The sequence below is a fragment of the Callithrix jacchus genome, chromosome 11 (assembly GCF_049354715.1).
Source record: "Callithrix jacchus isolate 240 chromosome 11, calJac240_pri, whole genome shotgun sequence".
Classification (NCBI taxonomy): Eukaryota; Metazoa; Chordata; class Mammalia; order Primates; family Cebidae; genus Callithrix; species Callithrix jacchus.
The window spans coordinates 9,748,812-9,820,900 of NC_133512.1; the positions used below are offsets into that span (position 1 = coordinate 9,748,812).

Genomic DNA, 72,089 nt, shown 5'->3' on the forward strand with positions numbered 1-72,089 from the left:
GTTTAATACCAATAGAAATAATCCAGTTGAGAAGGGCAGTGGGATGAACAGGATGGAACAGACTCCATTGATAGTAGCTAAGCAGAGAATAAATGACCTTGGATAAAACAACGCATGTTCTCATCTGCTGTAACAGGAAGGACAAAATGGAGGCTGGAGAAGATCTTGGCAGGTTTTATTTTGGGAGCATGCTGAAGGAGTTCCATCGGAGTAGGAAAGTTTTGAAAGACTCATTCAGAAAGTGGAGGAGCAGGACCGTGACTGGACTCTGAGGGCAGATGAGCATCTCCCAAGGGCTTTCTTTCATTCTCCAACTTGGCCTATTACCATAAAACTGTAATTCTGTCATACTGACCTGTCAGAAACTACTTAGGGCCTACTTTAGTGGAAGCAAATGGAAAAAGTACCTGCAGAGATGGCACTTTCCCTGTGTTGGTTCATAATAGAGAATTTAAGCATATACTGGAAACTGAATAATGGTGAGCTTTTTCAGGGCAAGAACCAATTCCTGTATCTTTCTGTCTTAAACACCTGATGTTCTGAAAGTTAGTCACTGGTCAACGAACACTTTGAATGAATAAGAAAATAAGTAATTGAAGGAATAGTCTCTTTTGCCTGTCCATGTCCTAGTAACTTTCATCCTTTGGATAACTAGAATCTTGGCCAAGTATTGCTAAGTAAGTGAAGTGATCTATGCCTCAGAGATCACTTGGCCAAGTAAGTGAAAAGGGAGAGAGAAATACGTTCAGAAATTTAAGACAGAGATGTATAATATGCAGACTTTATAAAGAGAGCTTTTTTATTCACACTAAACCTATCAGGAACATGGACCATGTTGCTGAATGTCCCACAGTCGTGATGACTAATATGGTTACTTCATTTGATTTCCAGCTAAACAGGGAAACAATGTTTATTACAGAGGCTAAAGACTGACCAGAGCCAATTTTGTGTTTTTAGACAACAGAAGAGAATAGAGGCACAAATCTTTAAACAGAAAAATTATTTTTTTAAATCACTTCTATCTGATTTAGAATACCGATTATCCCATTTCTTTGCTCCCATGTGAAAATTAGCCTGTGTTTCCTCACTCACATAAAGCCTATTGAGTGTCGAGAAGCAGCAAGGCTGAAAGGAGAGATACTTTTTGAAATACATATTGAAGGAGTAATATTCTTGGTTAAATTATTCCAAAAGTCCAAAGACTTCAGTTCTTCTCTCTTAATACAATTTTCTACAACAAATTGTGTCAAACACCTTAGCTAAAACAAGTCAGAGTTTTAGATTCCTTGGTGGCAAAAGGAAGCGTCTTTTAAAACTTAGAACTAAAAAGGAGAAGTGACCTATGAGGCATAGTGGGATGGGAGGAAGGACTGGTGGGCAGGAAAGAGCAAAGCTCAGATCCCTTCAAGGTCGACCACACAGCTGGTGAGAAAATGCCTCCACAAAGGGCGAGTGGAGAATGAGCAGAAATGTGGTCCAGCATGGTGACTGATGGCAAGACATAGAAGTGCTGGTTATACCTGCTGCAAAATTCCCCTGGGATATCCCAGCAGGGAATGCCACGGTGGAAGGGGAATGCCGGAGGAGTTCCAGGGCTGGGTGTGGACATCAGGGCGAGGTTAGTGTTGGAAGATGATGCAAGTGCGTGAAGCTGAAATAAAAGGGAGCAGCATATTGGAACATGACAGTCCAATTACCGACTTCGAGGGCTAGTGCATGGAATGCAAGGCGGGTGGTCACAGTAAGTCCAAACTAAAGAGCTTCCAGAGACATGAAATGAAAGAAGAGAACCTGGTAGGCCTGAAACCCACATTGCCACATTTAGCCCCTGGCACTGGTTACTCTCTAAGAAGCCTGTCTGCTGAGCAGCCCTGGCTTCCCACTTGCCATATTGATTACATCTCCTCTCCATGAGTGGTGGGGCCAAAGCGCCAAAGGAGATTCTTCTCCAAGCGTCTGAGCTTTCATGTTCTTTGCTTTATTTCTTGCCAATGTAGGAATAAAGTTGTGTTTAAAATGACTGTCTCTCTATGGAAAAGTGACTCTGTGAAGAGGAATTCAGCATTCTCGGCCAAACCAAGGCCATTAATTTATACTATAAAACGGACAGCCAGATAGTACAAGAAGTGACACTGCTCTGCTCAGAAGCTTCTTGAAAGTATAAACAAAAACCCTGGTTGTTGCTGGTGACTGGCTGTTTTTCAGAATCTGACCTTAGAATGGAAACAATCAAGTAGTGATGTCAATGTCCCCTTGGGGTCTAAACATCTCTTCTAACCTTATTTCCACCCATCACTTGGCTCTATCCATATAAGAGAGTATAGCATGATTCCTGCGCAAACAAATGAGACAGAATTCAAAGTCATTTGCATCCCGATTGACAAAGAATGGGTTAGATATTTGGGGGTAGGGGTGTGTAAGGGTATGTCTCAGCTCTCTACCATGCAGCAAGGATCCACACTTCGGTGGAGACTTTTCATTAAATAATGTTTTCTTTGTGTCCTGTAGTCTCACAAAGGTCCTCCACAGCTGCCAGAATGGTCACACAGCTTAAAGCCTCATAAACATGCGGTTTATTTTCCAGAGTTCTCTGCTCCGGACTCCTTATCGCTGACAATGGGGCCTGTGTTACAGAAGCCTAAGGTTGCGGCTAATTCTCATATATCATTAGAAAGAAGATGGAAAAACATTCCTTGACCTTTAAATAAAAAGTTAGGCACATGAACATAAAAAATTCTTTAATTTTTATGTTCATAATGAAAATATTCTTTAGAATGGTGCTGTCCTAGAAACTAGTAACCACTCTAAAAGCCACAGAGAAGAGCAACTTCTTGCAGCTGAATTTACTTCATGTTCAAAGACTGCCACTGGCTTATTTCTCTCTTTGATTTTTGTACTCTTCAATGTGACAGGTATTTTTCAGATGCACACATGCAGCCGGTAGAAGCAAGGAACGTGCTCAATACATGATCAGATGCATACCTGTATATCCCATAGACAGCAAATTCAACTTGCCATAGGATGGTCAGATACCCCTGTCTACCTGGTGACCCAATGTTACATGTGACCGAATCCTCCTTTCACTCTCAAATATATCCCAATTTAGATGATAGATAATATGGTCACCATCTTTGGTCACCTGGTTATCTGATTTCTATCAGATACTCATGTCTCTGTGTTCTGGAGAAGGTTATCACGAGAGGAAGACAACATGGGCGGATTATGACAGGTTTCCCTAAATACCTGCATGCTGTAATAGCACTTCAGAGGTCCATGAAAAACAGATTTCAGCTCGTTATCTAGACACAGTTCCATTGATATGACCTGGACCAAAAGGAAAAAGGATATGCCGATAGGTAGTGGGCATCTCACCCCTGAAAGTATTCAAGCAAAAGTCTGGAAGAACATCTCTCAGAGATGCCATTGACAGTTTGTGTTGGATCGTTGGCTAACAAAGCATTTTAAGATGCATGGAACCCACTGAAGATCTTGAAATGACCAGTCCTCATCTTCATGAGTTCTGTTTCACTGTGCCGGTGTGGAGCCCAGGAACATGTGTTTGTCTTCTGTTAATTATAAAAGTAAAGTAAAACATGAAAAATATGAAACAACATAAGAAAGTTAAATTGCCTGAAATCTCATCAACCATCAACATTCAGTGGCCACTCCTTCCTACATTGCTATGCAAATTATAACAGTGAAGTGGTTTTATTATAATATTAATTGCAAGTTTTTTTTGTTCACTTCTCCTTATTCCACCTAAGTGTCAGCAGTGTTATAAACCTGCTATACTCTTTTATAAATCATCCTCCATGTTAACATAATCATAGACAAAAGAACAAATATTATATAAAGATGTGTAAATAAAGGCTTTCTCTTTATTTTTCTAAATAGGGTTGTGTTATGCACACTTTCCAAAATTTTGATTATTTTTCCCACAATGCACGGAGACCTGCCAAATCAACTCATACTGATATTATTAATTGTCTTTAATGTCTTGAAATTGTCCTATGATATGAATATTTTTGAGAACTCACTCTACAGTTTTTTTTGGCACTATCCATAATGCTGCAATTAATATCTTTTTGCTAGCACTTTAAATACCTGCGTTAGTTTCCAGGGAATTGATTCTGAAGGCTGAGGTTACCAGTCAAGGAATGTGTGCTCTTTTTGTGTGAATAGACATTTCCAGATCATTCTCCTTCCCACCAACGTGTGAGGGGATGCCTTTTCCCACATGCCAGCCGGCAGGAGTGGTTCTCACTTTTTTTCATATTTGCCAGTTTGGTGGCTTTTATATTTTATTGTTACTTTAATTTCCATTTTTTTCTGATCTGCAGTGAAGTTAAGCATCTTTTCATGTTTTTTGGCTTTTGGATTTGTGCTTACACGTTGTTCACTTCTCTTTTGGGCTGTTTCTAAGAGTTCTTTGTATACTATAGGAATAAATCCTTTATCTGTCATACAAGTTGAAAATATTTTTGAGTTTATGGTTTATATTTTAATTTTGTTTATGGTTTCTTTTGCACCATTTAAAACTTTATTTATATGTAACTATGTTTATCTTTTCTTTTGTGAATTCCTGGTTTGCTCTTTCAGTCATGACTCAACCGTTAGGCTTGTCACTATGATGGAGAAACACTCATCTAGAAGATCTCAAAGTTCCCTTCATGCTGTTAATTTTATGGCTGTAAGTCTGAGATAAAAAAAGAGTTCAAAATTCAAATGCTATGGAATGAGATCTCGCTGTCAGATTTTAAGGTAGTTAATAAGAGAGTGAAATGAGAAGCCAGGTAGCTCATGAACAAACAGGCTACCTGTAAAATTTCAGTACAACTTCAAGAGCCCTAGCCATGTACCATCTTATCAGCATTCAAAGGTAATTGTCCTCTAGAGAAAAAAGCAGCCACCACAGGCCATTGAATGAACACTACATTCTTGGGGGTACTAATGACCAGGCCTTTCTTCCAGCATTTTCCTCAGGCTTGGTAGAGCCGCACTGACAACCAAAGACTTTTTCTTCTTTGGCTCATGATGCCCGAAACCCAGCATAGAGGGTGCTTGCCTCAAAGGGCAAGTCTGATAAGAATGAAACCCAGCAAATGAAACCATAGCTCTGAATATTATAATTTTTTTTTCTAAAAGACGCCTAGAAGGTATTACTTGCCAGATTTTCATCTCTGCTGAAAACCATGTGGGATTTAATGGATTCCTGCAGAATCTCTTAAGCTAATGAAAGGGATATGTCTCGGAGAAACTTCTGTGTCGGCTGTTTTACCTGCATGTGCGCACACACGCGCAGAGACACGCCACTGCCCTGAGACCTCGCAGCCGGACTCCTGAGCTCACCCACCTACCAAAGTGTGAGTCACCAGTTTTCCAGACCCCATCCCTCAGGATAATTGAGACACCAGTGGCTGCCCAGTTAACTATCTCTCTAACCCATCCTTAAAGTGGTCTCGATACTTTAACAAGTGCAACAAAACTGAAAAGCAAGACACTTCTGCTAAAGTTATTTAGTAGTTTTGTTTTTTTTTTTTAAAGAAATATACATGTGGCAGTGAGGACTTACACAGGGTGAAGGCATTCTAAACTCTACTTCCAGTGTATGTGCTTTTACCTAATGTTTCTGTGTATTTAAACCCCTGCTCCCTCCCAATGAATAATGAGAGCTCACTGTGCTTATTTAAGTGACAGTTCCAGGCGCTCTAACTTCAAAGTTCCTTAATACAGACAGCTTTTTCACCCGGCCTGGAATGGTCCTGATTCCTCCTTTCCCTGCTTTCACAGGGAAGCAGGTAAGTCCTGTCTTAAGAATTCACAGCCCCATGCAGGTTGGTGCCCCTGTCGCTCCAGGGTTGACAGCCTGAGCAGCATTTGCAGTTCTCAGCAAGTTTCTTCCACCATCAGCTTCCTCTTTCATCACAACATCAGCCTTCCCAAGGGTTCCAACATTGTCCCCAAACATCCCACCTGCCTCTCAGACCTGGATGCCATCAACATTATGACCCCACAAATTATAAGCACATCTAATGCCCCACTTAACACTTTCCTTGCTGCCTCAGTGAAGTACTCCACCTTTCAATCACGACTCTTCCTATCCCTGTGCTCCGGGCTTCCCATCTCTGCTACCACCATAATCTGTCAATTAGATTAACATCATCCTCTTTCTCATGGCTTGAATCTATCCAGTTCTCTATCAGTCCTTTCTTGTCAGCCGACAGACATGGGTTGGTCTGTCCCAAGTGTTCCAAGTTCACATTTTGTCTTGCAGACACCCTCATCCTTGAAAGAACAGATTTCACTTGCTGTCTTTCTTTTACTCCTCCAATTACAGACCCACCCCCATTCATTTCTATCCTTATTAGAGTAATTTGTGTTTGCTAAAGAACTTCTGTCACATCTGAAAGGGATTTGGCTCATCTTACTTGACTTCTCTATAACTAGTGACCCTTTTGGCTTCTTCATTCACGAGCTGGTCTTCTGTTTTGTTTCATTCCAGGACATTGTTCTTCCTCCTTGGGTTCTCTTGCTAGCTCTTTTGATTTCTCCTTTCTAGGACCCTGCATAGGCTCTTCTTTCCTTAGTAACCCTAAAGCATAGCATCCTGTAGATTTCTGTCTTTGGTCTTGAATCTTGATAGGTTCTCTCTGGGTGACTTAATTCAATATACAAGATTTCAACCGTTCCATGTATATGCTTGGTTTCCAAATGCATGACACTTAAGAGACACAGGATACAAGTTACTTTCCAAAAAGAAATTCATCATGTTTTCCACTAGCAAATCGACACCTCCCTGCTGTTCCCATTTTCATGACTGATGGCATAGTTTGCCTAGTTTTTCTGGGAGGCATTCTGGACAACACCTGCTTTCTTAGCCACCCCTGTTCTGATCTCTGTTGGCTCACCACGTTCCAATCTGCTCCACTGTTGCTACCTTGGTTAAGATTGTGTTATCTATCACTGACTCCTGCAGCAGCCCTATAAACGATCTCCCTAATTACATGATTAACTCTGTCCAGGCATTCTGAGTTCCCTTCATGGGATGATCATCCTCAAATAGGAATCTGATCATATGACCTAGCTGCTGAAATTCCTTCAGGAGAACCCTGTCCCCACAGGATCTTCCTTCAGAGGACTAAACTTGAGATGTTACTGCACTCCCTGCCTCTCTCTAGGCTGCACCCTGTGCTTCAACTGTGAAAACCTGCTAGGAGTTGCCTAGATTTCATGGTCTTTCTCCCCTTTGAAACTTTGAAAGTAACATTTTCAAGTCTAGAATATCATTTAAAGTTTTTAGTACAGAGACCGAATGTATGTGTATGTACAAATATATATTTATTTATGCAAAGTAGCTTTATTTTTCCTTTGAAGCTTTTGTTGTTTGCCTTCTTGGAGCTAGAAATAAGTTTTCTGAACCTCTGGGCTGTTTGAAGTCTGGTCATGCTTGGGGATAACTGACAGTGTCATCAAAGCCACTCTTTTAAGAAGGTTGAAGGTACAGAATGTGAGTTAGATTGACCTATTTGGAGGAGTTTTTAAAATATCGAGCACCCAGCAAACTCATACCCCGTCTCCTCTTCCCTGTGCCATTTTCTCTCTCCCGCTTTTGGTCTCTGTCTTCCTCTTTTCTTTCCTCATCTTTCCTCCCATCATTGTCCAGTCTTAGCAAAAGGATCAGAGGATGTACTAGCTTTTTAAGTAAATTTAGATGTTTCTCATTTTCTAAATAAACTTTAGAGATCTTTTCCTGTATCGTCATAAGGCGATTCCCTTTAAAAATAAATCGTGTTTACTTGCACAACAGCCCTATCTTCAGCAAATGACTTTGTACCTTCCCCGCTATTGCTGCGTTTTCTCGTTTTTCCTTGCCTGCTTAGCCACCCCTTCATGCTCCCTCAACCCCTGCAAGACGTAGCTCCTTATCCATCCTCCCAAAACATGAAAGGAAACCTTCCCAGCTCCAGACACTAAGATCAGTGAATTGCAGGGCTGCAATGTGCTTTATGAATGCAGGCCTTATGACATACACCAGTGACAACATAGGAAGCAGATACTACTCCCATTCCACTCCCTGTGAAGCTGAACCCAAGGAGGTTCCACAGGATGGACGGCCAGGCTGAAGCACAGCTTAGAGCCAGAGCCAACACCAGAAAAAGGGGCGAAGCTTTGGCCTTTTCAAAAAGGCCAATGTCCTACCAAAAATCCTAGAACAGCTCTGCAACCCAGGTGCCCTTTTTCTAAATGACCTAACAGGCACTAAATGTGGTATTCTTCTGATGTGCCACCAGGAAGTGTCCAATTGCATACACTGTAGAATTTAACACTTTTGCTTTCTTGCAAAACTAAAAATTAAAAGTAATATCTGAGTAAATAAGAAGTTGCAGGTAACTGCTAACATCCTTAAATACGTTCACAGAATAAAAGCCGAATTCTCATCTCTTACTCCCCCTTCCTAGATTTGCTACATTCTGACCACAGGGAGTTATCAGCACGTGTGCTTGTTTAACAAGCCGGGGCCTTTGCACGTACCTTTCCTTCTGCCTGGAATGTTCCTCCAGTTGCTATCCATCCTGCAAGACAAAGCAGCAGTCCTTTATTGTGAAGACTTGACGGACGCCCTGCTGAACTGAGATCTTCCTTCCCTTCCCCCTTCACTTGGTTTGTGGCTCTCTTACATCAATAACCCTACTGTACAGTACTCACTTGGCTGCCTTGAAATCTTCCTAGCCAGGCCACATACTCATTAAGCCCAGGAATGTGTCTCTTTACCTAGTAGGCAAGTGTCCAATAAATATTTATTAAGAAACTGAACAAACAAGTGAATAAACAGATGTTTTACCTGCATGTGTGCGCGTGCGCGTGTGCGCGCATGCACACACACCCACACCCACCCCCCCACACACACACACACACAGATATGCCACTGCCTAAACTCAGGATGGAGTGAGAAAGGGTCATGTTGCCTCTCCAGCTTCTATAGTGGTTCATAAAACAAGAAATCTCTCAAAACTCTGATGGAGAGCTGAAATGAAGACAAATATTCCCTACATGCCTCGAACCTGTCTTCACATGATAATGGCTACATGAAGGGAGCAGGGTTGTTTCCTGTTTACATTTTTAAATGCCACTTCACAACATGAAAATGAAAACAATAGGCCGTTAACAAATCAAGAATATTTTGTAGAGCGTGCATTTCTATGGAGTACAATGATGACTTTGACATACTCTTGTCTACTAAAACCTTGTAACCTAAAAGTGGAAATTAAATGTTTACACAAAGAGGAAAAACGTTGTCACTGCCCTTTGAGCTGTACGGCTGAGAGCAGTGAGCCTTCTTCCTGGCCTGGGATACTCAGGGAAGACACTGTAAGCAGCAGTTACATTATGCGGCTGGATTTCAAGTCTTGCTCCACTTTTATCTTACATTTACTCTTCTTGTTCTGTGACTTTCAGATCTTTGCTAATGTCAGTCACTCTGCTGGGAGCACTCTTCTCTGTCTTCTCTATTTATGTGCATTGCAATATATGTTTTAAATCTCGCTTTAGAAAAAAAAGCGTGGTGTGTGTATATGTGTTTGTTTGTGTATGTTAAACATCAGACATGCAGAGAGCATTATGCAAAGTAAAGTGACCTCAATTGCAAGGGAAGAATTCTGTTTTTCTGTATTTGTTTGCAGGTAATGACAAACCTGGACTACTTTAAACTGTCACTGAAATATAATTATATATCTCCAGTGACTTACTGCACCTTTTAAATTTGGATGTTCCTAAGCTCATGATGCCATATTCCTCATCTTCCCTATCCTACAACTTCATGTTAACAGAAGCACTGGTCCTCAGTATTTTTTTTTTTTCTGAGATGGAGTCTCGCTCTGCTGCCCTGGCTGGAGTGCAATGATGCAATCTCAGCTCACTGTAACCTTCACTTCCTGGGCTCAAGCGATTCTCCTGCCTCAGCCTCCCGAGTACAGTAGCTGGGATTACAGGCATATGCCACCACACCCAGCTAACATTTGTTTTTTTTTTTTTCGTTTTGTTTTTTAGACAGAGTCTCGCTCTGTCACTAGGTGCCAGGCTAGAGTGCAGTGGCGTGATCTCGGCTCACTGCAACTTCCCATCCCGGGTTCAAGCAATTCTCCTGCCTCAGCCTCCCAAGTAGCTGGGACTACAGGTGCACACCACCATGGCCAGCTAATTTTTGTATTTTAGTAGAGACGGTGTTTCACCATGTTGGCCTGGATGGTCTCCATCTCTTGACCTTGTGATCTGCCCACCTTGGCCTCCCAAAGTACTGGGATTATAGGCATGAGCCACTGTATTTATATTTTTAGTAGAGATGGGGTTTTACCATGTTGCCCAGGCTGGTCTTCAACTTCTGATCTCAGGTGATCCATCAGCCTAGGCCTCCCAAAGTGCTGGGGTTACAGGCATGAGCCACTGTGCCTAGCCTGGTCCTCAATCTTAAAAGCTGTAAATTAGCTTCACTTCCTCTACTCATTGATCAGTAAGCAATCATAGTCTGATATTCTGCTTCCTTCACAGTGCCTCAAGTCCTTCATTTCTTCTCTCTTGCCCCCTCCATTGAACCTCCATGGTACACACTAGGCTGATCATACCCATCTCCGGTGGCTTCCTTGACACCAGCCTCTCTTCTCCAGTGCACACTTCACGCCACTTCCCAGGTCCAACTTCCTTTAAATATTTACTACAAAACCTTGCTCTTCTGCACAGAGGAACTCATTGGCTTGCTACTTCCTGCCCAATTAAAGACCTTTGCCACATTTCTAGAGATTCTCTATTGCAAAAGAGAATGAACTCTTCAATGCCATGTCACAGAATTCTGCAAATGCAAACTTGGATGGACTTCTGCTGATCTCCCCATGCTCCGATTTAATTTTTCATTTAGAATTGAAGGTACTTGAAGAAGAAAAGGCAGTCTTTATCCCATGTCTACACATCTAGGTCATTTTCACTCTCTGAGCTCTCTTCATTGTGTCCTTCCTTCATGTGGAATAGCTTCCTATCTCTGAGCACTCTGAAATATCCCCTCACTTCAAGGCCTTGCATCAGCTACACATTGATGACTGCCTTCTGTGCATGTCTATAATATTTATGATTTATAGCAGAGTTGCTGTTTAGCATTCAAATATAGTTCTGTCCTATCAATCTGGGCATCGATTCAAATGTATTAGTCTTAACTCGCTATCTATAGTTAATGCTGCTTAAGTTTGGAGGGCATGTCTTCTGTTGGAATAGTCCTTCGAAAGCTCAGCTTAGTGCTCCTGAAAACATTATGGATGTTTCCCATAATGTTTAATCCATATGGATGATTAATAAATATGGATTGATTGATGCCAGATTCTGTATAGTGCTCAGCTTTTTTCACAGCAATCTTGGTTCTAAGATATGAAATCCACTCACCTTTTTGGTGATTATGCTATGGCAGCAGAATTAGTATTAATTCCTTGTATATTCCTGTCTCCTACATTTAACATTTTCAAAAACACCTTTCAGACCAGAGAAAGAAACAGCCTGCAGATTTTGGCAGCCCCAAGCACTGGGTTCAACAATTCAAAAAGTGCTAATTCTGGCTCTCCCACAATTCCACCAATGTGGCAATGACTCTAAATGTCTGTCATTTAGTCATGAGCTCATTCCTGACACACAGTCAGCCCCACTGCAGAACGTTTATGAAGCATCCAGCTGCCCCCGCATCCCGGATGTCCGCTCTGGAATGTTTCTCAGGGGACCCATCCCATGGTCACCCTGGCCCTTTTGCTGGAACAGACCTGTTGACAAATATAGCCATGATTTAGCAGCCAAACCTCAGGATTCCATGGCACTCGCTCACCCCACTTGGTCTTTCACTCTTGGAAATCATCTATCTGAAAAAAAATGTGCATCTTTCCTCAACTACTCTTTTTGTATGTCCTAGAAAACGAGATTATTTTCCCTGACTCAATATGACTGTTGGCCTCTGACCCCCTCAGAGAAGACAGCCAGGAAGCTGGAAAGCATGGAGCAAATGACTGTGGCTCAAGTTCACCTCTTCCTGTGAACGACTACAGAGCAACCGGGATGACAGCAAGTGATGACACAGATCACCAATCCCTGGCATTTGTAGGAGCCTCTTTCCTTGTCAAAGTCAATTTCTGTGTTTCATTTCATACAATTACATCATGTGAGAAACGCTTGTATTGAACCTCAAAATCACATTTATGTCATTTATTTCTACAGAATTTTAAATGGGTTCTAAATGTTTTTATTTTCTCTTAGTTTTCTATCGTTAGAGAGATTTGTCACTTTGGTTTCCACAGACAAAATTAGGCACCCCAACTTAATTGATGGAAGCCGTTTAAATCGCTTGAGTCGTGTCTAGGATCCCATTTCTCAGCAGTATTATGATAGTTACCAGGACAAAAAAAAAATATGTGAGTGTACACTGCACTGACTGGAATATATTAGGTACAGAGAGAGGCCCTGGTTCCATTGGACTCAGCCCTGGTCAGATCTGCCATTTCAGTTCATAAATCCTAGGAATAGTCGCAAAGTGAAAGAGAGATGCAGGATGATGGAGCTTTTAACCCATCAGATGAGGCCTTAAAAAGGGAACCACTTGAGGGAGGAGACAGAAAATATCCAAATGTAAATTTCTGCCGAGGATAATTTTAAATCTCCCATAAAGAAGAGAAATTTGACTCCCTATATTGGTTCAAATGACAGAACCAGAGCGGAAAAAAAAAAAAAAAAAAAAGAAAGAAAACAAGAAAAAAAAAAAAGAGGGGCCGTAGGGAGCTAGACAACTGCTAGAGTAATATAAAGAAGATTCCTTTAAAAATAAAATTTTGAGCTAGCCAATATTGGAATGGACCACGTGAGCCAGAGAGTTTCCCATCACCAGAGTGATTGAAGGGGACATTGAATTGGTCTCCGGCGGCAACAGCTGGAAGGATTTCCTCAGGGACTGTGGTCGGCTAAGTGAACACCAGGTTACCATCAATCGAATTCTTCTTCAGAGGGAGGATTTTGCGAAGATGTGAATAGCTGACCACAGGCTGTTTCTTATCACGATAGGTAGCTTTTGTACGTGCTGCCTTGACTTTGAAACTTTGAAAGAGCTTCAGGTTTTTCAGATAATTCTTGACTCCAGGGAAAAGTTGAATTGCAGGAGAGCAGCACAGAAAAACAAGGGGAGTCATTTTAGCCAAGATGGAGCTTAGTTGGGCTGGCCAGAAAAGAGAGAAAAATATCACTGTCACAATCAATTCTCCTTACATACTGAAATACTGGTGATTTTATTTCAGAGCCAGTTATCTGTTTTCATGGGATTGTGGAAAAGCACTCTCATTCTGCTTCTGCACAACAGTTCTGTTCAGTGCAATTGCCAGGTAAGGAAGAGAATCCTTAGACCAACACTTATCATAGCAATATAAGCACATACACTCTTCCAGGTACATTGTATGCATTACAAAGCTTAATAAGGAATGCTCACAGTTGTATTTTTAAAGACTAGAACACCAAGGCAAGACAATTACTGATAGAGATAATTTGGTGCAGCCATATTACAGTAACTCTATTTAAACACAACCTTCTATTTCTTTTACATTACATTTATACTGGTATATTTACATTACCAAATACTGTAAAATAGAAATCCCATTTTTTTCCCCTTATTGCTCATGCTCTATGCTTCTTGATAATACAAACGAGATGACATTGCAATGACTTGGTTTTTAGGTTTGGTCACCATGCCATGTATCTAAGGAACAAGGACAGACAGGTTAAAGACTTCAAACAAGGTCACATAATTCTGAGTAGCAGAGTTGAACTCTAAACCCATGTCTGCTGTTCTCTCCCACCACCATACTGCTTTCGAGGGTAGCTCAGGGGCTAGGGCTATGATGTAGAGTGAAGACAATGGAATGTGCTGCTGAGACCAGGCCTGTTATCCACATTGTGGGACACTTTCCAGAGGTGCTGAGAGCCTCTCCCTGCCAGCCAATGAGCGCCTGAACTGTGTGTGCACCTCACATGTGCTGGAGATGAAGGCATGTCCTTCTGTCCGCCAGGGAGGAAGGCCATTCTGGCTCTTTGCATTCCATTGGTAGAGTGAGCACAGAATTTACTGTCCAGACTAACACACTTCTGAGAGTAAAAGTAGACACTACTACTAATTTTCAGAATAACAAGTGTGCACAGAGAGCTGTCTTGAGTAGATGGGAATGCATAGTTACTGCACCCATGGGCTTCGCTCCTCTTCTTATGCTGTCAAGATCATCTTTTCCTCAGAGTTTTGCTTAGATATAAGTATGGAAGAACTACTTGTTAGCACAATAATAATTTCTGATTATCCAGTTTTATTTATTTATTTATTTTAAAGATTGATCTTTCTCCATCTCTAAGTACTTTCACTTAAAGTATTCTGTTTCTGTAGTAATCACTCACATCTTTTCCCCTGAGATTAATAGATTCTACTGATACATTGATTTTTCAGGGATTTATACATTATTATCACCCTTCCTTATTTGATTGCAAACAATCTTTTATATCTGGGAAAAATCTGTGCTGTTGAAAAAAAAATTATTTTTTATCTGCCTTCAGTGTGCAGGCAGTTTTTGTGATTTTCACGGGATCCAACTTCTATAGCTTGATTTTCTTAAAGGTTGTCATTCTCCTCCCACTCTGACCTCCTCATCAGATCCTGAGTTTTGCTTTGCATGTCATAGAATGGCAATGTGGTGAAGGTGAAAACAGAGCGTGGAGAGAAACAACCGTGAGAGAGAGCACAGTGATCAACTGTGCGGCGGAGGGCAGGGCAGCGGACAGTACGGTGGGTTCTGGGGTGGTGGATTCTTTGCACACCTCCTGGTACCCACATCCCCTTTAGTCTTTCTAACTCTACAGCTACTTAAATTTAAATACATTAAAATGAAATAAAACAAAGCTTTCAATTCCCAACTCATGCTGGCCACATTCCAGTGCTCAGTAGCCATATCTGACTTCTAGCTACCGTAATGGATGGTGACAATATAGAACGTTTTCCTCATTGCCAGAAATCCTATTGCACAGTGCTAACTGAACCCTTATTTGTTTAATAGCTCCCCTCTTTTCAAAATAGCTAAAAGAGAGGACTTTAAATGTTTGCATCACAAAGGAATGCTAAATATTTGAGGTGATGGATATGCTGATTAGCCTGATTTGATCATTCCGCAAAGTATGCATGTCTGGAAACAACACATCGTACCCCATAAATATATACAGTTATTATTTATCCATTAAAAATAAAGTGAAAGAGCTCCCCTCTCCTTCACTGCCCACATTATTCAGTGGAAGGTGACCACAAGCGTGTTTTCTAATTAGGAAGCCAAGGATAGCAATTTCATGCCTTCCTCTCAGGAACTAGGTGAAGAACCCAAGCTAAGGGCGACCAATGCTTGCTATTCCTCTGTTTATAACCATCCATCTAGAGGTGATTAGGGATCTATGTTAGACGAATCAGGCTGAAGGAAAAGAGTTTTACTCTTGGATGGAAATAAATGTCTTTCCTTTGTCCTGATGAATCGGAATAAGAAAAAATTTTGTCCCTGTTACTACTGGCAGCCAACTTGGGGCTACGAGAGCAGTTAGCCTAAGGACAAGCTGGCACTTAGAGGAGGGCAAAGCAAAAGAGAAGCAGACAAATGACATCGGATCCCTGTAGCACCATGCTAGAGGTCAGTCTTACTTCTGGACTTGATGTGGTTTGACTGTGTCCCCACCCAAATTGCTTCTTGAATTCAATTTGGGGAGGGAACACGGTGGGAGGTAATTGAATCATGGGGGTGGGTATTTCCCATGCTGTTCTCATGATAGTGAATAAGTCTCAAGAGAGCTGATGGTTTTAACAATGAGCGTTTCGGCCAGGCATGGTGGCTCATGCCTGTATTTTCAGCAGCTTGGGCGGTTGAGGTGGGCAGATCACTTGAGGTCAGAAGTTCAAGACCAGCCTGGCCAACATGGAGAGACCCCCATCTCTACTAAAAATATGAAAATGAACCAGGTGTAGTGGCAGTGCCTGTAATCCCAGCTACTCAGGAAGCTGAGGCAGGAGAATTGCTTGAACCTGGGAGGTGGATGTTGCAGTGAGCCGAAATGACGTGGGGCTTTGGGAGCTCCCAGGAAAGGGATGCTCTCTCATTTGCCCACGTGGATACCACATATATCTGGCTGTAGGGGGTGTTGATATAAATGCTGGAGATTCATGGTTTCCTATGGTCTTTCTGAGACGTAGGAATGATTTTAGCACATTTCAATGTAATGCTTCCTGTTGTGTGTTTTATTACATCAATTATATATTCTCAACTGAATAAAAGAATTTTTAATACCCTTGATTTTCCTCCCTAAGAAGCCGAGTTTACTGACATCTGGGGCTTTCAGACTCCTTATCATTCCACCTTCCTGCTCTCCCACAATGTTCGGTTTCCAGTCCACATACCATAATTCACTCTCCATTTCATCATCAAACCCAAGTGTCTAGTGGTCTCCCTTGTTTCCTCTGTCCCGCTCATCCCTACATTTTAGTGGTGATTAATATTGTCTGTTTTACTTTCTAAATATCTCCAAAATCCATTGTTTATCTGCAGTTGTTTTGGTCTGTCTGGATTATTCATTACCTCTTAAAAGATCTCACTCCCAAACACATAGATCTCCCACACCGGAACATGCCTTCTAAGATGTATACCTGACTATGATTTCCCAGCCCAAGCTTCAATACCTCCTTGTTGCCTACGTGGTCCATTTGAAATCTTTAGCCTCACCCAGGAAGCCCTTCTCACCTCACACCTCCTGCACCTCCAGTCTGCTTTCCCACCACCCCAGCCACTTACAATGCTACAGGTATGAGTCATCTTTCATCCTCATGTCTTGATATATATATTCAATCTTTCTGTCTTGTCCTTTCACAGAGCTGGCTCTGCAAAGCTACCTCTACTTTTCTCAAGCAAGTTGATCATGCTCTCCCCATATTCCCATTTCATTTCCTGTCAGTCTTGTCAACGACAAGAGCTCTTTAAAACCAGAGGTCTTGTTTTAGAATCCTATACCTGACAACACTATTTAACAGTGCAAACTTCTTCTTCTCCTTCTTTTTTTTTTTTTTTTTTTTTGAGATGGAATTTCGCTCTTGTTACCCAGGCTGGAGTGCAATGGCGCCATCTCGGCTCACTGCAACTTCCGCCTCCTGGGTTCAGGCAATTCTCCTGCCTCAGCCTCCTGAGTAGCTGGGATTACAGGTACGCGCCACCATGCCCAGCTAATTTTTTGTATTTTGAGTAGAGACAGGGTTTCACCATGTTGACCAGGATGGTCTCGATCTCTTGACCTCATGATCCACCCGCCCCAGCCTCCCAAAGTGCTGGGACTACAGGTGTGAGCCACCACGCCCGGCCCCTTCTCCTTCTTTTCTAATTCTACCTTCTTGCATCTTATATAATTTTATTCTGTATTACATCCTATATAATTTTATTGTGTATTGTGTTTGATATTTATGGTCTGTCCTCCTCACAAGAACAGGGATCTCTGTTCCTTTCACTCAGTGATACATGCCAACAGCCTGCATGGGTATCTGGCGTATAGTAAGTGGTCAATAAACACCTCCATTGAGTAAATGAACATATCTTTTTATCTTAGGCACCTGGCATTGTTCGTGGAAAATATTAAGTGTTCAAATAAATATGTGATATAAATTTTATAGCATTCATAATAATACTAGCTAAAATTTACTGAGCTCTTGCTGTGTGCTAAATGATTTACACACATCATCTCATTAAATCCTGTTGACACCCCAAGGAAGCAGGTTACTACCTTCAGTTACAAGAAATTTGAGGCTCTGAGAAATGAAGCACCTTGCCCAAGGGAAACAAGTAGAGCTGAGATTCAAATAAGAAATTTGACTCCAACACCCACATTCTTCACTAGTATATTGTTTTGCCTCAAATTGTCAATCTCATTCACTTGTCTTATCATTACATCCTCTTTTGGGCTGTTCTATTTTTAACCTCAAATAGAAAGCAGTAGGAGCAGCTGACCACTGGGCATAAAAGACAGCAGTAGGGCAATTTGTATTAGAATTGTATGTTAGATATATTTTGTAGTTAAATATTTTGGAAGAGAGAGAAAACCAGGTTTGTGGGTTGTTTGCTAATGACTCTGGAAGGTGCAGCTGTGAGGTGTAAGTGGTCCTCACAGGCCGGGCACCATTCTAAACCAGAGTTCAACACAGTTGTTGAGAGTGTGACTTCTTCTATCAGGAGCATGTGAATGCAGAGAAGACACCTCTTTTCTTTCTTTGCCCTTTGTATTAGTTAGGGTTCTCTAGAGGGACAGAACTAATAGGATAGATATATACAGGAAAGGGAGTTTATTAGGGAGTACTGACTCACATGATCACAAGGTGGAGTTCCACAATAGACTGTCTGCAAGCTGAGGATCAAGGAAGCCAGTCGGAGTCCCAGAACCTCAAAATTAGGGAAGCTGACAGCATAGCCTTCAGTCTGGCAAAAGGCCCAAGAGCACCTGGCAAACCACTGGAGTAGGTCCAAGACTCCAATAGCTGTAGAACAGATTCCAATGTGCAGAAAAAAGATAGAGGCCAGAAAATGTAGACAGCCAGACCTTCCACGTTCCTCTGCCTGCTTTTATCCTGGCCACGCTGACAGCTGATTAGATGGTGCACACCCAGATTGACGGTAGGTCTGTTTCTCCTAATCCACTGACTCAAATGTTTCTTTTGTTTTGTTGTTATTCATGTATATTTTTGAGACAGAGTCTCACTCTTGTTGCCCAGGCTGGAGTGCAATGGTGCGATCTTGGCTCACCACAACCTCTGCCTCCTGGGTTCAAGTGATTTTCCTACCTCAGCAACCCAAGTTGCTGGGATTACAGGAGCCCACAACAATGCCTGGCTAATTTTGCATTTTTAGTAGAAACCAGGTTTCCTACATGTTTGTCAGGCTGGTCTCGAACTCCCGACCTCAGATGATGTCTGCCTTGGCCTCCCAAAGTGCTGGGATTACAGGTGTGAGCCACCATGCTTGGCCCTGACTCAAATGTTAATCTCATTTGGCAGCATGCTCACAGATACACCCAGGAACAATACTTCACCTCTTTCAATCCAGTTAAGTCAACACTCAGAGTTAACCATCGCACCCTTTCTCTGGCTTCACCAAAAACAAGGAGCCTCTCCCTCAGCACATGTCAAACCCATCAATGGTCAACAGAGTCACCTACAGCTCCAGCCCCTCACCGCATACACACACAGTGAGTAACCAGGAACTTATGGGGGCCCAGTTTCCACCCTGGAAAATTCTGGAAGAGCAAATTTCATCTACCAGCATTACTTTTTTTAGTATCACTGCAATCACTGAGGGCAATAATTTGTATTCTTTCTGGGTCTGTTACATCACTAGAGGATGGGTTACCAAATCCAGAAAAATGTAGCTAATAATAAATTTTTCAATTCCAGTCATCATCACCTTTTACTTTACAGAATGTTTCTAAAAATAATGTTAGAACTATACATATTCAACACAAAATAAGATACATATATAATATTTCTATTAATACATTATGAGGTTTTTGCCCATCTTAGTCAATGTTCTTCAAAAACTCCACATTCAATAGATGCTCTAGGTGTCGTTTTAAGGAAATACCATTATTCTTTCTTTTTCTTCTTCTTCTTTTTTTTTGGAGAGACAGAGTCTCGCTATGTTGCTCAGGTTGGTCTCAAACTGCTGAGCTCAAGCAATCCTCCCGCCTCAGACTCCCAAAGTGCTAGGGTTACAGGCATGAGCCACCACACCAGGCCAATATACCAGGATTTCGTTAACTGTTCTCTTTATGTTGGAATTCAAAGTTGTTTCAAATTTTTCTATTATGAATAATTGTCAATGAATATCTTCATGTGTAAATTTTCCTTGCGTTATTTCTTAGAGGAGATTTCCAGAAAGAAAATTTTTTGGTTTATGAATAACTTTTTAAAAGATTTATATTATAATTTCCAAAATGCTTTTTATAAAATTTGTACCAAACTGAATTCCAACCAATTAGGTATGAGAATAGCCATTACAAGATATTTTTGCTAGCACTGAAAGTGTCATGAAAAAAAATTCTAGATAATTCTATCAGAGACATTTTATTATAGTTTATTTCCTTTTTCATTGTTAATAATGAGCTTGAAGTTGTGGCCCATTTGTAAAACTCTTGCACTTTTTGTTTAGTAAACTATTCATGTTCTTTACTCAATTTTAAAAGAATTTACATAAACATTGTATTTATTAAAGATATATTTATATATTAGAAATATCAGCTCTTACCATATTAACAGCCAATATTTTTCTAAGCCTGAATTTGATTTTTAGCTGTATTTATATGTATTTTTGTCATGCAAAAGGTTTTAATTTCATGTAGTTAAGTATATTGATTTTCTACTTTTTTGTTATATTGGGGGCATATAAATTATTTCCTCCTTCTCAGATCAGAACTTGGATGTTCAAGACTTCTGAATAGTAAGATCCACTGGTGAATTTTAGTGAACCATTGTGCGTAAGTTTCCAAATTAGTCATTATCTAAAAGTCAAAGTCATATGTTTCCATAATTGTACTTTGAAGTTATTTATTTTGCAGGCACCAAAAACACTACATCTCTTGGGCCCGTTTGTTACATTGCTGTTAGTTGGGAGCAGAAACAAGGGCTCCAGGGTCTCTAGGGGGCAGCCTCACCACCCAGTGAGGCCTTCTCACCCTGGGAAAGAACTCTGCCTACAGGACTGTTGTCCCCTCCCTTTCACCTTTAAGGACGTTGGGTGTGAACTGACATCGAGGCCCTGGCTTCCATCCCCACCAGCAAGCTTAAGCCCTTTTTAATAGCACACATCACAATATCAGACTGCTGAGATCCGAACCCTTGTGATTGGGCCGTATCATGGCTGGTGTTATCAAAAGAAAAAGGTCTGACTGCAGGGCAGAGCCTGGAGAGAAGCTCCTCCTTATCAGCTGTTAAATTCTGCACAGGTTGTGTCAGAGCAACAAAACTGGAGCTGATCTCCCCTGCAGGATGGGGATCCCTGAGCGGCATGCCATTCCCTAGATGGGGAGCCCGTCACTGCAGATCTGTTAGAGTGGACTTTCAAGGGAACGTCTCAGATGAGGTTATTTGGTGGATAATTATTGTGAGTGTGCATGGGGGTGTGATTATATCAATGTATGCACACAGAGGCACAAATGCATACCCGACAAACAGGAGCCTTCCTGGGCAGGGGTAACTAAGAACCCAGGAATCAGGCAATTTTGTACCCTGCCATGCATGGCTTCATGATCCTGAGGATTTCCCTGCACTCACATGCAGCATCTTGGACAAGATAATGGCTGACTTTGGGAGGAGGCGGGACAGTGCAGGCCTACGCTCAGATCCCAGCCCTGCACCTTTCCAGCGTGTTGTCCCAGGCATGCGTTTAGTCTCTCCAGCCAGAAACTTCCTTGTCTGTGTAGAATAAAACGATAACACCCACACCTAAATCTTGTGAAGATGAATTAAGATAAAAAGGGTGTTTCTTGTTCATCATATGAGAGTTTATTGGTACTTAATTAATTCTAGTTTCTCTAATAATCTTTTTCTTTTTAAAAGACTGGGTCTTCTGGTTTGAGTGTTCCAATCTTGTGAGCAGCCTGGCTAGAGGACAGGTGAGGAGAAGTTTAGGGTTCTCGTTCAGTTGGGTGCCTCTAAAGGATAGGAGCTGGACTGCTTGGTGCCATCTGGCTGACTTCACATTCTAATCAAGGGCACAGCTACTGCTAGAAGTTGGGGTTTGGCTTTGTGTAGCCTCAGTCTGGAACTCTCTCTCCAGTGAACCCCTTTCCAGTATCCTAAACAGATGGTCAAATGCCTGTCCCTAGAAGCCACAGAAAATGCTGTCTTACTTTGCATATTAACAGGAAAAATCTGTTGCCAGATTTCCAGTGAACATTTCCCCTCCAGAAACCTTCTTCCCAAAGGAGGTCTCTAGTTTTACCAAGAAGAAATCCATGAACTGGGCACTTCTTCCTGAACCCCTGAGCCCCTAATTGCTTTCATGTCCCTAGGCTCAAAGGATCACAGGTTGCCAGGCTCATCATATCAACTCGATGAAGTGTGACCAGCAGATGAAGAAAGGGAAGAGTCTAGGCAAGGTGAAAGGGAGAAAAAGGCTAAGAGGGGATAAGGGGGAAAAGAAGAAGGAGGAGAAAGCAAAGGAAGAGGGGAGGAAAAGGAAGGAAGCAAGCAAGGGAAGAAAGAAGGGAAGAGAGGAAGAAAAAAGAAGGAAAGAAGGAAGAAAGGACAGAGGGAAATAGGGAGGGAGGGAGGGAGGAAGGAAAGAAGGAAAGATGGATCTGCTTTCTAAAAGGGAAACACAAATCTTAAGAGGCTTACACTGCAATGAAGTGGAAGTAGCAGGAAATTTGACTGAATTCTGTAATAAAGCCCTTTTAGCTTACCATAAAAATAAAATTTGCCCTAGGGCCTGAGTTTCTCCTTTTCAGAAGAAGAGGGATGACAGAAAAGAAAGAAGTATCTCAGATTGACAGGAGGAAAGAGATGCCTCTGATAAGCAAACATAAGAAAACATGGAATTCTCATCACATCTCCCATCTCAGCAAATGATCATTTCAGTACCTCCATCACCCTTCTCTGATTACATTCCTTAGTTTGTCCATATGCCTTTAATATCTTAGCTGAGTCCTTTTCAAATGTTCCTTTCCTTCCATACTTGGTGGGGCAGTGGGAGACAATAGCACAGAAGCCCAGGAGATTAGGATGGGAAGATGGAGAACTTGCTCAAGAAGAAACCAAGAGGAGAGAAGGGATAAAGGGCCTCCTAAGAGATCCCAGCTTCTGAGGCCTGGGCAGGCTCACCAAGCACAAGCCCTGAAGCAGGACCTACAGAGTTGTTGGCTATGGGGTCTTTCAGGCAGAACCTCTCTCCAAAGAGAGTGCACATGGGCCCTCTACGGAGGGATGGAGGATGGTATCAGGTCCACACCAATGCACAGTACATAGCTATAATGTGATTGTTTTTGAAGGCCTGTTTCCCCATCCTCCTGTGCTGTTGAAAGGCCATGTCTCCAAGGAGACAGCACAGGAGGGTAGCTAAGACCGCAGCTTGGTGCTCAGCCTGAATTTCAGTCTTTGCAATCTACTGGCTTCCTGATTTCTGGCAAGTTCCTACTTCTTGATGCTTTGTGTCCTCATCTGTAAAATGGCAGTGGTAAAGCGCCAACTGTCTTCCTTTTGCAGAGCTGGCCTTGAGTGCTACACGAGGCCAGACAGCAAGGTCTTGACTTGGAGCCTGCTGTCCCCACGTTGCTTATTAATTGCCACTTCCATTACCACCCATCTTCTCAGAGCCTCACACATCTGTCCCTACCAGAAAACCCCTCACTTCCCGATGGCTCCAAGTCTTGGGCATCAAGGTTTGACTCAGTGCAACTCTTTTATTTAATTTTTCTTGACTTTGTGTTCTGAGAATGAGGCCACAGCTCTCTTAGGACCCTGCTCATACTTAATGTTGAGCCTGTCATAACATCTCACCAGCATTCTTAGAATTGACTTGAAGAAATCCCTGCACTTTGGGAGGCCAAGGTGGGTGGATCATTTGAGGAGTTCAAGACCAGCCTGACTTAAAAACCCATCTTTTCTAAAAATACAAAAATTAGCTGGGTGGTAGTGGCGTACACCTGTAATCCCAGCTACTCAGGAGGCTGAGCCAGGAGAATCACTTGAGCCTGGGAGGTGGACATTGCAGTGAGCTGAGATCCAGCCACTGCACTCCAGTCTGGGTGAGAGAGTGAGACCCTGTCTCAAAAAAAAAAAAAAAAAGAGAGAGAGAATTGACTTGAACAGCTTGTGCTGTGGAAATGCAACCTTCCAAAGGCCGTGCTCCTGTCCATCCCTGTGCTCCACTGCCTCAGGCATCCTCTCCCACGGACGCTGCTTTAACCAAAACCAAGATGCTTCCTATGAGGATCTGTGTGACAGTTTCAGCTTCCAATTGCACAGGACAGAGTGGGCCACCCTGCTCTCTCCATTGTGTTGCTTCAACTACAGCATCATTTGAGGGTGGACCAATTTAGAAATAATTCTTTTTTCTACCCAAAGCCTCTGAAGCAGTAATGTAAACAAGGGGTTTTATTTATATACAAAAATAATAACATCAAAAGAACAAAGGATAGTATAGAAAAGCTAGGCACGCTGCATTCAGAACAATTTCTATACAGAAAACATGATGCAAAAATTATTTTTGCTGTAGCAGAAAATTAACCCTACCCCTACCTTTTGGGGGTAATAGATAATTAAGTTTCTTATAAAATTGTTCGAATTAATTTGTGCTTTTCCTATTTATGGTTTCTGACACTCCATCCTTCACCCTGGGGCTGGGTGCCTGTGCTTAATTCCTCTCTCTCTCTCTACCTTTTTTTTTGAGACAGGGTTTCTTTCTGTTGCCCAGGCGGGGGTGCAGTGGCATGATCTCAGCTCAGTGCAGTCTCTGCCTCCTGGGCTGAAGTAATCCTCCCAGCCCTGCCTCCTGAGTAGCCGGAACTACAGGTACATGCCACTAAACTCAGCTACTTTTTTGCAGAGACAGGAATTTGCCACGTTGCCCAGGCTGGTCTCCAACTCCTGGGCTCAAGTGATCCACCTGCCTTGTCCTCCCAAAGGGCTGGGATTACAGGTGTGAGCCACCATGCCTGGCCAATTACTCTTTTTCTCTGCTGCACATCCAGATACATCCAGAGCCAGAGAGAGCACTCGGCTTGACAACATACCCCAGAATCTCAAAAATGCTAAGATAACGTTACCTTAAAACATCTAGAAGGGAAAACAACAGGTTCAGGTATCATGTGTTCTTGTGCCAGCTTTGCAGTGCATTGTGTAGTGGGTAAAAATACAGCTTTAGAGCAGAAAGACCTGAGGTCAAACTCAAAATTTTCATTGTCCAGTTGTGGGTCCCTGGGAAGAATGTTTGTCTCTCGAAATTTTGTCTCCTCCTCCAAACGAGGAGTATAATAATACCTATCTTGAAGAGGTTTATGGAAATGAAATAGCATAATATGGCACTTAGAAAACATGTAGTCCTGGCACATACTAGGTTGGTACAAAAGCATTTGACATAAATGGTAAAAACAGCAATTGCTTTTGCACCAACCTAATAAAAAGCATAAAATTACTATTCATTTGTATTTTTAAGACTGACCAATGTTATTTTACCCAGAGACTTTCTAATGAAGACCTTGGTATGTAGAAATATGAAATGGGCATCATTGGTTGGGCACGGTGGCTCACACCTGTAATCCCAGCACTTTGGGAGGCTGTGGTGGGCGGATTACAAGATCAGGAGTTTGAGACCAGTCTGGCCAACATGGTGAAACCCTGTCTCTACTAAAAATACAAAAATTAGCTGGGGGTGGTGGCGCATACCTGTGGGGTCGCAGCTACTCAGGAGGCCGACCAGGAGAACTGCTTGAACCAGGGAGGTAGAGGTTGCAGTGAGCTGAGATCGCACCACTGCACTGCAGCCTGGGTGACAGAGCATGGCTCTGCTCCCCCACTCCCAGCCACACAAAAAAAGAAATGGGCATAATTCGCGCTAGGTTGATAAGCAACTTTTCATAGGGTGACACTTGTCTCCAGATCCAGTGGATTTACTCAGTTTACCTTTGAAGTAAGGATGCACATTCCATAGGGAAGAAGGAGAAGGAGCCCTGCCAACGTGGAGTGTGCCTTGATGGCAGCTTCCGGTTGGAGCATTCAGTACCGTCCTCACTCTCAGTCCTGGGGAAGCCTGTCTCCAGGGGAAGCAGCCTATCTCTCACCTCCCTGTCTCTCCAGTTTATGTCTAAAACAGCATCACCCTTCTGCAGTTTGTAATGATGTTCCTTTCCAGGTAATGCTACCCCTATACCCCATCTTAGACCTTGGGCTGGTCAACCATAGTAGATGGGGTGGGCTAGGAAGAGGCAGGACATAGTCCCTAGTGTGGGGTTGTCCTGAAGCTGAAGTAGAAGCACAGACGCTGGGAGAAGTCCTGTTTGGCAGCCAGAAGAGAATCTCTAAGAGGGGTGGCCAACACGGCCAAGCAGTAAACGGTGTTAACGCACCTGTTGGAGGAAAGGATTATTCTGCAGGCCAGGTGGACACAAGGAGTAAGAGTCTGGGGCTAAGTGGCACTCAGAAAAATAAACAGCCTCAGGACGTTCTGTGATTAGGGGACATGGAATGGAGAGGCAGAGGCAGAACTCCACTCCTAGGAAGTGGCATGAAAGACTAGAATGTTTCCCACGCAGGAAGGATTAGGATAGTCATGAGGACCACCCGATGCCGCCTTTATTGAGAAAAATTAAGGATAATTTACTACCAGGACTGGGAAAGAATGTAGTGTCTGCATCTCAAGGCCAAAAGTTCAGGTATGATTAATACCGAAGCCACGCATTAGAGGTTAGAGAGGTCTTTCTTTTTTTTTGGGACGGAGTTTCGCTCTTGTTACCCAGGCTGGAGTGCAATGGCGCAATCTCGGCTCACTGCAACCTCCGCCTCCTGGGTTCAGGCAATTCTCCTGCCTCAGCCTCCTGAGTAGCTGGGATTACAGGCACGCACCACCTTGCCCAGCTAATTTTTTGTATTTTTGCTTGAGACGGGGTTTCACCATGTTGACCGGGATGGTTTAGATCTCTTGACCTCGTGATCCACCCGCCTCGGCCTCCCAAAAGAGAGGTTTTTCTAAACCATTTTGCTGAAATTAAGATTTGGTCCTAAAGATAATGGAGCTGAGCTTTCAGGCTGACTTCCTGAGTAGGAGAGAGGAAGACGGCAGACAGAAAAAAAGAAACAAGATTTGGGAGGTTGGAATGGAATCTTTGAGTACTCAGCCATGTATATAACTAGTTCTGCTAACAAAATAGGATCTGTAGCAATATATTGCCATTACTTTCAATGGCAAAAAAAAGCAACCCACCATTACTTTTGCACCAATCTAATAATTCAGTAATAAAGGACTCTGAGTGTTCTATGTCTCTGAATAAGAACACATTTATTAGGTTAACTGTATTCTAAATTATATCTCTTCCATCCAGTTATGCAGGGCAATTGGGCTAACAAACCTGTTTCACTGGGAGTTGTGTTCTGCCTACTCTCCAGCCCAAGACATTGTTTTCTCATGGTGAAGACCAATGGCCAAATAAAAAATGGAAATACCTGTCCATGCTGAGCCACTGTGAGGAGCCACACTGTTTCGTGACTGTTGAGAATTGCACCTTGAGGAATGCCTTCAGCAGCGGCAGCACACAGGTTGCTGGTATGCCTCTGTCACCCAAAGAGGTTGCAGAATTCCCTGACAGGCCACCAACCCACAGCGTCCATGACATATAGACACCTCAAGGCTTTATGCAAGGTAGAGATTCCTGCTAAGGGCATTTCTGTCTAACCTTGTTCATGGGTTAGTTTTTGTTGCTGTTGTTTTTTCTTTTGGCCCTGTTATGAAATTTAACCCATTTGCTTGTGGAATCTTTCATAGAATAAGAAAAACACCATGAACTGAACCACCAACAGTGATACTGAAATCCTTCCCTGGGAAATGTCTGTGTCTCCCACGTTTTCTTGACCTCAAAACCTCTTTAACAGATACGTTTTACAGAAAACCTTTTCTGGGCAGTGGCTAGCTGAGCCACGCCCGGCTCCCTTGGTTGTGTGTCTGTGTGCTCCTCTTCCGGGAGGTGGTGGGATGTTCTTATCCTCTGAGGCAGGGCAGGGTGGTGGACAGAAAGGGTCAGGAAGTGTCTTTTTGTGGCTAATAGCTATCCCTGGCCTCTGGTTCACTCAGGGGTGAATCCCACTTCAAAACATAGATGGTGGGGCTGAATGCTTGCTGGTGTCCTATCCTGGACTCTTTCTGAAAAGGCTAATACCATACCACGAAAGACAAAAGGTAACAAAATACAGCAGCAGAAGCCAGGGGCTCATGGGAGATGAGGCAGCTCTTTTGTGTAGGAAGAATGAGTTGAATAAGACATGTACATTATTACAGTAAGTTTGGATGAGGAAAAACGTTTTCCAAAGGTTCCTGCAAGACTATATGTGAAAGAAAACAACTTAACACTATTCAGCTAAACATGCCCACGTGAACTGTAATTCGGCAATAAACGGCATTGCACAACATACTATTATGCTCAGTTTATAAGACACAGTCTCCACAAAAAGTAGCACAAATTACCATGATTTCTACTCTACCAGGCCCTTGGGTGTCTAAGTTATGAGGCGAGCTTAATGTATGGCACTACTCAGCAAAGCATTGAGAAAGGGTGATTGAATTTGACTCGAGGCTCCTAGGTTTGGGATAATTCTTTCCTTTAAGAGAAAATGAATGGGTATGCTCTGGCTCTTTAGTCTGGAGCTGGAAAAGAGAACATTATTTGGGGATTTACCAGCTCTTCAGTCCCTAGTCCTTATACATCTGCCTTCTGCCGTCAGTCCCCAAACCACAAGCTTTTAATTTTCTCTGAAGATTAAACCAATATTTACCAGTCAGCCTGCATTTATCCTAAAAACCCTTCACTGGAAACTATTGGTTTCAAGTAAATGTCAGATCTTGTTTAAGAACTGTTGCCCTCCTTGGTGGGGCAGCAGAAACAACACTGCACTTCTGATAGGAAAACGAAGAAGAGAAGTTTCTATCGTGTCTATCACATGGACACCTTTTCAAGGCGTTCATTTGCCATTACTTCTCTAGGATTTCTCATTAGTCGTCCCATCCAATCATTCCTAAATGCTGGCAAGGAATTACTTCCTGTGGAGAGTTTTAGTAGAATGAAATGTAAAAATGCAGAGTTCGATAAAAGGGTAAAAAGATGTCTGGTCTGATATAGATAGGCTAATAATATGAGATTTCATGGAAAGCACACAGTATCAAAAAGTACATTGTTCCCAAAACGACTTGCCATAGACCCTGTTTTTGCCTTCCTACCACTTGTCATTGGAGTAGACAAACGGTCTTCATCTATTTAAGACCAAGACACTTCCGCCTCCAACAACAGAAATAACGGCAGAAAGTTCTTACAAATCTCTAATGAGGTTCTATCTTTTATTTGGAGATTTTGGTAATTAGTGGAGCCTTCCACTGGCAGAATCCAGATAATTGCAACAGGAATCTGGTCAAACATCCAAGATCTAAGGGAAAAGTCTGCATGTATCATCAATATAGTTTGCTCCATAATCATATACGAGGTCATTTTAAAGATCTTCCAGCATGTCTCAGAAAAGATGGAGCGTCTCAGTCAAATTCCAGGTGAGCATCTTGCATGTGGCCTATCTAAATTATTCCCATAACAGAGGAAGACAAGCTCTGGTCTTGTCTCAGCTGTTTTGGTCTATTGTTAGGTCTGTGTGAATCACACTTACAAAAGAACCTGGCTTAGGGCAATGAATGAAAAGTCCCACAGGTTCCTCTCACAGACCTTATTGTCTGCTTTTCTGGGGAAGACACAAATAAGCCTGACATTGCAGCTGTGGCAGGAACGTGGATTTCCGTGGCCACCATGACATTCTCCCTCTCAGCCACATTTCATGTTTCCAGACTGTGTGGAAGGAAAACTAAGGCCTCTTTCTGTGATGTTGAGGGCCCACTCCCTGAGGCTATAAATGGGGAAACAGGCCTGGCATAGCATATAGTGAGGGTTGGGAGGCCAAGGACCTGAGTTCTAGTCCTCCTGGCCTTGCTGGGATGTAATGTGTCTTCATCCTTGACGTTAGGGATTCAATATGTATGTGGTTTCTATATTGTGTGATTGTGGGTTTTGTTTTTGGTTTTTAGGAGTTGAATCCTTTCTGAAAATAAGATTTTAAGAAGATTCACTGATATAAAACATACAAAATCAATGTAGTTTTGGATGAAATTAGGAGAATGCAGAGTCCCATCCATTCCAATGGTACCAGTGTACCTTGGTAAGCACCAGAAGGGGTTTCACATAAACTTATGTGCAGGACCAACTGATCTTCAAATACCCTTTATGCACAAACACAATTTCCAGTTTATTTATCCTTTGAATTTCCCTGTTATGAATTGTCTCTCTGGGATTATTTCCTTGTGAGAAAAATGAGATTATAAACTTCAACAGGAATAAGTGATCAGAAAACTGAACATGGATTAAGAAATATTGCTCCAGCCCTGAGATTTCCATTTCATAAACGTGAGACCTGCAAAGGTCACTCTTAATTATTCTGAATTTATTCATCTTATGATATGAAGTTGGCAAGGTACTAGTGAACAGTAGATGAGATAACACAGTTATTCCTCACTATTAAAGTCTTCTCTCTCAGGCCAGGCATGGTGGCTCATGCCTGTAATCCCAGCACTTTGGGAGGCCGAGGCAGGTGAATCACAAGGTCAGCCTGGTGAAACCTCATCTCTAATAAAAATACAAAAATATTAGCCAGGCATGGTAGCATGTGCCTGTAATCCCAACTAATTGGGAGGCTGAGGCAGGAGAATTGCTTGAAACAGGGAGGCAGAGGCTCCAGTGAGCTGAGATCATACCACTGGACTCCAGCCTGGAAGACAGAGCAAGACTTCATCTCAAAAAATAAATTAAAATCTTCTCTCTCTAAAACCAGGAACCAAATATATTTGGAGACATATTTGTAATATAAAGATTCCTTATAAATTTGAACACACAATTTTATTATTATTTTTTTTTTTTTTTTTGAGACGGAGTTTTGCTCTTGTTACCCAGGCTGGAGTGCAATGGTGCGATCTCGGCTCACCACAACCTCCGCCTCCTGGGTTCAGGCAATTCTCCTGCCTCAGCCTCCTGAGTAGCTGGGGTTACAGGCACACGCCACCATGCCCAGCTAATTTTTTGTATTTTTTTTTAGTAGAGATGGGGTTTCACCATGTTGACCAGGATGGTCTCGATCTCTTTACCTCATGATCCACCCACCTTGGCCTCCCAATTTTATTATTTTTATCTCAAATAATTATTTTTATCTGAAAATATTTTTGTCATGGCTTAATGCTCTAAAAGATGTGAAAGTGCTTAAGAAGTTGAGTTCCATCCAGATACGAATTCTGTTTTACATCAATTATTGAAGGAAGTTGATATTAAGTCACAAAGATGGCCAACCTCTGTTACAAATCCACACAGTTTATCAAATGACCCTGACTTTAAACAATAGCACTCTTTATAATCTGTTCCAGTCGACAGCTATGGCTGCTGAAAAACTGGCTTTGATTTCAGGGAACAGTCCATGACATCAATTGTCTGCAAATCAAGCATGGAAACAAATTATCAAGCATCAGACTTTAAAAATAAAAACAAAAAACTCTAAGCAAACTCCAGGAAATGGGAAGAAAAATAAAATGTGACCCTTTACAGTCAAGAACCTGAAATTACAGTTGAGAAACAGCATGAATACGATATGAGTCTATGAGGTCCCACCATGAGAGGATGCAAGCTGCTGCTACAGATGCATGTCTGAATATCACAGAGGCGAAATTCATAGACAGCTCAGAAGAGCTCGAGTCATTGGCGCAATTTTATGAAAAAAAAAAAAAAAACGAAAAAAAAAATGAATGGAGTCTTAGAGGGCACAGTGCTCCAAAACACACACACATCTCTTTATAACAGCACAACTGAAGAGATCATTTGCAGCATGGTGGGGGTCTCCAAGATCCTGCTCTCTTCTATGACCGCATTTATCCTCTTGGGTTGGAACTCATGATATACTGTTAAGTATTTTGAATATCACTGCTGTTCAGAGTGATGAGTAGCAATGGTTTTCCAGGCAGATCACCAGCCTAACCCAAAGCTTTGAGCTAAGTTATTGGTTTACTGGAGGCTGTACGGAGGATCTGAACTTCAGGAGTAAAGAAAAATCATCTTTGATTCCGTAACTCCTTCTTCAAGATGGCAGCTTGGATGGCTATTTCCCCAGTTAACATAGGTTACTTTGACCTTAGGATTGTTTACACAAAGTTGAAAATTAGCCATCTAATTGGGCTATCAGTTACAAGTGGCCTCTGATATGCCAAGCTCAACAGTGAGTAGGCAGAGTTCCCGCCTCTTGGTGTTTACAATCTAGCAGGGCAGAGATATTCTTTCTTGCTGTGTTAGCTGCCCAGCGCTGCCATAACAAGTTATCACTCACTGGCTTAAGACAACAGAAATTTATTTTGCCACAAACTGAGAGGGTAGAGGTATGAAATCGAGTTGTCTGTAGGGCTGCACTTTCCTATGGCTCCAGGGGAGAGTCCTTCCTTGCCTCTTCCAGCTTCTGGTGTTTCTTGGCTTGGAGCTGCATAAGTATAATCTCTGCATATGCCTTCACATGATTGTCTTATCCATGTTTGTGACTCAAACCTTAGCAGAACACCTGTAACTGGAGTTAGCAGAACACCCTGACTCCAGGATGATCTTTAACTTAACTGCATCTATAAAAACTCTTATTCTAGAGAAGGGCACATTCTCAGGTTCTGTTCTGAGGGTTAGAATATGGACATATCTTTTCAGGGGGCCACCAGTCAGCCCCACTATACTTACCTTGAAAGAAATAAGTGCAAGTGCGAGATGTGCTGGGTGGAGTGTGAAGCATGGAGCCATCTCAGGAGGCGGCTGGCCTGGAGTCAGGGATTAAGGAAGGCTTTCCTGAGGCCAGGTTGATCAAGACCTGAAGGATGCCAGGTAGAGGCAGGTGGCATACAGAGAGCTCCAGGGTTAAAGAGGATAATGGGTGCAGGCTGGAGGACAGAGGTGTGGAGGGACAAAAGACTTTAGAAGAACCTGCCGTGGATGGAACAGAAAGTACAGAGCAAGTAGGTGCTAAAATTTTCCCTAAGAGCATGTAAGTTCAATGAAGTATTTTCATATGGGAAATGAAAAAACCAGATTGTGTTTTTAAAGTCTTGTTCCAGCTGCAGTGTGGGGAGAATTGTTTGGCAGGAGTCAAGGGAAGATTTGGGGAGATCTGTGTAGATAATTGCAGTATTTGAGGGAGAAATTGCAGTGGCCTAGATTATTGCGGATCAGTGGGACGAGAGCTATGTGGGCTTCTTTGACAGATACGTAGGAAAGGGAGTGAGCAGAATTTGGTCCGGTTTGAATGTGGGAGTTAAAGGGAATGAAAAAGCCAAGAATGACATCCAAGCTTCCAACGTGAGCAATTGGGTACAAAATATTGCCCTTTCCAGATACAGGAAACACCAGAGGGGTGGCCAGTTGTTTCTTTGTTTTGGCCGAGGAAGAGGTCACTTTCTGATTTCCCAGGGAAGAAAGGGAAGCACTCAGAGGCCCTGTGATTTAACCAGGCTGAGCAGAGAGCAGCAGCAGAGCCTGGGAGAGAGCTCAGGGCTCTCACCCTCAGTGCTTCGTTCCCGCCATTGTACATAGGCTGCCTTCCCTTCCTGTTATCTAAATCTACTCTCTACTGTGCTTTTATTTGAGGTTGAAGGATTTTTTTTCTAAGTGCAGAAAGCGATATTTATTCTATGTAAAAATCACCTCCATCTGCTTTATTCAGGGGTCTCACCCTTGCCTTCCAATTTCAAGAACCCTTTGCTTGCCGTTCATAGGTAGAAGTATTTCTGCCTAAGCCAATATTGGATAAGGGGATCTGCAGGAGCTCTGCCTTACCATCATTTCTAGGTTGACTGAGAGCTTAGCGCAGCCTGTGAATGTCTGTTCTTTGGGGGTACTCTCCCGCGTCACATGTGATTTCTCAGAACCACTTTGCTTGGTTGTACCTGTTTCCAACTCCTCAATTCATTTTGAGGATTGCTACTCTGGCCATTTCTTTATGAAACTTCACTCACTATTTTACTGACTCTCCCCACCAAATAAAAATATTTAGAAAGAGAGAACTAGCATTTACTCACAAAAAGGACAATGACAAAATATGCTTGAGCTTCAAAAGCTGTGGAGCTCTGGGCCAATGAAGCTACATGTTTGTGTTGATTCTTATTTGGTGAAAACTGGGTGATCTATTTCTAACTGTTCTTCTAATGTTTGCAATCATTACCTCATACTCAAGTGACAAAATATTTGAACAGTATTGTTACTCTGTATCTTTTCGCAAGGATCTATAGTAGTTCTTACACTCTAAGATTTTTGTTTTAATTTACTTATTGATTGACTTGAGATAGGATCTTGCTTTTTACCCAGGCTGGAGTGCAGTGACACAACCATGACTCATTCCAGTCTCAACTTCCGAGGCTCAAGTAATCCTCCTGCCTCAGCCTCCCAAAGTGCTGGCATTACAGGTGTGAGTCACCATGCCAGCCTCCATGATTTTTAATAGCAAAACATGTTTATCCTCTAACATTGAGTTATAAACAATATTCTATGGCCTGTATAACATTCATAATGCAGTTTCTTGCCAGCTCTATTGGGATTAGGAAAAAGATAGAGCCAGGGGATTAGAGACAGTTTCAAAGGTAAATTTAAGGAAGTATTACTTTATCTTTGGAAAGATGTTTGATTACTTAGCTAATTATTGTCACCATGCTTTAAAATAACCTATCTTGTGATTTGGTTGCTGTTGGCCTCATACCTTATTTTAAGAGGGCTCCACGGAAAATCAGGGAGGTAGTAACTCTGTCCAGAACACCAAAACTTATAATTTTTGTAAATTCCTGAAGCCGCTGCTATATAAAAATACATGTCTTATATTTACATTCATATCTGAATGGCCTTTGTAACATTCATAATGCAATTCCTTGGTTTTCATTATATAATGCCAGCGGGGGTAAATGAGTTAGGACAGCTTTCATACCAAATTGTTTGGATTGCCAGATCATTACAAAAAAACACAGGAAGATTTGAAAATGACACAGGGCTTTGCAAAGCTGTGGAGCATGAGCTCCGCCTTCTCTTGTCCTGTACAGTCCGAGAGCGTTACTAATACACAAAACAGACTTAGGACTGCTTTGGACTGTAAATTTTCCTTGGTTCCAGTCAGCCAGAGTGGTGGGATAAAGGAGAGAATTACTGTTTGACTCACACGTTTTGAAATAAGCCCACTTCTGCTAACATTATTCCCTCCTACACAAAACAAAACAAATAAGCAAAAGGTCTTAAGGAAAGAATGAAGTCAAATCTTCTGTTTGGGTTTGTTACAGAAAAAACAAAATTCCGGTAAGATGCATATGGCAAAGGAATAAATATGTTCCTCAGATCAGTAGCACAGAGTAATATTGAAGATTATAGCTAGAAATATTCTCTTACCTAACACCAATTATATCTACGTCCTCACAACTTGCCTATTAACTATGCACTGAAGCAGAGCTGAAACATACTACGAATCCTTCACGTATGTTGCAAGGAAGGACCATCTCGGCTGAGCTGGTCAAAACATGAGCATATTTTGTTATCAAGCACATTTTCTTATTGTCCTTTTTTGTGACATCTCTTGACCTTGCAATTTCTTTGATTTTGCGAATGGTCATGCCATTTGGTGGAATTTCTTTTCCTACACTTACTTGGATTTATTTATTTTCTGTCTTATTGATAAAAGTATTCACTGTGTACAGAGCATCCTGTAGTTGTAAGGAAAATGGAGATCGTTGACACCTTCCTGGGCCATGAGAAACGTGTCATCTGATAGAGAAGCTGTAGTGGAATGCAGCGAAGTAGGGCATAAAGCTGAAAAATGACACTGGCATGGAAGTCAAAGAAAGAAGGAGGCGCTTATGTTGGGGGCTTGGAGAAAATCCTTATAGAGAAGGTAGGACTTGAAATGGATCTCAAAAGATGGAACTAATTTCTATAGATGCATATTGTGAGAGAGAAATGGGGAGTTTCATGCTCAAGAGACATGATGAGGCAAGGGTGTGGTTGCATGGAGATTTGGGACATAAATAATGCATATTTTGTTGTCAGGTGTGGGTCCAGTGCAGTACAAAGCCGGGAGAGTTGTGGCCTAAACGTTTGAAAAGGCTGCCCTGAGATCTTATATCAAGGGGGACGTTTCTGTGCCAAGCAGGGTTGTGATCAGAGCATGGCTTGGGTGGCAATGTCAAAGGCATGAGTGAGAAGGACTGAAGATCAGAATTACAATGTTATAGAGGCATAAAAATGGGAGAAAGCTGGGATCTATAGTACCTGATTACTATTGAGAGCAAAGGAAAGGTAGCCAAGTTACTCTGCATCCATGGCCTCAGAGCCAGGAAGAGGAAAAGTTGCTTTGGATGGGTGTCTGAGCTTTTTGGGCCTCTGTAACTTGGAGAATCTTGTTTCCATTATAGAAAGAGGAGAATCTGAGGCAGAGGTTGGTTTGGACCTTGGTGATGATGTGTATTGTTTTAGACATTAAGTTTTCAGTGCTGGTCAGATACTCAGGTGGGAATGTTCAAGAGGCACTTGGAAATACAGGCAAAGATCGCTGGATAGAGATCAAGAATAGACATAAATTTGGGATGAATGTTTATGTAGATTATGGCTGAAGCCAGGAGAGTGGAGGATGAGAAAGAAGATGGAAAGAATCTCAAGGAACACCTACATTAGTGGTGAGTCAGAAAAGAAACCAGTGCAGGAGGCCAAAGAAAAGAAGAGATGAAGGAGAAACAGAGACTGAAACATCACAGAGGCCGAGGGCTGGAGGGAAGGGCTCATCGTCAGAAGTGTGCAATGTCACAGGCAGAGGAGGGTCACTCCCTCTGCCACACTCTCTTACCAGCCGCAGCTCTCAGGAATGGAGAGGCCTGCAAAAGGTTTCCACTTTCTCTGACTTCTCTCTCCATCTCCAGCCCACGCCCACTACCACTCCCTAATTAATTTTCTAAAACACTGTTTTCATCTTGTCATCTCCCGGCTGAAAAGCCTGCAGTAGCTCCCTCTTGCCTATGGAAATTCAGATGTTGAGCCTGTATCCAGGCTCGATTATTCAGGCTCCATTAATTAACACCATCTTATCTGCCTGGCTTTCTCTTTCATTCAACTCCGATCCATTTTGTTCGCGCCAGGCCAGGACTCTCGCTGTCACAACACAAGCCACGCACGTTTTGACTACCATGCATACATTTTTTTCCAGTTTCTCTGCTTTCAATCCCATTTCCCTCCTCCCTGCCAAGACAGACAGTATGCCAACATGGAAACTGAAATAAAGCCTCTCTGCTTCATTCTCTTCCCTTATAGTTTGGAACTGATTCTAGCCTATTCATTTATTACATTATTATTATTTTCTTACTTATTCAAGACTTTAAAAAATTACAGCATTCCTAAAAACAACAAACAAGAGCTTCATTCCTCTGTCTCCTAACAGCACCCAGCAGAGCATGGATTGCACGGCAGATACTTACGTGTAGACTGGGACTATCTGAACTTATCTATTTAATGTGGTTTAATGTGTTGGTAATTCCCAAGATATGCTCCAAGGTACTCCCATTGCAAAGCACTAACTCCACCATCCGTCACTTTTACAGATTCATTCATTCAGATCACGAAGGCTTTACTGCTGCGCTATGAAGACAGGGACCTAACAGCGTAGCCACGAACAAACACTTCATTTTCACAGAATGCTGTGTTGGATGGTGATGTGTTCTGTGTTCCAACGTTTGCTATAGAATGAGAAAACCCTTATAAAAAGTTAAACCTTATTAACTACCTCTTGAAGAGTTAACAGGGCCAGCTGGAAAGAAACAGCAGAGGACACCTGAAGACCAATGTCACTCGCTTTGAATTGTGCCTCCCAGTGTTATCCTGGAGTTTCTTTTCTGCAGGAGAAAGTAGCCATTTTGTAAAACTGAAGTGTTCGTTTTTGTCTTTCATTCCTTACGATCACCATCACTCTTGGGGAGCAATATTGCTCCTAATTTTTCTTTGGAGGAATGGCTTCCACACCTAAACTGGCATCTTCAGGTAAGCTATAGGTCCATTCCTAGGGAAAATCAGGACCAACATGGGGCTAGAGGGAAGCACGGCCTTCAGAATATGCTAGATGGCAAGTATTGTGATCTACTTGTGATCAGCACCTGGTCCCCAAACTCAACCCAGGTACAAAGCAGTGAAATCTCTGTATAGGACATTTTTCAAAAGACATAGTTTGCATTTGGGAGGCCAAGGCAGGTGGATCACTTGAAGTCAGGAGTTCGAGACCAGCCTAGCCAACATGGTGAATCCCTGTCGCTACCAAAAATACACAAAAATTAGGCATGGTGATGTGTGCCGGTGGTCCCAGCTACTTGGGAGACTGAGGCAGGAGAATTGCTTGAATCCAGGAGGCAGAGGTTGCAGTAACCTGAGACCACGCCACTGAACTCCAGCCTAGGTGAGGAAGTGAGACTCTGTCTCAAAAACAAACAAACAACAAAAAAAAACCAGTTTGCCTTACAGGCTCCCTAATGTCGAGAATTCAATGTGGTTAAAATTGAAATTAACTAAGCCTTGACTTTGACTAGCAAAGGTCCTTTGCAGGAGCTGGTCTTAGGTATGCGCAATAAGGAGAGTGTGATGGAGATTAAACCTTTGAACCTCTTTCAATGGCTTTGTTTTCCTCTCATTCCTTCCTACTAAGACATTCTTCATTGAGGTTATGGAAAAGAAATGAAGTCGAAAAGACTTTTGTCAGTATTTTGGGGAAGCTGAAACCCCCTATTTAGTGCCAAGATAAACAAGACTGGGCAGCTAGCTTGCAACATTCTCTCACTTGCAATAGCTGAGAATCATGCAAGGGAATCTCAGTGCAAAATGTGCAAAAAAAAAAATCAGAAACCTCAGAAAAGGCAAAGAAATAATAGAGATCTTATGAAAACAGTCAGATCCATCCCGCTGTCAGTGTGCAAATTCATATATAAAAAGGGCACGATTCAGAGTAAATTGTTGATGTGGGTCTTGGAGAAGCTCCAGGACCATCGGTGATTCTCTAGGTGATTACGCTCAAGCCTCCTTTTTCCCAGAGACCCCCAATTTGCATTTTAACAAAAAGCAAAGCTCTTCAAATCTCAGCCTTCAGAGGCAGAATGAGAAACAGTGGCTTCTGGAAGGCGATCTACCCCAAGATAGATTCTTTTTCATGGCTCACTTGGTCTAGGTGTGAAAGTGCCAACTCAAGTGACCTCTTAGGTCAGTGCTTCCCAAAGTGCTGACCCCTGACAAACAGCATCAGCACCGCTTGGATACTTGCTAGAAATGCAATTTCTTGGACTCCATCCCAGACTTACTAAGAGAGCTACTCAGGGTGGGATTAGCAATCTACATTGTAACTTGACTTTGGGACCTCTAACCTAGACCAGGAAATTAGGGCTCCTGCTTTTGACCCTCTCCCTTTCTACCTCCCCTTCATCCTTCACCCACCACCTTCTAAATACCAAAAACTAGAGCTTCTGCAGGTCACATGGGGAGCGGCCTTTGCAGAAGGGAAAGAAAGCGTTCTTAAGATTTGTCAAAAAATTAATAATTATTGGTTGAGAAAGGAGAAATCAACTGGAAAAGCATTCTTTCCAAGCAATCAATCGGTGATAGCTGAATGTGTGTTCATACTACCCACACATACAACTACGTAGTGTAGTACAGTGGTGCCAGCCACTTGCTCTAGGGCCAGAAGCCCTGGGTTCAAATCTCAGCTCTGACACCTGCTTGTTATATGACATCAAGCAAAGCATTTATTTCTTGTCTGTGAAATAAAGAGAAAAACACACCACCTCATGGGGTTGCCATAGAATCATATGTGTAAATAGATGTGTCATTTTTAGAATAGTGCCTGACACATAGTAAGTACAATCTCATTGTTGGCATTAAAATCTAAGAGTTTCAGCTGGGCGCAGTGGCTCACACCTTCAATTCCAGCACTTTGGGAGGCTTAGAGGGTAGATCACAAAGTCAGGAGATTGAGACCAACCCGGCCAACATGGTGAAACCCTGTCTCTACCTAAAATACAAAACTTAGCTGGGCATGGTGGTACACACCTGCAGTCCCAGCTACTCAGGAGGCTGAGGCAGGAGAATCGCTTGAACCCAGGAGGCAGAGGTTGCAGTGATCTGAGATTGCACCACTGCACTCCAGCCTGGTGACAGAATAAGACTCCATCTCAAACAAACAAACAAACAACAACAACAACAAAATTTAAGAGCTTCATAATTTCAACTCAGCAAAATTGTTAGCTTTCCCTGACTTTGTTGGCTCAAAGAATCTTTGTTTACAAATTTAAGATCAGGGATTGAGCATGGTGGCTCATGTCTGTAATCCCAGTGCTTTGGGAGGACAAAGTGGGAAGATCACTTGAGGCCAGGGGTTCAAGACCAGAGTAGGAAACATAGTAAGACCCGGTCTCTAAAACAAACTTCAAAAAAATTAGCCAGGCATGGTGATGCACAACTGTAGTCCCACCTTCTGAGGAGACTGTGGCCGGAGGATTGCTTCAGTCCAGGAGTTCTGAGGCTGTGGTGAGCTATGATGGTGCCACTGCATTCCAGCCTGGGCAACAGTGCTAGACACTGTCTCTGAAAAAAAAAAAAAAAAACAACGTAGAAAGAAAGAAGTTTAAGATTGTGGATAGCTGGGTCATAGTGATAAGTGAAAAGAACCTGAATTTTACTAGGCACTCAAGTCTTTTCTTATAAATGGAGGCCACTCCCTTTGTCCTGTCTACCCTGAGATATCTACAGAGAGCTGGGATACACCCTTCCCAGAAAGCAAATAAGTGGAAATGGAAATTCCAGGTCAGCCTATTGCAGAAAGAGGCTCAGGGAGGGAAGCTGGTGCTCCACGCCTGCCTGGCACCGTGAAGTCCACTGCAGGGCTTGACTGGTTTTTATGTTTTTACTCAAGAAACTCAGAAGGCGGGTGCTGAAGGAAGAAACAGGAGGAGGCTGGAGATCGGGTAGACAACGGGAGGGTGGCTGTGCTCCAGGCAGTCCTCAGAGAGGAGCCACTACTCCTTTGTCTGGACAATACAGACTGCGGGGCTGTAACCTGAGGCAGGGAACCCGGCGACACAATCAAAGGGCTTGGGCTCCGCAAGGCCAGTTCCCTTCAGCATCAGTTTACTGTGTGACTCCCCAGGGTCCCACCAGGGGAATCAGATGGACGTGAAAAGGGGGAATGGAGACAGTTTATTTGGAGACTTTGGTTTCTAATCAATTGTTCTACCTGACTGTGCGCCGAATATGCTCCTGACATCCTAAATTTTCTTGAAAACACAAGGCCATATTCTCAGTGGAGCGTATTTGGCTCCACTTCCTCCTGCTCTACCTGGTCGCATTGCCCATTCAGCCTAGGATTTCAGCTTTAGGACCCTGTCCCATTCTGGACACACTTCTCAGGAAACAGTCTTGGCTTGTTCTCTACGAAGATGTATATTACAGAAATATTCTATTTTATTTTTTCTTGGACTTCACACCTCTGAGAATAGAGTTTTTTCCTGTCTTTCAAACCGCTTTGAAAAATATCCTAATTACATGAGAGCAAATAGTTAAACTGGGAATAAAGAACCATGTGAAAAAGCTAGAGACATGAATTCTAACTTTAACAGGAGAGTTAGGGCGAACACCATGTATACCCTCTGGCTGGCAAATACTCCTTTAATATTTCTTTCAGGATTCTTCTGGATTAAGTTTCCTTTGTGAATATGCCCATCTCCATAATTAAGCTATATACCACTTTGATAAATAAAAAGGAAGTCAGTTCCCCCCTCTCCAATCCCCTACTACATACACATTTTTATAGCCTGTCTAATCCCATTCATTTTGTTATGGTTCTGGCAGAGATATCAGTGTCTGGGAAAATAAATTATTTAAAAACCGGTCTGAGACGGAGTCAACACAACATCAAAACCACCTATAAATACGTCACTGTATTGCAGGTTTAAACCATTTGCTTAGAAGTTTATGTCAAACAACTTCTGCCTCAATTCTGTACATTGATGGGTAGTAGATTAATGAAACTCATATACCCCAATTATAAAAATTAATGCCATGAGAACTTTTGAGCCTAGTAGACAGCTCTAGGACATCACTGCTTTAGCAAAGTAGCTCACCCAAAGGTGGAAACCTCTCAGATATATATGGCCATACCATCCATATTATATGCAATCTGAGAATGGCCTCTCCTTACAGGGTCTCTTACCAGCCTCATTCCCTCAATGCTATTTAACTGACAAGGCAGATGGATTTTACTGCCTAGCATTTTCCATAATCTATCCATGGATTTCCAGTCTTGCCAAGAAGACCACTGCTTTCTTTCTGTGGAGTTTCCATTCTCCCTCCATCTGGCCCTGAGAATTGCTTCACGTCTTGTTCCATAACCCACACTTTAGTCCATGAGCCTGATGAAGTCTGACCATGTCCTTCCACTTATCAAAACCCTCCATGAGCCCTCAAGAGATGAAGCCCACACTTCTAAACCTGTGTTGGCAGGTGCTTCTCCTTCTTCCCCCTGTTTGCCGTTCCAGCCTCATCTCTAGCCCCTCCTTGTCTCCTATTCTAAAAATCAATCAAATTTGCTTCAGGCTCTGAACTGGGTCATCCCTCCCATTCTCTGTCCTCCGAATACTCTTGCATGCCCTACTTTCCACCTCTGCCTACCACCCTCACATTCCCCTTCAGTTGACCAACTCTTCCTCAGTTTCAGCTTAAACACCCTGACCCCAGTAGCAGTCCTTCAATCCTGCCACAGTTCCAACGCACGTCCAATGGCTTGACTTTTCCCAGTCTACCACTGTTGGTTCTCTATTGCATATTTTCCCAGCCTGATCATCTGCATGCGAGGCTGAACCATCACTCTGCAGTTGAGACCACAATAGTCCTACTTACTGTCATATCCCTGCTCCTGACTCTCTGAGATGGCCTTTTAGAATGTTTTACACATCAGGAGAATTAGTCAAGTGCACAGTATTTCATTGATGGCATTGTTTGTGATTTTCAACCTAGACTTTTTTATATTGCTGATTTTGATGATAGATGTGTCACTGACTGGCTCCAGGTCAGCTTGATTTCACCAAGCCTTCAGTGTGCTCAAGCAGTAAGGACTCCTAGGGAGAGCAAGCAGACGTCTCTGTTTTCCTATAAAAATTCCAGTTTGTATTCAGTAGAATTATTAGCAGTGCCCTCTTGAATTCTCCAAAGGTTCCCAGATTGGGTGATTCATTTTAAGGTCTCCATATTGATAGCCCAGGTCCTTTCCTTGAACATTCAGAAAATTTCAACCTTCCTAAAAAGCAGTGATATGGGGGAAATTAATCAAAGAGTTAATAACTTTTCAGTTAATTCATTTTCTAGGCCACATGAGTAGCCTCCTGAGAGGAGCTGACACTCATCTTTAGGTATAAAGTACACGTGTCACCCAACTATCAATGAATATTTCAAGTGCTGTTTTTCAAATGCTTTGGGTATTTCTTAGAACATAGAATAAGAAACAAGTACAGATTCATAATATAGTGAACAAATCTGTGTGTGCAAGTGTCTGAAGAATTTTCTCAATACTCGAGACCTCTTATTTACTTTGAGGCAGAGCCCAGGAGACATTTGCGTTTTTGTTTCGTGTGTGGGTGTTTTGTTGTTGTTGTTACTGTTTTGAAGGTTTTTTGGTTTTAGATCCCCTGACACTACCACCTTTGTCCTGCACTATCCACCCCAACCTCCATCCCACTCCTATATGCCGCAATTGGGGAAAATCTTTTAAAACAATTATCAAGATTGGCTGCCTACTGTGATCAAATTCATTAGATAATAGCTAAACTCTACATTTCACTTGTGCACAATGTTTTACTTTTTTCTCTCTCCCTTTCTCTCTCCACCATTCACATGGAAATAATGCCATAGTTGTGTAGGGATAAATTTGAGGTGCTCTCCGAGGACCTGGCATATTTCAGAAAACACTGGCAGAGGGTGGATAGGTATCTCTGGCAGCAAGAGAGATGAGGAAAGAGAGGACAGTAACTCCTTTAAAAGATTTTTTTTCCCCAAACTAATTGTCACTATTAGTAATTGCTCCTAAGTAATGTTAATTTTAAAAAAAATTGAAAATAGCGAAAACGTAAAAATGAGAATATTCTTTTTAAAATAAAGTTACACATATAATATTATACTCTATATACCCTAAATTTTGGATGGTAACAAGTAAATATTGTATTTTATATTTTCCATTAGACAGAATAATTTCCAATGATGTTGAATATTATTTTAGAACAGTGTTTTGCAATTGAGGGTTTGCATCAGATTCCACTGGAGATTTACGTAAAAACTGACTCCGAAGTCCTGTACCAAACCAAAAAAAAAAAAAAAATCAGAAAGAGGGTGTGGGGGATAGAAGCGCTGAGTCATGAAGCTGTGGATTCAAAGATCGCCTTGGGTAACTTTGATGTGTAACCCATTTTCTCATTTTAAGAACCACAGTTAGAAACCGTGTCTAATAATGACAGCATTCCATGGATGGATACTGAGAATGTAACCAGTTCCCCATTGCTAGCCATTTGGGTTGTCAGATTTACTAGGTCCGAGGATTTTGCCTTTTTAAAGCTAAAGTGATTTACTCTACTGCAAAGGTGTGTCACAACTTTAACTTACAATCTGTGAGAAAGCTCATCTTATTAACGTCTATATACTTTTAAAATAGAGACAAACCTTGTCCGTTCAATTAATGAATAACGGTTTTCACCATATATGGAATTACATTGCCTTGTTTTCTAGTAGGTTTATAATTTCTCTGTGTTTATTGACTACTTATGTTTTCCATCCTTTCCTTCTACTCATCTCTTTTCTTATTAATTGGTAAAATCTCTGTATTTTTAAGAATATAATATTCATTTTTCTTATATTATTGTGACATGTATTAATGATTCTTTTTCTTTTGGCTTTTAATTTTATTTGTTGTTTTGATATGTACAGACTATACGTAATCAAATGTAATACTGCTATTCTTCATATTCCTTCTTTCTAAATATTCTCCTGCTGCAGTTAAAGAATCTCTTTTTTTCAGGTCTTCTATAGATTAATTCTATAATCCATCTGGAATCTATTTTCATGTATGATTGAAGTAAGAGATCTGGTTTCTTTCTTTCCAAGTGCTTTATCAACTTTTCCAATAACACTTTAATAAATAATTCCTTTTTAATCCCTCTAATTTAAAATATCAAAATTATCATGACAGGATGTTTAGATATAGAGGAGTCTTCTTAATTGTTTCCTATTCTGTTCTACTGATTGTCTTCTAGAACTAATATCATGCTTTTTAATAATTGTAGCTTCATACTACATTTTAGTGTAAAAAATGCAATTTTCCCCTCATTGGTCTTGTTTCTTAAATTTTTGTCACTTAGAATCATTTCAACAAGTTTTAAATATATTTTGATTGCAGTTTGAAATAGAATTGCATTAATTTTATTCAAAATTAAGAGGAATTACTTTTTTTCAATAACTGGTTTTTCTAAGAAGAAAAATATATTTTTCTATTTAATCAAATTTTGATAGGGTTTTAGCTTTTCTGAAATAGGTACTAAATAACTTTATTATTCTTATTGACATATGGTTTATAGTTCAGTTGATAATATCAAGTTTATTTACTCAATATTATTCTGAACTGTGAAATAGAAAAACAATTGATTTTTGTATGTTTATTTTGTACCTCACCATCGTTACAAATCATTACTAATACTTTTCAGTTGATTCACCTAGGCTTTATAGATTGCAAACTATATTATCTATAAAAATTGGATTTCCTCCTTCCCAAATGTTATACTTCTTATGAATTTTAATTGGTTTTGCAATGACCAGACTTTTTATAAAAATCATAAGTAATAGTGCTAATAGAAGGCATACTTTTCTGACTTTTAATGTCTTTGGTATTTCATGGTAAGCCTGAGATCAGCCTTTGATTTGTGATTTCTATAGTATTTTTAAAATCAGGTTAAAGAAATCTTCATTATCACTCTGAGAAAATCTTGGCACTGCGTTTATTTTTTAACTTTATTTGAACTATTTTTAGACTTATAGAAAAGTTGAAAAATAGTACAAAGAGTTTCCATTTATTCCTCTTTCAACCTTCCCCAATTTGAACATGTTACATAAGCATAGCACATTTATCAGAACCAGGAAATTAACACTGGTACAATATCATTAATGGGCTTTTTTTTTTTTTTGACGATATATTTGATAGGTGATGAATAAAATGTTCAAACATAAAAATGTATTTATTATAATAAAGTCTCTAAGGGAAGTGGAACAGAAATCTACATGTAAAGAGAAAAAGGAAAGGTGTAGAATTTTGAAATTTAAAAAAAGAGCTATTTTCGCATATTCTTAAGTGGAAGATAATGTTATCAAATTGTGATATTTTATTAGATCACTCTAAAGAATGCTTTTATTTAAAATTTTGATGTTTATATTTCAAAAATTACATTATTTTCAAAAATTTAAAACTTGATAAAAGTTATCTAATTTGAAATTAGACATCGTCTTCGACATTATAAAGCTATGTAATTTACAAATTATTTTGCTGGCACGCAAGCAACAACCTGATGACCATTGCTTTACTTTACTATGAAGATTCTACTGCGTTTAAGTGTGAAACACCTCATCAGCTCACTGGAAAGATTAATCAAATGGACTGCTTGCAAAGATTAGCCCCTCTATTTGAATGAATGAGTTCATCTACTCAGGGGAAATTGTATATCCATATCCCACAATAGCCTAATTCTAATTTATCTGAACTACTGCAGTGGTTGTGTATAAGCCATGGCTCAAACAGTGTAAGCTACACTGAATGCGTGTTATGATGTGAGCTACCAACTCTGATTTTTGTTAAGAATACAAGGTAGGCCAGGTACAGTGACTCTCGCCTGTAATCCCAGTACTTTGGGAGGCTGAGGAGGGAAGATCGTGAGGTCAGGAGTTTGAGACCAGCCTGACCAACATGGTGAAACCCCATCTCTACTAAAAATATAAAAATTATCTGGATGTGGTGGCACCTGCCTGTAATCCCAGCTACTCGGGAGCCTGAGACAGGAGAATCACTTGAACGTGGGAGGCAGAGGTTACAGTGAGCCGAGATTGTGCCACTGCACTCCAGCCTGGGCAACAGAGAGAGATTCCATTTCCAAACAAAACAAACCAAAACATAGGGTATTGGGTAACCTGAGGTGGTCAGTTAACACATTATTGAAATTGTAATGGGAAAGAGATCCTGATCCAGACCCCAAGAGGGGGTTCTTGGATCTCACACAAGAAAGAATTCAGGGCGAGTCCATGGTGCAAAGCAAAAGCAAGTTTATTAAGAAAATTAAGTGGTGAAAGAATAGCTACTTCATAGACAGAGTAGGGCATTCCCAGAAGAGGAGGAACATATCACCCTAGTTACAATACTTATTTATTTATAGGATAAAATTTTATAATGGGGAGATGTGCTCTGCTACAAGGGTTTGTGATAAAGGATGGACTTTCTTAAGTACTATAGTTTGCAAGAATTGATAGTATTATCTTCCAAGCAAAATTAGGAATGCTTCTGTTCTCAATATTGGGATATTAGGACACTCCTAACTCTGAGTCTGTTTAGTAAATGTTATCCATCTGTTCTCTTAACTGTAAACATCTAGAAGCTAGGAATACCTAACTTTCTAGGAATGTAGCCCAGCAAGCCCCAACCTCGTTTTCCTGCCCTCACTCAAGATGGAGTCACTCTGGCTCAAACACCTCTGACATATCTCTCCCCTCCCTTCACAAGAGAACCCTTAATCCTCATGCCTGCAGAGGGATGGAGATCCATCATCTATAACTTCTTCAGGCTGAATGGGGTGATGACATTTCTGCCTAATTATCGGGTCTCTTGTATTCCAGGTAGAGAGGAGCTCAGTCAGAAAGCATTGGTATAGTAAGGGTTATTCATAGCTGAGTTCTGACAAAAGGTGATATCTGGCAGATTAATAAGTGTCCAATTTAAGAAAGCATTGAGTAAGCTTGTCTTGCATTCTTACACAAAGAGAACCACAATATATTCCACAGCAGCAAAGCAAAATAAGTAAAATCACTCCAAGTAAACTAAACAGGAAGTCTTTCCAAGAACTGGGCAGTTGTTGGAACTAAGTCGATGTAGGGTCAACTGACAGCGCATCCATGGCAGAGATAGGAGTGTCTAAAGCTTTCATAGCCACGGTAACATGTGAATAGTCTGGAACATACATGCAACATTCAGTTTTGACCAAAGAAGTAGTTCCTCCTTGGACCACTGTTAAAATGTCCAAAGCCATACAGTTTTGTAAGGCTACCTGCCTAATCTGAGAAGTTTTCTCAGTTAGGAGGGTAAGGGAATGGTGTGTATTATTGAACGCTGCAGACTGTGCTTGGCTAAGGCTTCAACTTGATTGTAGCTGCCAGTGGGGAAAATATCGCCATTAGGTAGAACCACAGTGTGGCCCATTTTTGTCACTTATGGCGAGCCTTTACAATTTCTCGGTTAGATGGGATAGAGTCCAATTTGGTGAGGGTATGTTCCAGAAGATAAGGACAACCCCACATATGCCTTCCAGGCCAGTTATAAGGTAAATACAGACAGCCATGAATTCTACCAGCCCATAATCCTCCCCAAGGAGGAGGTTAGGTACCTGTTTTTGGCAAATTATGTTGGCATCCCATCCACATATGCTCTGTTAAAAGAAGGATCTGATTACATTGTTGAGGCGGCAACCATCCCACATCACAGGTTCCAGTCTGGTGGTGACTATTACTGTACCTTTCTAAACACAGAGGCAATTTGCTTCATACCTGTACCTGCACAGCTGTCCATTGTGTACAGCATAACCTGAAGTTGGGATAGAATTTAGCTGTTCCTTCATTGAATTTAAAAGGTGCCTTCTCGTCTCTTCATAGGAGAGGAAAGGGTTAAGGCCTGTGTGCCTATGATACATTAAAAGAGGGACTATGTTTATAATGTTCAGTTTCCCAATCATAATAATAAATCCCTATAAACTTAGTTTGGCCAGTTGAATATGCCTGGGCAATCAGCAAGTGGAAGAAAGTGGCAATTCTCCGCATACCCAACAGTTTATCTGATTATGTAGAGAGGCTAAAGTCCGTGCCCACTCAGCAAATAAGTTACTCTTTGTATGATTTCAACTTATACCCAGAAGCAGAATGGCAATCCTTATCTTTATGCTACCCAGCCCTTTCATTTCTTCTGAACAGAAGCTGGAGACCGCTGGTTGGCTCACAGGAACAAGTGGGATCAGTCCCTCATGTTCCATCCATCTGTGGGACTTCACAAGACGCAGGTTTAATTTGAGACAAGTGGAATTGCAGTTGGGGTACTAAGGAGAACTTCAGAGGGTCCCTTCCAGTTTGGGGAACGTTGATGCACTGGAAATCCTTCCTTCCAAGTTTTTAATAGGACCCAGTCTCCCAGCTGCGCTGTAACAAGATTCTCTTCCTTAGTGGGGAAAGGGATTCTTTGATTTTCGTATTCAAGGCATGTGTTTTGCACTCATCCTAAGTTGATTACATAATTTTGTAGCTCCAAAGTATCTACATCTATCAGGATATCTGTGGTTAAGAAAGGCCTTCCATACACTATTTCAAAAGGGCTGAGCTGTAGATTCCCCTTGGAGACCACTTGAACCCGTAATAAGGCTGCAGGCCATAAAAACAGCCATTTTTTTTTTATGTTTCCTGGCATAGTTTACCCAGAGTCCTTTTTAGAGTTTGATTGGGTCTTTCTATATTACTTAAGACAATAGACTTCGTGCAGAGTGCGAGCAGTACAGAATTCCTAGGGCTGAAGATACGTTTTGGGTAATTGTCACTGTGAAAGATGGGCCATTTTCACTCTGCAAGCTCTTAGGCAGCCCAAATCTAGGAATTATTTTCTTTAATAGGAGTGTAGAAAACTCAATTGTCTTTTCAGATTAGGTAGGAAAAGCCTTGATCCAACTGGTGAAGATGTTGATTAATTCTAATAAATGTTTAAACCCTTTACATGGGGGCATCTGAGTATAATCTGTTTACCAGTCTTCACCGGGGTGCATTGCCTGTGCTGAACAGGTCTTCCTAAAGGAGAAGGTAAAAATTGGTTATTTGGGGCTGGGCGCAGTGGCTCAAGCCTGTAATCGCAGCACTTTGGGAGGCTGAGGCGGGTGGATCACGAGGTCAAGAGATCGAGACCATCCTGGTCAACATGTTGAAACCCGTCTCTACTAAAGATACAAAAAATTAGCTGGGCACGGTGGTGTGTGCCTGTAATCCCAGCTACTCAGGAGGCTGAGGCAAGAGAATTGCCTGAACCCAGGAGGCGGAGGTTGCGGTGAGCCGAGATCGCGCCATTGCACTCCAGTCTGGGTTACAAGAGCGAAACTCCGTCTTAAAAAAAAAAAAAAATGGTTATTTGGGTTATTCACAGGCCCAAGTAACCTGCTTTACTGTATTAAGTAAGCCTCTTTCTATAAAAAGTTGAGACTTCGGTTGAAACAGGGAATCTCTTCCCAAATAAGTAGAGTCATGTAAATGTTCACTGTTTTCCATTGATTAGCCCTTGGTACCAACAGTTTGTTGTCCTTGATAAACCAGTCAGATGGTTCTTGAATTAACCCCTGACCTTTATCCCATTCTTGTTCCTCTTTAGTATATCTTCGTTCTGTCATCACCAGGGCCGAGGGCACTAACATGCCTACAAGGCCAACTGGTTCCTTTAGTGCAGCTGCCTTAGCTGCTGCATCTGCAAAGGAGTTTCCCTGAGCCACACTAAAGTCTCTTTTTTTGATGCCCTCTGCAATGGATTACAGCTACTTCCACGGGCAGCAAAGCCGCATCCAGTGGATTCAGAATTTCCAAATGATGTTTTACAGGGGAACCCTTAGCAGGTAGGAGTAAGTCCCTGTCCTTCCAGATACCAGCATGTGCATGAAGCACCAGAAAGGCGGACTTAGAATCAGTGGAAAGGTTGGCTTTCAAGTCCTTTCCCAATTGCAGGGCTCTAATAAGAGCTATTAATTCTGTCTTTTGAGCCAAGGGAGAAACTGCTAAGGCCTCATATTGATTGTCAATAGCATACCCAGCTTTCCTGTTTCCCTGGTGCACAAAGCTACCTCCATCTGTAAATCATTCTACCTCAAGATTTTCTAGAGGCTCATCCTTTAAATTCAGATGGCTGGAGTAAACTTGCTCCATAACTTGTATACAAGAATGATCTAGGGTGCCTATGGGTTCAGGAAAATAAGTAGCTGGATTCAAAGTCTAGCATACTTTAAAAGTTACATCAGGAGTGTCTAGCAACAAAGCCTGATATTTCAGTAAGTGTCCCCCTGTCATCCACTGGAGTCCTTTAGCTTCTAGGATTCTTTGTATGTGGTATGGGGTTAAAACCTCCAGATGTTGGCCTAAAGCCAGTTGATTGGTTTCATCTAATAAAAGAGCAGTTGCTCTCGTGGGAGCCACCCCTTTTGCATGGTCATGTCGAGCCAGCACCTGGGCCTGGAACCAGGCCACAGACCCTCAGGTTCGCCCACCGACTCCCGACCATGGACCCCCGCAAAGTGAACGAGCTTCAGGACTTTGTGAAACTGTGTAAGCAGGATCTGAGCGTTTTACATACCAAAGAAATGTGCTTCCTTAGGCAGTGGGTGGAGAGTATGGGGGATAAAATACCACCTGCTACTCGGGAAGCTAAATCAGAAGAAAATACCAAGGAAGAAAAACCCGATAGTAAGAAGGTAGAGGAAGACTTAAAGGCAGACGAACCACCAAGTGAGGAAAGTGATCTAGAAATTGATAATGAAGGTGTGATTGAACCAGACACTGATGCCCCTCAAGAAATGGGAGATGAAAATGCAGAGATAAAACAGGAGATGATGGATGAGGCAGATGACACGAAAGTGGCTGCTGTCGAAGCCCTAAAATCGCAGAACATCGCAGAGAGTATGACCGAAAACGTGAAGAGCGAGTGATCAAAGAAAGAATAGAAAGAGTTAAGAAGGCTCCAGAAGAAGCCCTAAACGGTGATGAATTGCAGAAAGCCATTGACTTAGTCGCAGTTGCCATCGAGCTGAATCCTTGCTTGGCCATTTTGTATGCCCAGAGGACCAGTGTCTTCATCAGATTACAGAAGCCAGATTACATAAATCCTGATTCAGCTTAGTCTTACAGGTGGCGAGGGAAAGCACACAGACCTCCAGCCCGCTGAGAAGAAGCAGCTCATAACCTTGCCCTTGCCTGTAAACTGGATTATGCTGAAGATGTGAGTGCAATGCTGAAAAAAGGTCGACCTAGGGTACAGAAAATCGCAGAACATCGCAGAAATTATGACCGAAAATGTGAAGAGCGAGTGATCAAAGAAAGAATAGAAAGAGTTAAGAAGGCTCCCAGAAGAGCTTGAGAGAGCCCAGAGGGAGGAAGAAGCCAGATGACAGTCAGCAGCTCAGTATGGCTCTTTTCCTGGTGGCTTTCCTGGGGTAGTGCCTGGTGGTTTTCCCAGAGGAATGCCTGGAATGGGAGGGGGCGTGCCTGGAATGGCCGGAACGCCTGGACTCAGTGAGATTCTTAGTTATCCAGAGGTTTTTGCAGCCATGCAGGATCCAGATGTTATGGTGGCCTTCCAGGATGTGGCTCAGAACCCAGCAAGTATGTCAAAATACCAAAGCGACCCAAAGCTTATGAATCTTATCAGCAAGGTGTCAGCCAAATTTGAAGGTCAAGCTTAATGCCCTTCTGGTAAATAAAGCCTTTGCTGAAGGAAAAGCACCTAGATCACCTTATGGATGTCACAGTAATACCAACCAGTGTGCCTCTGACCTTCTCATCAAGAGAGCTGGGGTGCTTTGAAGATAATCCCTACCCCTCTCCCCCAGATCTAGCTGAAGCATTTTACAGTGGTTCGCCATTAGGGTAATGTTTTCCTACTAAGAATTACAAACTTTAAACACTTTTTAATCTTAAACATATTTAAAACAAATTTAAAGGGTCCATTAATCCTTATATTTTTCTTTACTAATAATTTTGGATTATTTTTCTTTAAATTATTGGACAGGGCAGATACTTATATATAGAAGATTATTGCTCTAATTTGAGTGAATTAAAAGTTTATTAGTGCGAGGCAAACACAACCCATTTAAGGATAAAGTTTGCGTTGGATATGTGGTTCCTGAAGCATTTTCACTTGTCTTTTAACACGTATTATCTTTTTCTTCAAAGATTTATTTCAATAAAACTAATTGGAAGCATCAGTGTTTCAGTGGGACCTGGGTAGGAACTGGAAGTACTTGGCAGGGCAGCAGCAATCTTGCTGTGTTTTATACAACATGCATCCACGGGAAGGTTGCCCTTAAATCTTACACTGCGGTGAAGGGATGTTTTTTTTTTGTAATGCCACAGTGAAGTTGGAGTACTTACTTCTGTTCTTGTCCGGTATGTCTAATAAATGTTCCATATGGAAATCCTATATGAAGTATGTGGAAATAATTCCACATAGGGGAAATAAGGGAGTACTCTTCTTTTTATACTATGCTCAAAATTCTCTTTCCTAGTCAAAAAATGCCCAACTCTGTGCCTGCTTTCTGCTTGTTACATTTTTCTTCTTTACTTTTCTTGGGATAAAAACAGGCATTTTTCCACGAGCATCATCACTGCTATCATCATCAACAGCCTGACTATACAAGCATATTCAATACTGAGTTTAATTTAATATGTAATATATATGGCATTGTAGGGTAATACCCACAGCAACTGTAGTTTCTTACTTGGCCATAAGAATGCTTATTTCCACTCTGGCAAAATCTTGTCATATCAAAAGACATTGGAAAGAGGGATTCCCTTTGGTCTTCTACTTAGAAAAATACCTCTTGCAGTTAGAGTTTATCTTGTAGTATTCATCTTTGTATTCTGAAAACAATAATGTTTAAATTAAATTGATATACACATAGGGGAACCAAATTTTTTGATCCAATGTGAATTATAAATGAGATAATCCACAGCTCTTCATTGTGGAGTTGTTGAGACTATGAGAGATTCATTGTCTTTGTATTCAGCTCTTCCTTAAATAGTGTAATCATACCCCCACCTCTGCTTGCTTTCTTTTCCTCCCCTCCAATGACAAAGAAAATGATAAATTAAAAATAAAAGCAGTTGCTGCAACTGCACTGAGGCATCCAGGCCATCCCGAAGTGACATGGTCTAATTGCCTAAAAATCTATGCCACTGGTCAGAGGATATCCTCCAGTTTCTGGGCAAGGACAGGTAGGGCATTTCCTGGTTTTTCAGCCACATAAAGAAAAAATGGCTTATCAAGATTAGGGATCCCTAGGGCTGGAGTTGATTCCAATTTATCCTTGACAGCATTAAAAGCTTGCTTACAATTGCTATCTCATTCAAAAGGATCTATGCCTGCTCCTTTCAGGACGTCGTATAAAGGCTTTGCTCTGTGCCCAAATCCAGGCACTTACAAACGGCAGTATCCTGCCATTCCTAGGAAACCCTGCAACTTCTTTCTAGTTTGGGGTTCTGCAATGCTCAAGATAGCTTCCCTTCATTCTGGCACTACTGCCTGCGTGCCAAGGTTTATTTAGCACATATCCTAAATATCTAACCTCTTGAGTTGAAATCTGGGCCTCATGTGGTAAGACCCTATACCCATTAGCTCCCAGAAAATTTAGCAACTTAATGGTATTTTTATCCAAGTCCCTTTTGGTTGGACTAGCAACCAACAAGTCAGCCACATATTGGATAATAGTGCCCTTTTTTAATTGTAACATCCTTAATTCTCTGGCCGATTCATTCCTAAACAGATGAGGATTGTCCATAAACCCGTGGGGAAGAATTATCCAAGTTAATTGAGAAACCAAATGACTATCAGGATTCGTCCATTCAAATGCAAAGATGAATTGTGAATCAGTGTCTACTAGAATGCAAAAAAGAAAGGCACCCTTAAGAACTAAGACTGTAAACCAGTCAGCATCCCCAGGGACCTGGGCTAACAGTATGTAGGGATTGGACACTACAGGATGTATGGGAATGACAGCTCAAATAGTTTGAAAAAATCTATAGTCTCCATTTGACTTATTAACATGATTGGCATATTACAAGGAGACTCACAGGGCCTTAACAACCTGAATTGCGAAAACTAAGCCATTAATGGTTGGATTCTCTTTGTGTGTCTGGCTTTAAGGAGTTTTCTCTCTTCCAAGCGATGGGGTACCAGGCTTAAGTGGGATGCGAAGTGGAGGAATGTTTGATGCTTTGCCTAGAACCTCAATGTCCCACACTGTAGAATTTACTCTGGAGGTTATTTCAGTAGGTAAACTAGATAAGTCCCCTATTGACTTTCCTCCCTTATCACAGGAAAGGAAAAGGAGCAACCCTTTTTCTGCCTTTTGATTTCCAAAAGATAAAACTGTTTGCAGCTAGGTCAACAAATGCCTTCCCAAGGTGGGGATAGGGGGCATTCAGGCATGATAACAAAGGCACATGAGAAAAACCAAAGTCCCTGAACAGCAGCTTAAAGGACAGGTAAAATGATATCTATGAGGTTGTGCAGCTCTCCCCATAATCATACGGTTTTGGGTGACAGAGGCCCCTTATAATGGGTCAAAACAGAGGAAGCAGCTCCCGTGTCCAGAAGGAAGTTAATATTGTCACCTGCCACGTCGAGGGTCCCAAGGCCCCTCCAGAGATATGGCTAGTTGCCCAGTGGGAGCTGTAGCAGAAAGTCTTGGGCCCCATCACTCTTGGGCTTGCTTGAATATTTCAATCATTATTGGTTTAAGTGCCAATGACTCCCTTTAGCGCTCTGGAGAGTCCCTCTTCCAACGGCCAGTTTTCATACAGTGTGCACACTGATTTATGCCCAAGGCATGGTGACCTGGATGCCCAACTTTGGACTTTCCACCTTTCTGCTTCACTTGGTCAGACCAAGAGCCGGGAGGGCAACCCCATGTGGGAGGTGAGCTGAAGGCTGCATCCAAGAGCTGCACCTTGTGAGAGGTCCTTCTTACTGTTTCTGCTTCCTCTGTTCTGTCCCTGTTATTAAAAACTAAAACTACCACATCCAAAAGTGGTTCCATAGGAGTCTGAGGATCCATAGCAGCGTTTTGTGGTTTCCTACAGATATCAGGGGCAGACTGGGTTATAAAATGTACTTCCAACAGGGTCTGTCCTTCCCCTGAGGCAGGATCAGTGTTAGTATATTTCCTAATGGCCTCAACTAAACACCCTTGAAACAAAGCTGGATTCTCATCTTTGCCCTGAGAAATCTCCTTAACCTTTTCATAGTTAACAGGCTTTTTCATACATTCCTTCATACCTTCCAGGGGACCATATGATCTCTCCTCCCCAAGTTCTCACTGCCCCTTTGATAGTTCTATCTTGGATCTTGATCTGGAATTGCTACATTTCCTGCCTGATATATATTTGGGTTAGGCTTATAGGCCAACACCTCATCTGTATGGGTCCTAGCTGTTCCCAAAATGTGTTGTTTCTCTTGTACTATACAACACAGAGAACACAAAACATGCAGATCCTGCCAAGTTAAATTATAGATCAGAATTAATTTCTGATATTCATCTATAAATTTTCCTAGATATTCAGAAAAATGACCAAACTTCTCATTACATACAGCCAAGTCAGACATAGCAAAGGAGACATGTGCTCTTACAGGGCCTTCTTCCCCATTTGCCACCTAAGTGGACAAAGATTTCCTTTTGGAAGTGATAAGAGGCTCCACTATGAGTAGTACTCGCAAGGCCAAATATAGAGTGGGGCAAGGAGCAGGGACAAAGGTTCTTAATAGAACTTTCATGTAAACTAGAGGGAGAAAGGGCCAACACATTTGAACCCTCAGAGCTGACAGAAGTGACTGCTCCACCCAAAAATGCCCTCTGATCTGGGAAGAGGGAAAGATGGAGGCTTGCGCCAAAGGAGCATGTAATATGTCCAGTTCTCTTTTACTTTCTTTTTTCTCATCAAACATGCACACACCTGCTTCAGGGTTTTATCCTGACTGAGCAGCAAAAATGATTAAACATATGATATTTCATCCCATTTTCCCTCCCATTACAAAACAAATCTAGTTGAAGTGAGGCCATAGTTCCAACAGAAGGCTGTTTCTCTTGTTTTCCCAAATAATGCTGAGGCCAAACAGTATTACATAGAAGCACCAGTTTTCTCTTCTTAAGGCCATTTAATTTAAAGTGGTCCCAATGTTTATGAATATGTACTATTGGTGAGTTCTTTCAAATCAATGCTGCGGTTCTCGTGAAGGAAGCAGGTAATGTTGAAAGAAAAATTCCAAACCTGTGAAATTGTATTGCCACTGGCTGAGTTCCACTAGAAAGGATAAGAGAAGTTTTTAAGGCCAGCTGCATTAATAAGGGGATCCCTGCCAAAAATGGAATTCTTTTATTCACACTGTCTGAATAATATAAAGGACCCAAGCCATGAATCTTAGATATACCATAACATGGAATCCAACAAAAGAAATGTTGAGTAAGGCAAAGGAAATGAAGAGAATTTAGATGGGAATGACCAGAGCAAGCAGGTTCTGAGCAATAGTGGCGATGTGGATTGCACAAGCAAAGCCAAGTTTCCCAAATCCAAGAAAGGAAAGGAGTGTGTAAATGAAACAAAACAGCAAGGAGAAAAGTCCCCTGATTACCATCCTAATGCTTCTAGATCACACCTGCAACAAAACATACACATTGAACCAATCTTACTGCTCATTGCTGTCAAATACCAAATCTCGATCAGCAATGTTAGAGATGGAATCTTCAATGCTTTTTGTTGACAATGTTTCACAAGCAAACAGATGGAAATCAGGAGGCACACCGGGGAAAAGTAAGTTAAAATTCCTAAGACCAGTTAAATGAAGTCTGCTGAGGATGACAGTGAAACTGAGACAGCAACCAAGAAATTTATTCATGCAGCAAAGAGGACAGGCAAGATTAATATAAAAGCATAGCAGTTAACATCCCATGGTGCCAAACTTGTTCTTAACTGAGAGGGATTTTACTGAGAGGGACCTCTAACCCCCGAATCTTAGGAAGGACTCTAACCTTTCTAAATTGGGCCTCAAACCAAGGTTGACCAAGCATCTTTGCCTATTATGGAGAGGAGGCTTTAACCCTTTCTATCTTAGGAGAGACTCTAACGCCACTAAGCTGGGCCTCTAATCCAGTCCCCTCCTTTGCCCAGGTGCCCTACCACTTACTTTAAGTCGGCCAGTCGGTGCAGCAATCCGTTTCCTTTGGGTTGGGAGCTTTCTTTAGTATTGTACCTTCAGGGTTTGCCAGCAAATTGTTACCAAAAATGGGTCCCAATCCAGATCCCAAGAGAGGGTTCTTGGATCTTGCATAGGAAATAATTCAGAGCAAGGTGACAAGGAAAAGCAAAAGCAAGTTTATTAAGAAAGTAAAGTGGTGAAAGAATAAGTACTGTATAGACAGAGTAGGACGTTCCCATAGGTAAGAGGAGGAATGCATGTACCCCAGGTACAATACTTATTTATATGTAGAATTTAAAAAGATCACGAGGATATGTGCTCTGTCACAAGAGTTTGTGATAAAGGATTCATTTTCTTTAGTACTGTATTTTGCAAGAATTAATATTATTATCTTTAAAGGAAAATTAGGAATGCTTCTATTCTCAAGGTATTGGGGTATCAGGCCACTCCTAAGCCTGGGTCTGTCTGGTAAACATTATCAATCTGTTTTCTTAAGCATAAACATCTAGAAGTCAGGAAGACCTAACTTTCTGGGAATGCAGCCCAGCAGTCCCAGCCTCACTTTTCCTAGCTTTCACTCAGAGCGCAGTTGCTCTGGTTTGAACACCTGACACAATGCAAGACAGTTTTTACAACGTAACCTGTGGGTGTGTGTTATACATTTTAAAACACTAGTTAAAGAAAAAGTTTTGGACCTATTTTTGGCTCACAGAGCTGAAGATAATGGCACTTACAGCAAATATTTGTGCCAAAAAACATAACCACATAAAAAACACAGAGGAGACTTTCAATTTTCTGTCCAGAATAGAAAGAGTTTGAAGTCATCACTCCCATCCTCACAACAACAGCAAAAAATCTGAACAAACTGAAAACCAACTCTTCTTAGACCTTTCAGAGAACTGAGGTCACAGGGCAAACCATTGCTCCCAACATTTGAGAGACAGGTAGGTGTGTCCAGAAAATCACGGCTTACCTGAGCAGAAGCCCAGGAATCATTAGAGTTAGCGCACGAGTAGGAAAACTTAAATTGTAATTGAAAAATTTCTAGACGCTAAGTATGAACAAGCATGAGAGTCAAAATTTCTGTGAGGAAGCAGTTTTAAGGGGTCTCCAGGCTATTATGAATTTTACCTTCAAGAGCCCAACCAGATTTCAACAGTAAAAATTAGAGAAAAATCCTTATGTTTCTAGAAGAGGGAGGGGGAAAAACAGCCACTTTCAAATATGCTCAGAGTGTTGTTCTCCTTAACAAGATCTGTACTTGAGAGAAACTATTTTATCAGAGCCTAACCCATAGGAGTTTACCAGACAAGAATTTTACCAGACAAAAAGTGAAAAACAGCAAGGAAGACAAAATAAAAACAACAAAGAAAATTTTACTTTCTGGCACCTACAGCTACAGCCAACAATAACGCAATCTAACTCTTAGATAAACATAAAACCTCACCCTATATGCTTATTTATGTCCATCCCCTGAACTCCATAAAGATTTAAATAGTTGAAATGGGTTGAATGAGGCAGTTTGGGCTTGAAGACCAAGGAATAATAGGCAGACACAGACAGGGAAAGCAAAATGGCACTGTTAATCTGCTTGGTGATAGTAGGTTAAGAATTCCTGGATCTGAGCTGGGTGCGGTGGTACATGCCTGTAATTCTGGCACTGTGAGGGGCCGAGGCAGGTGGATTGCCTGTGGTCAGGAGTTCGAGACCAGCGTGGCTAACATGGCAAAATCCCGTCTCTATAAAAATATGGAAATTAGCTGGGCATTGTGGCAGGTGCCTGTAATCTCAGCTACTTGGGAGGCTGAAGCGGGAGAATTGCTTGAACCTCAGAGGCAGAGTTTCAAGTGAGCTGAGATTGCGCCATTGCAATCCAGACTAGGTGACAAGAGTAAAACTCCATCTCAACAACAACAAAAAAATTCCTGTGTCTGGCAATAAAACACTCACTTGAAGTGTGCTGTCTTCATCACTTCTCTTGACATAGAGTTTGGATTTGTTTATTTTCTGGTGGTGTCTGCCCAAGATCCATGATAATAATTCCTGGGCCAGGGTTAGTCCCTCATGCCACCACTTAGAGGTATCCTTTCTCTGTGCTGAGAGAAATTGTGTTAAGGTAAATGGGGCTTTTTTTTCCACCTGAACTTTTCTTCTGCATAGTTAAAAAGCTCAGTTTTATATAAGGCAGAACAATTAATGGAGGTTGTTTTTTGTTTTTAATGTTATCAATGTGGCACAGATGTTGAATTAAGTATGGGCATTGGAGTTAGTCTTTGGTTCTAACTCTAGCTCTCCATCACTGTGGAACTCTTACTTTATTGCTCTGTGCTGAGCATTTCTGTTTGTCTCCTTTGCATCCATTCTCCACCCTTCTCTGTCTTGAGCTGAGCCTAGGAAAATTGACCTCTATGGAGTATACCACCCCAACCCTCTTGCTCTCTGGCTTTCCATTTGAGTTGATGAATGGGAATCATCAGCAGGACTGGATGGTGGGAAGAGAAAGAGGAGGGAGTGTGTTTTCCTCCTGTTCCTTCCCTGCCTGGCCACAGCTTGGGCAGTCCCTGGGTTCTTGGAGAGCGTCAGAGCTGGAGCCCCTCTGATTGCTTCTTCAGGCTAGAAGAAAGTAGCTAGTCCCTTGGTACTGCCTCATCCCTTGGTGATTCCCTTGTTTCTACCCTATTTGTAGGTGAGCAGAGTGGGCTTCAGAGAAGTTCTGTGTCTACTAAAGAGCAAACAGCCTAGACTCAAATCTATTCCTGTTTGATTCTGGAGCCTTTGCTTAAACTCTTTTGCTATATTACTTCCTGCAGTAAACATCAGAAAGGCCTTGAGATTATTTATGTTTATATTTTTCTAGCTATAGAAAACACCAAAAAAATAAAAATTCTAATGTCAAATTATTACAATTTGTAGTCACTCTTCACAGCAGATCTTCTCTGGCTGTTTCTTTTATTGTAGGCAGATAGTTTGTATTCTGTCAGATTTTATTTTGTATTATCTTTCAATACTTAAGACATTATATTTGGAATGTTATGGAACACCATAACTGCATGTTATATATCAGGAAAATACCTGTCTGATGAGTGACCAGATAAATTAAGTCAAGCCTGATCAGTAAGGAGGGAGCAGCTTTCTGCTTTAGTTTTCTGGGCCAGTCAACACATTAACTAGACTATAAAAAACAAACTTAAAAAATTAACAGGGCCATGTTAAAAATTACAGCTTTAGCTTTGGGGAATAGTTCTATTTTTTCAGGATTTGGTTTTGACTGAGAGAAACCACTTTGCTCCAGAGATGAACTTCAGCTAGCTCGTGAGAGTGCGGGCTTTTGCCACACGGAGGGGACTACAGCTCCTGATAGCCCACTCCATGTTCCTGAGTGGGGCGGCAGCTGCTGCTGCTGCTGCTTCTTCTTCTTTTCCTTCTTCTTCTTCGTCATCTTCTTCATTCTCTTCCTCCTCTTACTCTTTCTCTTTCTCTTCCTCCTCCTCCTCCTTCTCCTTATCTTCTCCTCATTCTACTTCTTCTTCTTCTTCTTCTTCTTGCTTAGCTTATGTGTGGTTTCTGTATTAGTCTGTTCTCATGCTGCTAATAAATACATACCTGAGACTGGGTAATTCATAAATGAAAGAGGTTTAATTGGCTCTGAGTTCCACACAGCTGGGGAGGCCTAACAATCATGGCGAAAGGTGAAAGGGAAGCAAGACACATCTTACATGGCAGCAGGCAAGAGAGCATGTGCAGGGGAACTCCCTTTATAAAACCATCAGATTTCATGAGACCTATTCACTGTCATGAGAATAGCATAGGAAAAACCCACCCCCATGATTTAATTACCTTCCAATGGGTCCCTCCTATTACATATGGGGATTATTACAACTCAAGGTGAGATTTGGGTGAGTACATAGAGCCAAACCACATCAGTTTTCATCTGAAAGATGGACATGAAGAATCCAGATTCTCCTCAGATTTAAGAAAAACCATCCTTCATGACCCAAGTGCCACTGACCATGTAGACCACTTAAAATGGATGCCCATGACTTTTGTTTTGGGGAATGTGTCTCTTGAAGTCACACAGAAATACTTGGAGATCAGCAAACTCAAATACAAAACAAACTTTTCTCTGATTTTTGATAGATGAGTAGTTTGATAGAAATAAAATAATTGTAATCTATGTGCTTTTAATTAATTTGAAAATAATTTATCCAAATGCTATTTTGCAAGACAAGATTCAAGTCCAAGAAGCCTATTTGGCCTTTTGGTCTGTTAAACTTTTTAAACTATCTTTTTTCTTCTTATTATTTCAGTTGTTGGACCAAAAAGTTGGCCCAGGGTAAAAGGCTAAATGTAACTCTAACTTCAAAGGATTGGAATTGTGTTTAAAACCTAGATACTTAGAAACATTTTCTCTCTTGTCTGAATTGTAGTGTCCTTCCTACTTCTTGTTTTAATGTTAAATCCTGTGCAGGGTGGTGGCCAGGGAGTCTTTGATCAACTCTTGTGGTGGAATTGGATGTTGGCTGCAGCTCCTCCACTGAATTTCATTCATGGTGTGGCGTCTGAAACAAGAGGGCAGCTAGAAACCTGATCAAGATGCCTAGGTTTGGGACAATTGTTTTTCTCCCTAAACATGGATGATATAAATTATTGCTTCCTTTGCACCCTAAAACTCAATTGGCAATAGTCGATTTTCAAAAACAAAAATGCATAATTATCTTCATCAGAGAACTGATTGACAAGGCTCCAGTCAACATCCATCTATGAACCTCTGTGTTTCTCATTCATTAGTCTCCCACAGTACTGAAAGTGCTAGGCTTTCTGAGGTTTATGCACTTCCTTCCCCTCCTCTCAATTGATGGCCTATAAAAGCTACCTTCGGCTTTATATCTCAGTTCAAATGATCCTTTCTCCCTGACTTAAAGCCTCTTCCTGCACAGCTGTCCTCGGTGTATACGCTTCTTCTAGTAGTTATGTTTTCTCAGTGTAGTTTTTTGTTTGCTTCTCTCTACTCTAAAAGGAAAAGTCTCTGAGGAATGGATTTGCTTCTCCTTCTTATGTTCCTAAATCCTTTCTACATGTTTAGCATAAATACATGAGCAATCTTTTCAATAAGGTAATAATAAAAAATGAAATGAAGATTTACATCTTATACAACTAGTTGTTTTTGTACAAAAGATGTCGGGTGTGACCACAAAAATCTCCTAATGCAATTCATCTTAAACAATATCAAGGAACCAATCACTTATCCACTGAGCAATATTTGTGGAGTAACTCCTCTATGCCCAGCCCCACACCAGGTCCTGATGATGCTGTGTTTCAGAAGGCAGGTGTGACCCTGACCTCAAGTGTTGGCCACATCTTCCTGGAAAACTCTTCCACATTTGGAATTCCTAAGATAAAAACGTCTCCTGTAACTTTCTCCCATTCTATGACAGTTTCATTAATTTTTTTTCATCCTTAATATCGCATTAGATATCTCTAGATTTTCCTGGCACCTGCATAGCATTGACATTTTCATGGCAAGAATGAGTGAAGAAAGTTCTTAACTGGCCATCAGCTCAAGAATCTCTGCCAGTGGCATTTTACATTGCTGGCTCAGAATTACCTCTTCCCTGCCTGAAACCACAGATCATCCTCTTCCAGTGCTGCTCTGAGCCATTTGGAGAAGGAAGGAAGAAAGGGTCGATGAGAGTGAACACCAACTCTTCAAATGTTGCGTGATCCTATTTCAGTCAGCTGATGAGTCCAGTGACTCACAAAATGGTGGTGCAGAGATAGCCAAGCAGGCAATGTCGGTTCTTGGACATCACCACAGGCTGTGGAATGGGACGTTTCTCTTGTCTGGGAATTTTAACTAAAGCCTTAAGCTTAGCTGATGTCTTTTTAAGTACCACTGCATTCCAAAGGGAGGCACTAGATTAGATACTCCCTACTCTCTAGAGTTTGCTAAGCAGCCTTGTAACCATCCTAAATCACTCCTGATAGTCTATAAAAAGAGAGCAATAGGGTTTCCATAGAAAGGAGGAGAAGCCATTTCTTTGAAGAGCGTCCAGAAAAAAGCAGAGCCCTGTGGCATTTTCCCTCTCCCTCCGCTTCCCACAGGCTTTAATCCAAGCACTGGGCTCCGGGAGGTACACTCTCAGACACTGGGTGGTCTGTGAGAGGGAAGATTCGTATCTCCTACTAGTTGGGTGTTCAAGGAGCACAGATGTCCACAGGTCTTCAGCCAAAGCAGAGGAAGAGACATGACTGGTGCCCCAAGGGGGTAGGGCAGATGCATGGATAAAGACTAGACTCATCCTCTCCTTTACAGAAGCCTGAGAGTCAGAGGCAAGCTAAGCAGCTCCCGGGAGCTGTTGAAAACAGCAGGGACCGCCTCCACTTCAGAGTTTGTGGGGAGAGGATGCGTGAGTCTTCCCCTGGAGGTAGTGGGTGCAGGCTTAAGTCATGTTCAAAAATGTTCAAGGGGCCTTTCTGCAGCAATACAGGGTCTAAAAACAGGGTCTTCAGATGTCCTGAAGAGGACGTGACTTCAGAAGTCACTAGCAGCTGTGACTGTGTGGGGCAGGGGCTCAGAAGAAGCCACCAAAAAGCACCTCTAAAAGAAGACGCCACCAATGCAATGGGTATTGAAAAGCCCAGGAAGGAATCTGAATAGCAGCAGCTAAGAACTAAGTCCATGCTTCTTTTGTTCTAACCACTTACCTTCCTCTCAGACGAGCCAGGGGAGGATAGTGGTGGGATGTGAGTGAAGTTGGGATAGCCAGATTGTGTCTCCCCACCCCCGTGTCCCCCTACTGCTAGTAAAGAGAATTCAAGTCAGGCTTTCATTATGGAGAGGGATGAAGTTTTTAATTGAATATAAGATGAATTTATACAAATATAGTCTGTACTAGATTCTATAAAACCTGAAAGGAACTGAAAAGAGGCAGCTTCTTCTATCCATATTGCCAAATCAATACAGAATGAATACTGACAAGAGGAATTTGAAGGCAGCGATTGATGGAAAGAAAATAAAGCCATTTCTGGATTTTACACTACTGTGCCCAGCCCTTCCCATAAACCAGTGATAGCCGTGTAAATGGCTCAATACTGCACCTGGGGCTTGATCACAGGTCATTCTGCAGACTGTGGAGGGATAAGAGGAGCCCATGTCCATGTCGTGTCTGGCCCTTGGGGCAGAATGTGTGGCATAGCAGAGATTGTGGGTTACCTGCCTACTGTTTTTTGGCACTTACCTCTACCCAACCAGTGTCACTCACCTGCATCTCCAAAGGGTGTTTATTTTTCTACAGAGCACCATTCCCATCGATATAAGCAAAAGTTCCACAAAAACAAAATTCAACCAAAAGGATTCATGGGCAAAAATGCAGGGGGATCTCTGGTTAAATCATCCGGTTTCAGTATGGTCTCCTTTCTTAGAACTTTTCTGTGGATTACTTAGAATGGCAAATCTGCAGGAAAAGGCTAAGAATGCAGAGTTTCCCCAAACTTATTTCATCCCAGAGCTTTTCGTCCAGACAGCATCCAGAATAAGCAGGATGCCACAGAGCATACTTTGGGAAATTCTGCATTATGGAATGTCTTAGTCTGTTCGAGCTTCTCAGAGACGCAGTTCTCGCAGTTCTGGAGGTTGGGAAGTTCAAGATCAAGGTGCCAGCCATGTCTGACAAGGGTCTGCTTCCTCACAAGTGGTGCATTCTAGCTGTGTCCTCACTTGATGAAAAGGGCAAGACAGCAGTCTGGGGCCTCTTCTATAAGGACACTAATCCCATTGGTGAAAGGTCTGTCTCATGACCTGATCACCTCCCAAAGTTCCCGCCTTCTAATCCATCACCTTGGTGATTAGGATGTTTACATCCCTCCATACACATGTTTGGAGGGATATGAACATCCAGATTATAAAAGCAAATGCAGACAGTGAAGAAACTCTCATACAGAAGGCTGTTTACTCCCTCCTTTCTGGGAACTGTCCTCAGTCAGCTAAAACTCTTTCCACCTAGTAATATTGTAGTCCTTTACAAAAGGAGTACACGAGGCAACACTAGATGAAGTCCCTGAAATCCCATACCTGTTTATTTGCAAAACTAAGAATATAACCTTGTTCCTGGACTCTTTTTTTCTCATATCTTGCTGCCTGGTTAGTGCTTAAGAGTTTTCAGGTACATATTTCAGAGCCTCAATTCTGCAGGTGAGTTGAATAAAAATAAAATGCATAGCTGGGCGAGAGTGTGTGGTGTGGCCTAAGGGAAAATAATTCAGGCCTAATATGATGCACTGTCTTAACATGTGGTGAAAACAGGAAGGCCTTGCCCAGTCTAACCACAAGTTTTCCTCCATACTCTGCTCTTATGGATGGATAAGATCCTATAGCCAAATGTTTCTTATCATGGAGATGAGACACAGCTTCTGCTTTACCTGGAATAGTGGGTTTCAATCCCTTCCAGCCCACAGAATTATTCAAACAAGCCAATCAGATCCTCCACAAGAACCAAGGGGCACCTCACTCCCTGGACACCACAAAGCCTGCCTCCCCGATTGCCTGGTTGCTCAGTCTGTCCCCAAGCGCAACCTCTGTGTGGCCCTGTGTGCGTGCAGCATGCTCTTCCTCTGGGCAGTAGGCACATGTGACTAATAACCTGCTGCTTGTCTCGTCTGTCCAATGCCAGATGTCACTGTTTGGCCATCCTCACAGCTCTAGCATGAGAATCCCTCCATCACCAAGGGGGAAAATAGGAAATGATTCATATGGTCTGCTGCACAATGTACAACCAGTATTTGACATTGTGAATGAGAAGAAATCTCAGTTATATATAGAATTTATAAAAATAAACTTAACTTATTTTGAGAACTTAAAACAAATCCATGTTTGGCCATCTTCATAGACTGGCTTTAGTCGTATAAGCTTAAGAGTAGCACTGGGGGTCTCTCTCTGAAGCAGGGGATGTTAGTGAGTAAAATGGATTAAAATCCATATTTTGGGGTCAGACAGAATGAGGCTGAAATCTTAGCCTAGTCACCTTGAAGGCTTATGGACTTCGACAACTTATTTAAACTCTCCGTCTCACTTCATCCACTGTACAATAGGAAAAACTGTTGGTCGGAATGTTCGTACCTCTCTGAGTTTTACATGTTAAAGCCTAATACCCAATGTGATGGTGTTAGGAGGCAGGGTCTTTGGCGGGTGATTAGGTCATGAGGGTGCAGCTTTCATGAAAGCTATTAATGCACTTAAAAAGAGACAGGAGAGCTTGCTTCATTTCTCTCCCTCTACCATATGAGGATATAACAAGAAGACAGCCTTGTAAACCAGGAGGATGGCTCTCACCAGACACCAGGTCTGCTGAGGCCTCCATCTTGGACTTTACAGGCTCCAAAATGGAGAGAAATCAATGTTTCTTGTTTACACCACCCAACCCATGATATTTTTGTTATAACAGCCTAAACTAAGACAACACCTTTATCAGATAATGATTGTAAAGAATAAATAACACCAGGTAAACTACCTAATAAGTAACCTGGCACATGGTAAAGGCTGCGAATGTTGGCTGTTAGCTGGCTGCTGTTTGTATTTTTATTTTTACTTTTTCTCTTTTTTTGGCAGAGTCTTGCTCTGTTGCCCAGGTTGGAGTGCAGTGGTGTAATCACAGCTTACTGCAGCCTCGACCTCCCAGGCCCAAGCAAAACTCCCATCTCAGCCTCTCAAGTAGCAGGGACCACAAGCATGAACCACCACATCTAGCTAATTTTTTCATTTCTTTGTAGAGATGGGGTCTTTCTACGTTGCACAGGCTGGTCTTCAATTTCTTGGCTCAAGGAATCTTCCTACCTTAGCCTTCCAAAGTAGTGGGAGCCACTATGCCTGGCCTGTTTGTATTTTTAAAGTAAAAATAAAAGAAATGTTTCTTGTAGGAAAGAAAATATCTCTGCAAAATGTAACAATGAAACCATCATTTATTTTAAACCAACAAGTGAATGTATTCATCCAAGCCTGTCCTTATAGTTGGGACCTGCATAAACGTGAATGTTTTCACCTGAGGATAGAGGAGGAGGAACGGTTTGTCTATACATGAAAGCAAAGGCTGCCTGGATAGGTGGGGCATGTGGTGAGTTCTCAGCACACTAAGCTGTTCCAGTGAGAATTCGGATGACCCCTGCTCTTGCTGAAGGAAAGTGATTTCCTTGGAGTCTTCAGGGCAAAGAGGACAGAAGAGTGGGTATTAGTTTATTGTGTGAAAGACAGCAGAGATGAGGAAAGAGTATAAAAAAATGTTCTGAGGAGCTAGAAATAAGATCTTGAGAAATCAAGTTAATATAAAATGGGGGTGAGGAGGAGGAAACAAATTAAAGAGAAATCTGGTTTGAGCTGACTCTCACGAAATTTCTAGAATTCCAGTAAAGGCTCTAGAAACAGAAACAAGAAGATAAAGGGGGAAGATATGACAGGCACAGATATATTCATGGAGGACACTTCAGAATGGAAGCCCCAGGGTACCCAAGTGGATCCAGGGCTGAGGAGAAGACTTCAAAGTCATGAAACATTAAAGACGAGGCTGAGAAACAATAAAAACATAAAAAGTAGCTGAAATAGAAAAAGAAATTTTGTTTTTTCCCAAAGGAAAATTGTCACTTGAAGACAACAAGCAAAATCTTTTTTTTCCTTAGAAAGAAAGTAATGCTATTGCTTTCTAAGAAGAGAAGGTGTAATTAGAATCCCAGCAATGACCGCAACTAAGACTTAGCGAGAAAGTGTGACTTAGTGAGAAAGAATGAATGACGTTATCTCCAATGTCAGACAGCCTTTCTATCTGCAGAGCTCAGAACTGCTCATCTCAAAGTTTACTCCTACCCAATGTACCTCAGCTGGTCATGCTGATCTCGCTTAAATGGTTAATGGCTAATATAAACCATGTGGTAATGCCATTCAAATTACAGATAGTCACTTGAGGGAGGGACCAAACCCTGTACTTCTGAAGTATTGATCTGCTCAGTTCTGTTTGCTGTTAATAGTCTTCTGGACAAAGGCAGGGCTGTTTCATTGTAGCGTCCATTCACCAGCTGTGCCTCCTATAACATCGTCAGAGTAAACAATGTATACTAACATGTTTTTAGGTCACTGGTATACCAAGAATAAGAAATGTTAGTGTTAGAGTTTTGCAATTCTTCTGTATCACTATTTTATCAGCTTTTCGGTATTGATTTGCATTTTTAAAAAATTGTGACACTCTTAGAAATTAGTGCTCATACCAAGTGAAAATATATTAAAATAAGTGAAATAAGTAGCTTTGGAACATTTTTCTAAACATTTTTGTAATTTTTATAAAGATTAAACTCATGTGAGCCTTTACCCTGTTATTAAGTACATCCATTTCAACAATAAACAGGGCCCAAGCACTTTACAAATTTCAAATGTGTTTTGGAGTCCCAACAGGCTCAAAATTTGGTATATTAAATACAATTTGTTCATTGAATTTAGACTAGTTCTTGGAAATTATATGCTGTGAATTAAAAATCATGTCATGCTGCTTTCAACTCAAGGCCTGGGTAATGATGTATTTTGTTAATAATTCACAAAGTGGTGACTTGGGGTCTTAGAGGAATTGATTTATCTTTCAGAACACAAAATACAATTTGGACAGTAACCTGGCTATGACTGTTTCCTAATGTGAAAAATTGTTATATTTACTACACCCTAATCCTCTCTCACCTCCTTTATCATCTCAAGGATCAAAAGGAGCCAAAAGGTCACTCATTAGATCATTTCCTCACTCCACAGACATATATCAAATACCTACTGAGTGCCACACACTAGAATAAGCATTAGTGATACCCCTTACCCAAAGGAATACACTCTTCGGCTTTAGGCAATAGGCATTCAATTAGGAGTGAAGAGATACGGTATGATGGGTGTATATTGGGAACCCACAAGAAGGAGTGATTATGTGGAAGAGCCGAGGAAGCCTGCACTGAGGGATGGCATTTAAACTGGATGGAGGAGACATTCGCCAGTCAGAGAATAAGGGAAAAGGCATTCATTCCAAGAAAGAAATCTGTGTGTGTAATGCCCCAATGTAAAAAGAGCCAAGCATTGCAGAGTGGGTGGAGCACCGGGTGCTTGTGAGGGAGAGGAAGGCGGGACCCCTGGAAAAGAAGATGGTGGAGAAACTGCAAATGATTTGCAACAGATTTCCATCCAAGGATTTTAAGTAAGGAAGTGAGAATATTTGATTTATCTTAGGATATCCGAAGGAAGCCCAGACTAACATAATAGCAAATAGAAATAGGAAGACAAAGAGGCTGTTGCAATATTGCAGATAAAAGAAAATCTTGCTGAACTAAGTCAGTGTGGGGTGGAGAGGAAGGAGCATCTTTGATAGTTTCAGGAGGCAGACTTACAGGTCTTTGTGAGCTATTGCATATGAGGATTGAAGGAGGAATTTTAAATTTGTCAGCTGTGAAGATATGATGACCTCAGCTGCATAAGTTCTCTGAGAACTTAGGTACTTATGTAGAATTGGGGAAAGCCAAAAGAGACAAAGTGCAAAGTTTTATTGGGTTTCTTGAGCTTCAGATGATAAGCACCCTCGTCCAGTAGATAATGTGCAATAAACAGAAGATCCAGGGATAGAAGGAAGTTACAGACAGATATACAAACAGGAGTCACTGGTGTATACAGCTCTGGTCTGAATGCTCAACATCCATATGTTGAAATCATAACCTTCGTCAATGATATTAGGAGGCAGGGCTTTTGGGAGGTGAATGAGATTAGATCCATTCACTAATGAGTCTCTTTTTAGAGACTCATTCCAGTCTTGCTCCACCTACATGAATCGGACTAGTGTCCTTATGAAGGAGACCTTCCAGGAGCTCATTTGCCCCTTTGTGCCATGGAGGAAAGAGCTAGAAAACGCAGTCTATGAACCAGGAACCAGGCCCTCATCAGTCATTCGATCTAATGGCACCTTGATCTGGGACTTCTCAGCTTTCAAAACTGTGAGAAACAATTTTTGAGGGGTTTGTTTATAACTACCTGGTGTGTGGTATTTTGTTATAGCAGTCTAAATGGGCTAAAATATAGCAGTTGATGCTGATCTGGTGAATGAGATCACTCACAAAAACATTTGTGATGCTTGAAGAAGGTAGAACTAAAATGGACTCTTTGTTTTTTAAACAGAGTCTCACTCTGTGGCCCAGGCTGAAGTGCAGTGTCTCAATCTTGGCTCACTGCAAACTCTGCCTCCCAGGTTCAAGTCATTCTCCTGCCTCAACCTCCTAAATAGCTGAGATTACAGGTGCTGCCACTCCACCTGGCTATTGGTAGAGATTTCACCATGTTGGCCAGGATGGTCTCGAACTCCTGACCTCAGATGATCAGCTCACCTCAGCCTCCAAAAGTGCTGGGATTACAGGCACGAGCCACTGCGCTCAGCCTAAAATGAAATTCAAGTTAATTCAAAAATCTGGGCCATTAGGTCTCCAGTCATTAGTTAGACTATTGAAACATATTAAAGTTAAATGGTCTAAACCACTTAAACAAGAACCATTGTTTAGGGGATTGCTGATACTTGGTAAGTTATTAATAAAGTTGATATTAATGAAATCTAATCTTAATAGCTTCATTAAAGATAATTTAATTACCTTATTTTTATACATTATACTCTTAACCTCTGTCAATTTCCAAATTGTTTAATATCAGAAACAGTAAAATCTAGCAAAATGGACATAGATACATAGACATATAGACGTACATATAGATACAGAGTTAGCTCAAATAGAGCTGTACATGTAGACGTAGATATAATTCAGTATGCGTCCCCATGATGGGGTGCCTCTTCTAATGTCTTACTTTCTACCTTTCACTCTTTGCATTTTTCATCCTAAGAGGATCTGTTTATCAACATCAGGTAAGTTCCAGTTC

General features: G+C 41.6%; 1 pseudogene; it reads left to right on the plus strand.

Annotated features, from left to right (window-relative positions):
• The first annotated feature begins 51,485 nt into the window (after positions 1-51,485).
• LOC100400054 (hsc70-interacting protein-like) lies at positions 51,486-52,664 on the plus strand (annotated as a pseudogene).
• Positions 52,665-72,089: the final 19,425 nt, after the last annotated feature.